This window comes from Lates calcarifer, linkage group LG17, assembly GCF_001640805.2.
Source record: "Lates calcarifer isolate ASB-BC8 linkage group LG17, TLL_Latcal_v3, whole genome shotgun sequence".
NCBI classification, from domain to species: Eukaryota; Metazoa; Chordata; class Actinopteri; family Centropomidae; genus Lates; species Lates calcarifer.
The window spans coordinates 18,417,503-18,471,020 of NC_066849.1; the positions used below are offsets into that span (position 1 = coordinate 18,417,503).

Sequence of the window (53,518 nt, forward strand, 5' to 3'; positions counted from 1 at the left end):
CGATTCTCCAGCTTGCACTTTAACCCAGAAAGCAGCGTCGTTTTCCCTGAGGCATCCACTCCCTGATCAAAGAGAGTAACAGAGGCAGGAGGCATGTAAGTTAGAGGTTGTGTGTTTAAACTACTGTAATGTTCCTGTTTTCATCAGCAGTGTTAATGAGGTTTTATAGCCACTGTAAAACACAGTGAGTGTAGGTGTAGGTTAAATTTCTAAATCATCAACAAAGCTTTAAGGAGCACCATACTGTGCTGGGTCTTATTAGAAAATGTGCAATTTCTCTCTGTAATGAAGCTTTTTGTCTGTTTGTTTCAGCTGTAGGGAGGTTGTTCCACCACTTTAATGATTTTCAGTCGATAAATCCTGTTGACTTTAGTGATCCTTCGACTTTTCCTATAGCAGTTTTCACTTGTGCAGTGGAGTCTTTCAATGTTTACCAGATAGATTAGTGTGAAATTTTGTACAGAGGTTCATGGTTCCCAAATGATGTATTGTAATGATTTTGGTGATCCCCTGACTTTTAGGGCCATTATCAGAACTTATCCAGAAAGGTATTATAATATATACCAGATATATATACCAGAGAATATATACCTGGACATTCATGGTCCCCAGATGATGTATTGTCATGGTATTATGTATAGCGTTACTAGGAAGTAAACATTTTTGACTGAGTCAAAATATCTTGACAAATACTAGATGGATTGCTATGATGTTTAGTGCAAACATTCATGCTCCTCTTGTGTTGAATTGTAAAAACTGGTGATCCTCTGACTTTTCATCTAGCACCATCATCATGTCCAAAAATAACTTTTTTGATATTGTTTTATTTAGCCAGCGTTAGCATCAACAGCTATTTACTCATCAGTCTAGAAGAAACACTGGCAGTTCGTAATTTGTTCGTAATGAGCTGTCTCCAGCTGTGACTTCTGCTGAAGTTAGCATGCTAACCAGCTAGCCCCAGCTCATACTGAGTCACTATAGTGTCCATTCTGCCCTCAGTCCACATGAAAGTATGGAGATGTAGTGCTGGTTAGAGGACATATTCTAACCTCTTGTAAATGATACAATAGCTGGATGTCTTGGTGAGTAAACAGCTCTTAATGCTAATGTTGGCTATGTAGCAATAGCAAAAACAACACATAGCACCTTTAAGCTGGGGGTTATGCTCAAAGCAAGCTAGTTTGTACATTATTTTGTCGGTCTGAAGGAGGACAAGATATTAGTTTGTTTGTGACTAGACATGAACATCTTCAGAACATTTTCACCTTTCTTGGGACACACTTTCTCACCTCAACAGAGCTGACCAGTCACTGCATGAACTGGGTGTGAATATCGAATTGTTGATTGCGAAAAGTTACAGAAGTGGCCTCATGAATTGAAGTGTTTTAGGTGTGGAGGTTGGGGGTTTCCAACATGATCCCACAGGCACTTCAGCTGGAGATTACTTACACGTTTTGTCTTGTTTAGACCAGTTGTCTTTTTACAGGTCAGACTGGCTGAATGATAGATGGCTGGATGTTAATTAACTGAAGGCTGTTTTAGACCAGACGTTTTGTTTGTGTCAGGAATCATGACACATCCTTGTCTGACATTTTTTCCTGGCATCCTGTCAGAACAGAACAGAAAGTACATTAATGTATGGAAGCACAACTCTGTTTGTCATCCTCCTCGAGTTTAGCTGGGAAGAGATTCTGGTTCTCCATTTACCATTGCTAAAATGACATTTCTGCCCTTTAAAAAATGATCTTGGCACCTAGTTTCAACATAAAACGATGACAACAATGAAACAAAGTGCAACTGACAGTGTGTCTAAACTCAGCATTCCTCAGTGTCTTATTGCAGGAAATGTAAATAACTAGACAACCTCTGCTCTATTTCTGAAAATAAACCCCAGCTGAACTTTTTTTGGCCGTAGTATTAGCAAGGCATTAACCTCCGCTTCAGTCCAGACGTCTATTTACTCACATGGGGTATTGCTGGTTCACTGCACGCTCCATCCCATTACTTAACGCTCTGCTTGGCCGTGACCTCTGCTGTGAGACAGGTCATATCGCTCTCTTACACGGTTCACCTTTTACCCAGAAACCAGGAGGAGAGCCCTTAGCAGTGTGAAAATGAAGATGAAACACTCACACATTTAACATAGATGACTGTTTTTGTAACCCGTACCTTTGTTTTTTTGTTTTTTTAGTTTCATAGTGCTTGTACTTGGACAAGTACAGATGAGGAATAGTGCCATATGTAATAACTCAATGTAGATTAATCTTCAAATTATGCAAAAATATTTAGAATTCTAGTTGTTTCTTCTGACTTTACTGTTGTAGAGTTATCGTTCAGAATATTGTTTTTTTTCCCCTTTATTGCTCCAGTCGTTTTCTGTGAATCAAAAACATCATCAGTGACATATAAAAATTCACATTTATCAGTTTTAAATGGTGAAATTATTGACAGTTGAATTCTGTTTGATGTTTTTTTGTAATCATTTATGTCCACGTGAACTTTTATTGACATTTTTAGTCTGAGGTTGAGAGCCACTGGTCTCAGTGGTGGGTAGTAACTAAGTACATTTACACAAGTTTTGTACTTGTGTAAATGTACTGTCAGTGTTTTTAAGGTACTTAAAGCTACTAAACTTGAGTGTTCCCATTTCATGCTACTTTATATTCCTATTCCACTACCTTTTTTATAGTAACTACTACCTTATTTATAGTTACTACATAATTATGAATAAAAACTTGTGAGATACAAAAACAGAATAACATATAATTATAATACACTGTGGTATTTCTACTTTTATTTAGGATCTGAGAGCTCTTTGGTTAAATGTTAACTGCTAACATGATAACATGCTCACAGTTCCAATGCTGAAGTGCTCGTGCCAGGTAATGTTTAACATGTTCACATATCTTGTTATTGATATTTGGTAATTTAGTTGACTGGAATGTCACTGGTCTGCACATGTTTAGTCATAAACTAAAGTATTGGACAAATTAAAAATTTCTCCTGATGATGGCGCTGCATGAGAAGTCAGAGGATCATCAAAGTTACTGCAGCTAGAGGGGGATATGAATGTGTGAATTTCAAGGCAATCCATCCAGTCGTTGAGATATTTCAGTGCAGATTAAAGTGGTGGACTGACAGACCACGTTGACACCTTTAAAGTCACTAAGCAAGTTCTAACTTGCTTTTCTCTATTTTACATCACCATGAGTTGAATATCTTTGGGTCCATCAGATAAAACAGCTGGGTGGATATTCTTTGTATTGGTAATTTATTTACGCCACAGTAAATGATTAATAGATTACTGGAAAAAATAATCAACAGATTAATCAATAGTGAAAATAATCATTAGTTGCAGTTCTAATTTTATGACTGCTTTACCTTGTTTTTCCCCAGACTAAACTGCTCATTTCCCTCCTCCTAGGCCTTGAAACCAATGCAAATGCGTTCATGACTTCTTCCTGTTTGGCCATGTCTGCACTCTCGTTGAGGAAAACATGTTTTGCTGCCAGCTCGTCTCTGGACTTTGATGCGTACTCAGAGCTGATGGACAGGTATCCTCCTATCTCCATCCTGTCAGTACCACTCGCAGCTCAGTGGGGAAATTACTTTACAGGTTATTGTTCTGATAAGGAGCTGCTAGTGTTTGGCCTCCTAGCTTTGTTTTTCCTCCCCGGTCGATCACCATGTACAAAGGTTTCTACAAAGTTGACATGAAATGTTACTCCAGCACAAGCTGTTTGGCTGATGCTGATGCTCTTGTCCATTGTGGCTTACAGTGAGTGAAACAGTAGAACTGACATCACAGCAAGTGACTGATGAGAGATGATAGAGGTGAGAAGTTGAACACACACTATAATAAAAGGTGTAAAATGTCACCTGTAAGCAGATAGTCCTTCTCTTAAAAGCTGCAATACAGCAATGTAAAAAATACGGCATAACAAATCAGTCCTGCATTCAAAAAAGTATATTTTCTTTAAAATGTAATTTAAATATTTAGAGTAAAAAAAGTTGTTATGCAATAGATGGAACCCACAGTGAATCATACTGTGTAAAGCTAACCAAACATGGTTATGTTAGAAAGAAAACAACACTCTTATGTCTTTTCATGATAACAATACTTGTCTCTACTCTGCAATACAAGAACAATGCAGTTTCCTTTTTTCAGTCTTGTCTACAGGATCTGATTTTCTGTCATTTTTTGTTTCCATGTAGCTTTATCCTCAATATTACATCTGTCTGTCTTGCATATTTAAAAGAGTAATCTGCTAATTTAGCGTTGGACTTGTACACACTGTCAAACTCGCAATGGGCAACTTTTTTTTAAAAAAAAGAACAAATTAAATCCAGCAGAACCACAGATGTAAATTTTTTTTATTCCATGCATTATTCTCAAAACATGGCACCCAAGTGACAGTTCAGTCAGAGATTTGGATGTGTTGTTCTGTGAAGAATTGGAAAACAAAACCATGGTGAAAAACCTCTAGTTAAAGGACCAGTGTGTAGGATTTACTAGCATCTACTGGTGAGGTTACAAATTGCAACCAACTGAACACCTTTCCCTCCCTTTGCAAAAGTGTTGGCCTCCTGGTAACGTAATTATTTCGTTCTGGGCTACTGTAGAAGCGTGGCGGTGCAACATGACTCTGTGGAAACACAACAACACAAAAATACAACAATTCTTAGTTTCAGGTGATTCTGAAATTTGTATTCCATTTCTGCTCAATAGATGCCTCTGAATCCTACACACTGGCCCTTTAAGATATTCTTTTGGTCAAACATGGCTGCCAGTGGCCAGAATGATAATTTCCTGGCTTTGTCAGTGTTTTAGTGTTGAATAAAAACCGTCTCACTCATGGAACTACTGACTCACACTGAGAGCTACAATGCCAGTTCACAATCACTGCAGACATCCTCTTTCTCTGCTGAGATGAACTGGGTGTTCAGGTCTCTTGTTGCATCTGTGGGAAAGATTTGTTGCAGAGACTAGCACCTTTTGTTTGTCATTACAGGATGTACTATAGGTGAACAATACATTTACAACGTCAATGTATGCAGAGAATGTCTTATCAAATCAGCCTTGAGGGAGATCACTGTACTTAAAGAGGCAAAGAGTAGAATTTTTTCAGTTTTACAACAAAATTATCAAAACAATCTGGCAAACAATTTCTCTCTCTCTCTCTCTCTCTCTCACTCTCTCTATCTATCTATCTATCTATCTATCTCTCTATCTATATATATATATGAAATTCAAAGCAGTCAGTGCTTTAAAGACTAAAACATTCTCAAACCAAACAAGAAAATGCCAGTTTTATTATTCAGAACAGTGATGAATTAACTCTTTGCTGGATGGAGGAAACAAAATAAGTGAAACTATCAAGAACAAGGGATATTTTTCTTGTGTCTCTTCACTGTTCATATACTTTAAATTGTAAATTACTCAATATAAACTCAGGATTCCATCGAGTTTTAAAAGGTTCAGTGAGATTTAGCTGACGGCAGTAAAATGTTCATCAGTGAGCAGGGTCTGGGAGGATGAGGGTGTGTTCATGTCTCTTGGGTCTGATCTATGATCAGAGGTCACGTCGACCTGGAGGAAAAAGAAGTCATAAAATGTCTCGGTGCCTCAACTAACTGCGACTTCCTCCATCTGTACACTGCATCAGAAAACTCCCCTTGTGCAAACTGCTGCACGTTCGTCAGGGTCGTCTTCGGACTTCAGGGTTATCTTCAGTCATCAACAGCAGCAGTCATAGCAGGAGCAAAGAAATTAGTACATTTTTAGTAAAGTTTCGGGCTGAAAAACCAAACAATGAGCTGAAAGATGCTAAAATGCTCTGTAGAGTTGATAGTAGCTGCAGAGTCAGGATGATAACTCTCTGTAGAGCCTTTCACTTCAGGTAGAGTTATTTAATAAATTGTAAACATAAAATGATCAATTAGTGCAGTTTTTAATCTGAGTTAAGTGATGCCCGCCCACAGAGAAGTGACAGGATCTCTGACTGGCCAGCTGTTGAACCCACACATATACTGAGTTTATGTCAATCATTTAATGCATAAAGAAATAACATTTTAGAGAATATTATTAACTCTCTGCTTCATTTTCGTGCAGCTGCGGTCAGAGGGCGAAGACCTGAGATACAACATGCTCGTGAGCTGAAGATGATGTGATCTTAATCACCTGACTGACACAGCTGCTCGGTGAGTCCACTGATTGTGAACCCAGATTGACACTCACCAGTTACACTGACTTGTAATATGGAGAATGTGAGTCCCACTCTGTGCTCTGAACGCCTGTTCTTGCTCTGTGTAACTCTGGTGAGCAGCTGCGATCTCCTGTTAACTGAGAGAGAGTCAGTCGCCTAAACTGCTGGGATCAGGCCCAGCAAGTTCAAGAGTAATGCCGAATTTTACATCACTTAAATAGATGTAAAAGTCATTAAAAACAGTGTTCATTTTCAAGATACTCAGTAAGGAGGCTTTGAAAATATCAAGAATCCTTGGTGTGTTTGTTACAGCGACAGTACATCCGGCTCCAGAAAGCCAGGGATTGTGAGGAATACATCATTCAGCGAGTGGTACTGTGCACTCAAACCTCCGCTCAGGTGATTTACAGGCTTTGTTTCTGTTGCTTTAAGTAAAATTTTGAGGCACTACTACATACTCTAACTCCATTTTGCTGCTAATACTGGAGTACTTAAGAGGGATTTTTCATGCAGGTTGTGGAGTATTCTTACATTATATTAGTAGTTTTGCTTAAGTAAAGGATCTGAATATTTCTTCCACCACTGAGAGCAACTTTTTTTATCTTCTCATATGACAATTGGGAAATTTTGTGCTCAGTTTCGGTGATTCATGGTTCCTCAGTGGAAATTTTTAGTGGACGAGATTCAGCTGAAGCACTTCCACAAAACCAGGAGCTGTGATCACAGAGCAGATTCATATTTAGCATTGGCAAGTGTCTATTTCACCAGTGAGGGACGTTTTGACCCCAGAGAGTTTTAAACTGTTGAACCCATCACTGTTCCTTTCCTGGATTTGTTACTGGTTTGTGGTGTTCTGGCAGTGTCACGTTGATCATTAAATCATTTATACACGAATGTCCTGTTGTTCCTGCTGGGTCTCATCGACCTGCCAGACCCTGCATTGTTCCCTTTGGTCACAGGAGAGGCGGGGCTTCCTGCCCGACACCGCTGCAGAGTGAAAGCCTGCACACATAAAACACACTGCAGTGCCAGAGGCAGTGAAAAAGTCAAACCAGATTAACCAGAGGATTAGAGATTCTGGTGAAACAATATGATCTAGTTTGACAAAAAAACAAAACAAAATAATGATAAAAAGATAAACTCAAGGGCCACTTTCTAGATTTTTCTGAAGCTTCCAGTCTCACGTCACTAAGGAGTTAGCTTCAGTCATGTGATAATAGGTGGTAATATAACACCTTTTTAACTTAGTTTGACCAAAACAAAACAAATCAAAACCACAGCAACAAGCAAGCAAGCAAGCAAGCAAACAAACAAACAAACAAAAAAAAAAAAAAAAAAAAAACAATATTTGAAGGTGCAAGTTTTTTCAATCAATCACATCTCATGGGCTTCCTCAGTGGATGGAGTTAGAGTGGATGGAGTGAGCTTCTGTCACGTGGTAACAGGTAGTAGTATAACCCCTTTTTACATTAGTTTGACAAATAAAAAAAATAACTCACTAATTAACCAGCTTTTTCCTAAACTTTCAACCAAATGTCATGGGCTTTCTCAGCAGGTGGTGTTTGCTTTAGTCATGTGATACTAGGTTTTGATGTAACCCCCAGTCTGATTGAAAAAAAAAAACAACTTAACTTGAGGTTGTTATCCTAGTTAGACAAAAAAAAAAGTGAAATAAAATAACAAAAAACAACAACAGCAGCAAAAAAGGGACAAGAAATTTAGTCCAAAACATAAACAAAAAAAAAGTTCACTTACTAGCTTTTCCTGATCGCCATGATCACATCTCATTATTTTCCTCAGTAGACAGAGTTTGCTCAGTTATGTGATAACTGGTTTTTATATAATCTCCTTTTACCTGAGCCTGATCAATTTTAAAAAAGAAAACAATCTAACTTAAGGTCCACCGGCTTTTTCCATAACTTTCAACCTCATGTCATGGGCTTCTTCAGTGGATACAGTGTGTATCAGTCACATGACAACATGTAGCAGTGCAATCCCTTTTTATCCCAGTTCTGCTCACTACCTTCTTCCCAAGCTTTCAACCACATCTCATGGGCTTCTTCAGCAGGTGGATTTTGTGATGGTAATATAACCCAGTTTTTTCTGTTCAAGGGTGGTTTTTGGCAGCTGATGTTGATGACATCCTTAAACAAACACCATTCATCATGGAAGACGATGAGGAGGACCATGAGAAGTGACTGAAAGCTGAGACAAAAGCTAGTAAGTGTACCTTCAGTTTTTCTTGTCATATTGCTATTTACAAGCTCAGGAATTAATTTGATTTTCAGTTTGAAAGTTATATTTACTCTTAAATGCTTAATATTTAACTTTCTCAAAATAGAAGAAAATGTAGTTTGAAGACTTTTTTCTTTCTTTTTTTCTGCTCTTTATTTATATTTATTTAAAGAAATGTTAGAATAATTACTTTAAGGAGCTAGAGGACATCAACTGAATATGTGCCTTACTAAATTCCTTTAAAAGTAAAAATGAAACCACAGCTGCAGGCAGTGGAAACTAAAACTAAATAAAAATCTCCCAGTTACTCTGGTGGTTTATGATGTTTCTCAGAGCAACAGATACAAACCAGATGCTGGAAAGTCAGACTTTACAGCAGCAGGAAAACAGTTATCATTTTGTTTTTGTTTATAGATCAGATTTGGATGAGGGGAGGGCAATTTCTTATTCTACAGATGTTTATGACTTATCTGAAGAGAAAGTGTAAGGGTGGGGAGGCAGGAGAGACAAAGTGAAACTAAAATTTATCTGATACCCTGTATTTACACATTGAGCCCGGTAATAACAGCCTCTCATGTTACAAGTGTGAAATTTCAGCCTGCACTCATCTCACCGTGATGATACAGATCATCTACAATGCAGTAAAATTTGTGCTTCCAACATTTGTGATCAGTCTTTGAGTTGTAGATTTGTTGTGTCTCTTCTAATAATGTGACTAAAAGTGTATAATATTTGTTGGTTTCACTATGTCAAACTTGCTGTCTTTAATGACAACACAGGCCCTGTAAATAGGGCTGTTTCCTCTGGGATAAAATTAAAATAGCTTTTAATTCCTGTATCAAAAGAAAAAGAAATCTCCAGTAGAAATCTACCTTTCTCTAATGAAATAAAACAGTTTTTAGGTTTCAGGTGTCCTCCAAAAAAAACCTCTGAAAGTTTTCAACCTTAAACACAACAGCGCCCTCAGCTGCTGGATGCCAGATAATACAGTTTATGAGGATCTATTACTGTAGGCTTCAGCTGGTAATGTCCATATTAACGATTATATCTTTGTCTCTAACTGAGTCTCTTAATGAATTCACAGAAAACCTCAAGATAATATTATTCCATCTGACATACTGTAAGGTTGCAACCCACATTCATTATTAATACATTTGACAGTTGTTTTCTTTAATAATCAGTTGATTGTTCAATGTATAAAATGTCAGAAAATAGTAGAAAATGTCCTTGAAGCCTTAGTAAACATACTCACGTTGCTTTGTTGTCAGTCAAAAAGCAAAAGGTGATTGATTTACTATCATAGAAAACTGGGAAAATCAGCAAAAAATGAATTAAAAACTATGAATTAGTTATTGAAATTATTGCAAATTAATTTTCTGTCAATCAACTAATCAACAGTTCTGTAGTAACTCTTGATTTATGTTGCAGAAATTACCCAACTGTCATTATAATTATTAGATATTAAGACTCTGGACTTTGAGGCAAACCAAACCAAACCAAACCACAACACAACACAACACAACACAACACAACACAACACAACACAACACAACACAACACAACAAAACAAACAAAACAAAACAAAACAAAACAAAACAAAACAAAACAAAACAAAACACAACACAACACAACACAACACAACACAACACAACACAACACAACAAACAAAACAAAACAAAACAAAACAGGATTTATAAAATCAGATAAATGGGTGAGGTCTGTGGATAATTCTCACACAGCTCCAGGAAAAACTGTATAATGTGAGGGTGGATCAAAACTGGCACAGGACTGTGTAAATATAATACGGCATCTGTCACTTTGGCGCCATTTGACCAAACTGATGAAAGTCCCGCCCCTCTGTCGTCACTCCAGATGTCATTCCTCATTGGAGGAATCAGCTGTCCGTCATTGATTCCTTCACGCTGCAATCGGTGACAGTCTAGACAGCTGTGTCAAAGACAGCAAAGTTAGGCAGGAAATGACCGGAACAGGCATGATTCTGCCTTCAGAATAAAAGCATGAAAGTGGGACAGTTGATAGGTAAGCAGGAGTGTAGCCTGGTAGAGTGTAAAGGAAACAGAAACAGTGTTCATTCAGCCTTTCAGTTTGTCTTGTGGACTAAAATTGCTTAACATGTGTCCATTATACACTTTGCATTACTGCTGATTGTTTTGCAGAGCATGCCGTAATATATGCATCCATGTATATTTTCCCCTACTACCAGGCAACAATTTGTCACTTCAGTATAAAAATTAACTTCACTTCAAAATAGATACAAAATGACCATAAAGAAACAGCAATCAACCAAAAAGAGACACTAAAAGAGTAAAAAGAGACACAAAACAACTATAATGAGACATTAAATGAGTATGAATTTGACACAAAATGAGTAAAAAGAGATGTATTATGCCTACAAAGATGTATAATGTCACATTTCTGTGGGTCTGGCTCTTTTGTAGGAGGGATGGCTTTTTACATCTCTGGGCTCAGGGGCCATTGTCTCATAATCTGTCCATGGTGAAGTACACATAACGATGGATTTATTATACACTGGTATAGAGGAAATGTACTTCTATGAGAAATATGAGGTTCCAACATTGTTTAATGATTTGTTATGTGAAACAGAATATGATAAGAGGATGGCATTATGGATTTAACAAATTTTGTTAAATAAAAGATATATAGTGAAGAAAATCAATCTGTATTAACTTTTAAAAAAACACTTTACAGAATCAGATTATTAAAATTTAATGACCAAAATCAATAAACTAAAGCACAAATTTGAGAAACGTAATGGAAAGGTCTAACTATCACTATATGTTACTCATGCAGTGTAATTACTGATAAAAAGTTGTTAAACAAATTGATAAATATACATGAATACATAAATGATGTTTGTACACTATTAAAAAGTTCAGTTCAACGTGGCAGTTTTATTTTGAAATTCAACACAGGAAACGCTCTTTAAGTTTTAGTTACCTTGTCACTCGTGGTTTAGTCAGCGGGGCAGGAGTTTTTTCTTCTCCTCCCAAACTTTTCTTACCTTCTCCGAAAGTCATGACAAGTCTCAGTGTGACTGCACGGAGAGAAGCCAGAAGGTAAGAAGCAAACAGCCCCGGGGATCGATTAACCCATGATACCGACGCGCATTGATTAGCTGATTATTGCCTGACTGATTGACTTTCAACAAACGACAAAACGATTAACACTCCTTTTCTTTTTAGTCAGGGGCTGCCTCTAACTGTTAAAGTGACTTATTGATGACAACTAGTGTCATTGTCTCTGAAGAGTCTGTAAGAGAGACTCGCAAAACTTTTGACTCGCTTTTTTAAAAATCAGATTGTTGTTGGCTGCAGTAAAGATAAATTGTGTTTTTGTCCTGTATTTCTAGGACTTTAAATCATTGGGTTCATGTTTTTTGTGCTTCAGTGTTTTAATGTCCTATAATTGTTGCCATAATCTTTTGATGTCTCAATAGAAAAGTGTAGTTTCTGTTTTTAAAATAATTTCCACACATTTTTTCATCGTGTATTTAGGCTTTTCTAGACCTAATAAGTGACTGTCACTAGTTTTTAAAAAAAATGCATTTTAAGGGGTTTCTCAATCCTGTTTGGCACATTGAAAAATTATTTTAATCGCTGAAAACACTTTTGCACAGTTTCACTTAAAAAAAAGTCTTAAAATCTCACTTGTCTGTGTTAAAACAGTTGTTTTCCTTGAGAGAAAATGTAGTCTGTTATCTACAGTGTCAGATTTTAACATCTTCAGGAGATATAGAGGATTGTGCTTTTCTGGTTGTCTTTGTCGCTCCTTTTAAAATTGGTGTTTTCTTTATTTTATTGATTTTCCTGTTGTCAGTGGGTTTTACACTTAATTAAGCTTGTTCAGCTGTCTTTTCTCTCCCTCTTTCCCTTTTTACTTTTCCCTGTAAAGCTGTTCTGTTTAGAAAAGTAAATGAAGTTTGTTGAGTTGCTCTAAGAGCAAATCTAGAGGAAAGCTTTTTTCTCAGATACTGTTGTGGGTGAGGCTGTTACAGTACATGGGACGGAAATCCCCCCCAACCTCCTCTATTGTCATAAGTGTGGAAGGCCCCCCTCCCCTTCTCTGGCTCTGGCTGCTCTCGTCTTGTTATGACTCTGTGCATCATCTCGGCCTCCTCAGCCTCCCAGGGCAGAGTTTTTCATCGATGGATGATCAGATGTTGACTCAGCCACGGTGACGCTGGGTCTCAGCGGACGTGTCACTGATGCGGGTCATGTTTCTCGACTTGAGGCAAAGGTTGATTCCAGATATTTCTAGGAGCTCCAGTGAAGTTTGATATCAGAAAATAGTTCAGTGATGCATAACATAAACAATACTTACCAGGCTTTTGGTATAAGCCCCCTTAAGTATCAAAAAGCAATTAATAGCAGGAGAAATCCGCTTTAGAGGAGGAAGAAACGTGTGATTAAAATAAGGTTACTCCCCTTCCCCTGGGGTGGTGGAATGGGATTCTGAGAAATGCGGGAAATCAGGACTGTAAGCAGAGACTCCTGGAATACATTTAACATGACAGATTGACGAGGTTTGACAGTGTTGGCGGATCTGATGGCAGCTTGTTGGTTGTGTCACTGTAACGGAGGCTGCAGATTTAAAAATAACAGGCTTATAACCGGTGATATCATCTGCTGTGAGAGAAGATACTGCAGCACAAACTTAACAACACCCACAGTTCACTCCAGACGATTGAATTTAATGTGTTGTGGACTGGCACAGTATCCCTAGGAATTACTTTCTTATCAAATCTGAGGCTCAGAGTACCAATGCAGGAAGTACGGTTACAGTTTAGTACAGTTTACAGTCCCTTTTTGTTTGAAACACTAACTGAGATCTTTTCCTAACCTAACTTTATCTGTGTGTGTAGTTATGCAACCTTGACCATATTTTTAAACCATAGTTTATTTTCTATAACCACCATCTTTCCCTAAACTTTGACTGTACCGTTGTTGCCATGCACAGATATTATAGAACAAAAATAATTTTAAAATATCTGTGTCAAATGGTAAAAAACAGTAATTCATGGTTTTACAGAATCGTCCATCATCAGCATTATTTCTAGCTATGACGGAGTGGAAGGTCTGTGATCAAAGGGAAGCTTCGCATTTGATTATGATTTAATTATGTCTGCAAATTTACAACAAGTTCAGAGGACTGTTGGGTTTGTCGTCTTAGGACTGAGGTTCTGTGTTCAGCAGATGAAGTACAGTACTGTACTGCTGAGGGCACTGAAAATAAAGTGAGGATGCTTTCAAAAATAATGTCATGAATAGTTTTCAGTTAACCAAGTGCTGTAAAAACTTTGTCTTCAAAACAGTGATGACGTTGACATCAGATTGTTGCAGGGACCAGACCATCCGCTGCAGGACTCTGTTCCTCTTGTTGCTGATGATAGTTCCTTATGTCTCTGGCTGTATGATTTGGGTTGTTGTCATGCTGCAAAATTAATTTAGGACCAATCAGACACCACCCTGATGGTTTTGCATGATGGATAAGAATCTAAACATCTAAACATCCGCCTTTACCCTTTCCACAGCACTAGTTCTGGTGGGTATACTGCACTGCTGTTGGGTGGTTTTCAACCAAGTGTCAACCAGTTGCAATGAGAGTCAGCTCCTCTAACTCTGAGTCCATGGTTCTCTGCTAGAAAATAGTGGTGTGACTGATTCTGTTTGAGAACATGTTTCTACCTCAGGTGTTGAATTTTAAGTACCGTAGGGTCTCGTTTATGAACGAGAACAAGATGGACAAACCATTAGACGAACCGCTGGATAGTACTGGCACCAGCACTGATGCCGGTGTTGTACAGTACAGAAGTCAAATAAAAGTTCTCAATTTACTGATCCAGTTCTCATGGACATTTGGGTAGTGACTGAAACAAAATGACTTACCATTTGCAGGATGCCAGCATAGTGTGAGGAGCTCAGACTTCCTGACGAGGCTTCAAGTAAGAAATGCTGTGTTTATCAGTGTTTAGGACAGTTTGAGAAAAAGATGTTAAATGATCATAATCATAAAGAGAGACAAGAATCTGAACAAGAAAGTGGAATAAACTTATTTGATAAAAGGCTATAGCCACAAAGGATGTTTCTTTATCTTGTCTTTGAAAGATAACTCAGGCAAAGAAAAAATACCAATTACTTCCCTAATGGTGAATATCTGCTGTACAGTGAGGAGTAAAATGCAGGTAATGAGCGGAACGTCATGCTTAAATCATCCTTTTAATTTGTGTGAAGCTCTTAACAATTTTCTGGAGGTCCCTCAGGGGAAACTGTCTTTCTGCAACAGGACCCTGGGGTTTGACTTACTGCAGTCGCCTCAAAAATAGATGCTCTGTAAGTTTAGTTAGAGGTGTCAGGAGGTCAGTGTAACACTCTGATACTCTGGACATTTCCCCTCTGCAACGTCTGAGAGGAGTGTTAGCACTGTTAGTTTTTTTCTGTCATGCACACTCCCTTCCCAAATCATGCATTCTTGCCCTGTTTACACCTTGGGACAGATTGAGGACAGTTTATTAAATTACGACTGAATTAAATCTGAGTCTGTCCTCATGCTCATGAGTCCTGCTGCTTAATAAAATACATGCTGTCATATTTTTAGAGCTATTACGACTGGTTTTAATTTTAGCACCTCGAGACTGCAAGTTACTCAATGCACAGCAGTGACATGATGCAGTGAGTAAAGGGAAAGCTGGACTCACCAGTGTCAGGCCTCAAGTTTAATACAGTAAATATAATAAAGTTCACATATTTTGATTGGCAATATAGCTGGTTTCGGAAAGATACCGTGTACTGGGCTTCAGCTGCTGTTTCGGTGTTATTTTGGAACTTTTCAAACATTTTTTAGTCTCATTTACCATCTTTCTCCTACACATTTGAAGTCATGTTCATGTCATGTCTGAGTTATTGTAATTATGAGATTCTGACTTGTAAATGGTTTTCAGGCCAACCTCCAACCAGGAAGAGACAGATTTTTCAGAGAGTTTCGATATGTAGTTGACTTGGTGCCCGAAAATTCAGAAAATATGGAGGCCAGAGTCTGTCAAGGTGATTTAAATCCAAATGTGATAGATATGTTGTTATGTTATTAGTGCGCAGTAGTTTCAACAGTCACTTGACCAACAAACTTTAGAGTTTTCTGATGTGAACACTGGCCAGTCATCAGCATAGAAATCTTTTCATTGTGAATGTGGCATGCGTTAAGCTACAGATGATGATGTCGTTATTTTGGATATTGTCAGAATAATTTCAAGTACATCTCCTTCACTATATTTCTTTGATCATTGCCTTGTTAGTGAATATGAGCGTGCTGTAAGAATTTCACAGGCATCACCTCCCTGCATTCTTTTGTATTGACTTTCTCATTTGTAAAGCAGTTTTGAAGTACCTCTGATTGAGTTATTGATTTTAACACATCAAAGTCTGTTTACAGGTTTTAGGGAGTATGAGTGCATTTGAAGATTTTTTTTATAAAGTCTTTTGTAGCTCCAGGGGAAGCTGTGCAGTCTGATAAACTGCAGCATTGGTTGGATAAACTTGTAATTCTGAGTCTGAGATATTGGGAATTTCTAACTCTGATGATATCTCCTGCTTAGTGATCATAACATCAACACAAATGCAATTGGTTCAGGTCATTTTATAGGAGCTGTACTGCTGCAAATACATAACACGACAAAAGAAACTAATTTAAACTAGCATTAAGGAGTAATGTGTGAATGTTTTTCCTTCCCCATCTGCCTTAGTATGACGCACTCAAATCTCCAACCAAACCATCAGAAGTCAAGTTGCATTGTGGGTAATGTAGCCAACTGTTTTTGATGAGAAAGAAGAATGTGTGGAATAAAAAAATCTACATCTTAAAGTTTCTGTGTGAAGCTTTAACATTTCCACTCAAAGGCAGAGCTGTTCATTAGTTTGAGAGAAACCTTGAGGCCAAACTGCGTTTTATGTTTTATAAAAGCACTGAGCAGATATATACTGATTGCAATCACAACATTAATTCCAGGACAGCTTTTCAAAGGTTTAAATATCTTTCCATTCTCTGCTTTATGAAAGTCACAGTGGTTTGTTTACCTTTTTAAACTTCAAGGATTTCTTTTTCGGAGGCAACAATTAGTTTAAAGTGTCAGGCCCTGTGTGAAACCTGATAGCTGGAGGCTTTCATCATAATTAGCAGGCATCCAGGCTTTGAAAATGGAAATTGCCAGTTTCTGCTTCATGCCAGATTCCCTGATTGGAGTGGCTTCCCAAATTGCCCCTGAAAGAAGGAGAAGCTCTTCAGAAGTTCAGCTCAGTGTGTTTGAGAGAGGCAGCTGAGAGTTGTCTACGTGCAGTCCTAGTTTTTACAAGGTAGAACAACACTTGATCAGTCATAGTTTATTGTTTTTTGTAACAGAGACTATGTTCAATTATTGTAAAACAATGACTTTGGATTTGGCTACAAACTTGACAGGAAGTATGCAGGCATCACAATATAGGACAGCTGTACACTGCAGGATGTAATGATAGGAACTGCACAAATATTTAGTCGTAAAACAAAGACAGTTGTGGGTGAGAACATGCTTGTGTAGTTGTACTGTCGCTGAAGTTGGGAGACAATTTGACATTTGCAGGAATCAGGAGCGCCTCTGTTGCTCATAATTTTATTTGCTCCAATAGACTCAGGATCATGAGTTATTTACCTCAATCAAACAACTTTTGGACCTTTATATTAAATTTTTCCCCAGATTGAGTTTTCATTATGTGGGGAAATCAGACAGTTTGAAATCCTTTCAAGAAGTCAGATTCATGTTTTTGCAGAAATATAACTCAACCACCGTTAATTTTAATCACGCTGAATTTGGTTGTCTGTCCATGTTTCTCTTTTTTTTATCAGGTCATTCCTCTTGGCTTCTGAATAAATTAAATCTAGTGTGATCTTTCCTTTTGACATTGTCTAATTCAGTTCAGCTATTAGATTGGCACAGACTCGGCAGTCACATTGGATCCAATTATCGTGCAAAAATTAATTTGATATTTCTGTTGTGATCTTGATGAAAAAATGGCTTAATAGTTTGGGACAGCTTGTAATAATGACCTTTTAAGAAAATAAATACAAGTATCTGAGAATAACAGTTAGTTATTTTAAGATAATGACATTAGGGTAAGTGGTGATCAGAAGAAAATAGATTTGGAGATAATGAATGAAGTATTAAGTTGTGATCTCAAGATAACAGACCTCCCTTGTGCTCTATAGTTGAATCTACTGATTGCTGTAATGGGAAAGGAAAATTAGCCAAAGGTCGTCTCGCTGAATGCATCTACAGTCAGTGTTTGCTGCAGGCTCTGGTTTCCTTATCTTGAACTGTGAGGCTGAGGACACATTCTTTACGTGGGGGTGGTGCAGCATAATGAAGAATTAAGTAAAGAATGAAAAGGTTATTAAAGGATAAGGCTGCTGATTATTCTGTGACAAATCTTACATGAAAAGACCAAAACCAACAGTGCGTTAGTTTCTCTATCGATACTTCTGTGGCCCTCAGCCCCAGTGGAGATGAAGAAATCTTTAAAAACAGGACACAAATACATACTTTTATTTTTTTTAAAAAGGCTCAGCAGTCTCCTAAAACAACTGGGCCCTGAAGGCTTTAGCATTTGTTACTCAAATGGGAGTAAACAGTATTTTTCTCAGGGACTATTTTCAACTGCGGATTAAGACACATTTGATGGTCTAGAGTCTTTATGGCAGCAGGATGGTGCATGTGTGACTCAAAATAAACTACAGAATCCAAGTTTATCGCAATCAAGAAACATATGTGTATCTCATTGATGTGTTTTTAATTTAACCAAAATTTATCCTTTAAAATTTAGCTTTTTAAAGTCTCTTGGTCTGTTGTTTGTGGAGGGTTAACGCTCATTAACTTGACGCCACATTCACCCTCCAAACAATCGGTGCTTCTCATAAATGTAAAACAAGTAGGAAAACAAAATGGGACTACAGTAAGAATTTATGTGACCATCAGCGGAGGTCTACCGCTGTGGTCCAATCAGATGCTCCTCCTCCTGCTATCTCCCCTGCCTGAGAAACACTAAATGAAAAACACGGGGCTAAAAATACCCACGTTAACTCAAGTACATGGCAGGGCTTGGGAAAGAGACACTAATCAAACTCTGTGCACTAACATCAGGGTGGGAAAACGCCAAAATAACCATATAACACTGCTTGAGTCTGGCAGCGTCTCGTGAATTTGTTTATTCAACCTGACACTTAACGAACCAAGCTTCATTTATAGGTTGCAATAATTGACCTTAAAAGACCTTTTGACTGGTGAACTTGTGAAAGTGGCAGACTGGGTTTTGACTCTTGTGGCCTGAGCACCAAAAAGATCAGATTCCTGCTCTGCCAAAACTGACCAGCCTCTCTCTGAAAGAACCAAACCACAGCCAGTTTTGGAAACACTGCATGTCACTGTGATGAACCCAACTTTCAATTTTGGATCAAACAATGAAAGTCTTGTGGTTGTATTCAGACTTTCTCTGCCGCTGACGTCCCTTGAAATCGTCTGATGCTGTTTCTGCTTTTGAATCTAATGCCTGAGAAATGTCTCTGAGGGCGAAGCGAAAGCGAGGCCTTGAACTGCACTTTCAAACTCTAGACAGGAGCCTGGTTTCCCATCGGCAGCACAGAGGTCACCTCTGTTCACCGGCTCATAATGGAACAAATGTTGTGTTTAGCACTGTGGAAAAGCACCCCTGTCCTATGAAGTCATATATGAGGGCAGAACAACACTGTCATGTTCAGCTCACACTGCAGCTGAGAACAGTTTTTTACATCCTGTTTTATTTCACTTTCTCTACCTTTCCTATTCTTTTACCTTTTGATCTCATCTTTCTTGTTTTTATACTCTTTATGTTTTAATTTATGTATATTGGTCACATTGTAAAGCATTTTAACATAAAAACAATGGTGCTACTTTCTAAGTTAGAACTAATATTATGGTTGATATGGTTGACGCAATTACTACTTCTTAACAGATCAGTTTTAAACCATTAATTAGAATAACTTTTGGCTATGAGCATGTATTATAAATTAATTAGAGCTGCAACAATTAGTTAGTTGATTGAAAGAAAATTACTTGATTAATTAATTGTTATTAATTTTTAAACTCATGTTTCATGAAAAAAAATGTGAGGATCTGATGCATTTCTCTGTTGTACATGATACTAAACTGAATATTTTGCTATATAGGTCTGTTGGTCTTTAGAGGAAAAAAACAGGCCTTTTCCACTACTTTCTGACATTTTATGGACAAAACAAACAAACAATTAATCAAGAATGTAATCAGCAGATTACATTCAGACTTTTCCTGCTGCTTTTTTTCATTAAGTCAGAGGTGAAATCGCTTACTGGAGAGTTAAAAAGCTAAAATGACAAACATGTCATGCTGATGAGGAAAAACACCAACCACATTAATTTTACATAACTAGGCAACCTAAAAATTGTTCTTAATAATGACTTATAACTGATATATAAAGCATTAAAGCAACACTATGTAACTTTCCTGAGCAGAGGCAACAGCAGCCTCTGCAGCCACAAGAGGGAATTACAGGGCCCTGATGCATTAAACTCTGTTGGGCCCCAGAGTCTGAGCGGTCATGGGTACCAGGGGCCATTTACCCCCACAAGCTAACAGCTCATGTACAGAAAACTAAACTTGTCAGTGGTTCTGTCACAAACACAAAATTCATTGAAGGGGACAATTAATGAAAGAGACTCACCAAGCTAGCTTCTGTGTGTGATGTAGCGCCATAAAACGTTACACACTTGTTCACCAAAGTTAACATGGTGCAAGAGCAGGTGTTTGGGGCGTGGAGTGGGAATGAAGGAGGCACAATTTAATCATTTTGAAGCTGTTATTTCTGGGTAAAATAGTTACAACTTCAAAAGCATCAAAATACTGAGCAGAGGTAAAATTGTTAGACTAAATTCAATAAATAATGTAACAGTCAAGGAAACAAAAGTAGAGCTGAATAAAAGCCAAATTTTATGAAAAGAGTCTGCAATTTGGGTGAAATCACCCAGTGGATTGTCTCTGAGTCGACCGCAGGGCATCGGGTGTGTTCAATTGAGTTTCGTAATGCCTGGCAGACGGCAAATTGCATCTCACTGCGAGTACAGGAGTAATGACCGGCCTGAATCTCAGAAGCTAACTGAATCACTACATTATGGAAAACTGAATTAGAGCCCACAAACATGTATTTTTCCAGAGGAGCAGCTCTATGGTGATGAAGGTGTGTTCTTAGGGAGCTTTTTGGAAGACGTTTCAAAGCGTTTCATAGACCTACGTACACCATCTGCCTTGTCATTACCCCGACCCTCCTCATCAAAGAGAAGCTGAACTGGTATAATTTCCACCAGCGAAGGAAATAACATGATAACTGACACATATTTCAGTTGTTTCTGGGCAGAAAACAGCAGAGGCTGACATCTGGTCTTGTTCTGTAGTTAGGAGAATCAAACATCTGGAGGCCCCAGTTGCTACTGTTGTGAAGAAGACAAATGGGTCACAGTCTCGTCTTAAACACAAATCTGCAGACCAGATATCTAGGTCAACTTACAGGAACTTTCAGACGCCTTAGGCTGGTTTATTTTTGTTATTTGCTTGGCTGGAAAACACGAAGAGCTGATGCGATTAGAGGAAAAGGAAATGAGAGAAAAGAGAGAGACAAATTATTAAAGTTCAGAGAAAACAAGCTGAACTTCTACTAAGGTTTGGTCTGACATGTTGGGGGGGAAACAAGCCTGGAGAGTTTGTGTGTGTGTGAGTGTTTCACCACAGAGGGAAAACAAGGTGTGTTTGGTCCAAAATGCAACGTGACATCAGAGCTGGAAACTGGCTAATTGAGAGGGGGAACTCGATTTGTGAGCCCTGCTTTGTTTCAGGGAGGGGCAGGCAGCTAGCTGGCAGGCATGGGACTGCCTCAGCTGACTGCGTACAAACTCAAAATCTGAAGCTTTCTAGGCTGCAAACTTGACGCCAGCATCATTGTTTCCAGAAAGAAACGTATAATGTTGCTTTTCCAAGAATTCACTCATGTCCAGTCAGGTCTTTGGTTCTGTGGTTTTCCGTGTTTGAGTCTTTACTGGATGAAAAACCGCGGTGCCGTTTTTTTCCCCCCCAACAAAAAGCAAATTGTTGTTTCGGGCTCCTTTCATCCTCGTGGAGAAAATCCACACAAAAATACTTTGTAGTGGTTTGTAAGCACTTTCAGCTTGATGAGTGTAGAATGACTGAGCCTGTTGTTCTTGTTTGTCTTAAGCAGTAAGGTTTAGCTGCTGAAAGAAAAGTGAAGATGCTTTCAACAGTGATGCCATGAGATGTTTTTATTTATCAGCTAATTTCATAAAAAGCTCAGTAAACCTGAATCATGTCAGTATTTGCTGTGACCATCTTTTACCTTTAAAACAGCACCAGTTCTCCTGGATACAGTTTTTTATGTCGCTTGTTCTCAGCATCTTCTTCTGTCTCTTCATGTAATCGCAGACTGACTCCATGATGTTCAGATCAGGGCTCTGTGGAGGGGGAGACTATCTACTGCAGAGCAACCAGCAGGAGGTGCGATTAAAATTTAACAGAGAAAACTGTGCTGCCATAGAAATTGAAGGTAAACAAGCAGGTGTTTTCAGCCGCTGGACTCACTGTCTCACCACTGAACATGTTGACATGTTGACATGCTTGTCTTTCTCAATAAAAAATATCAGTAGGCTAGTAGTTACTTACTCGCTCTCAGCCGGGTGCCTTTTAGATTCATACAAGCTACATTGTCTTCACTAAACAACCTAATATTACATTTATATACAACATAAACATTTGATACGATTTTCTGTTTTGCTTTCTTAGTTCAACATTAAGTCTTTCCTCTTGGAATAAAGATTTCATTGAAGAAAAACACACTTTCTTTAGTAGCGTAATAATGATTAAGTGATAATTGTTAATTTTCCAGATGATCGATTAAGGAAATTTCTTCAAATCTCTAGTTCTTGTAGTTGCTAAAGATAGTTTATTTGAGGTCCTTGCGAAGCTGCAGAATGAATTTAGGACCAGTCAGACGCCTTCCTGATGGAAGAATCTAAACATCTAAAGTGTCTAAAACGTCTGCTCAGTGCTGTAAGCTCTGTCTTGTACATTGAACTGTGACTGCCAGCGTGCTGTTGGGTGGTTTTCAGCTCAGTGTCAAGCAGTTGTAATGAGAGTCTGTGGTCCTCTGCTAAAAGAGAGTGGTTTGACTGTTTCTGAGTGGGAGCATGTTTTTTGCCTCAAGTAATGAATTTTAAGTACCTTGTTGATGAGTGAGCATAAGATGGAGTGTGCACAAGCGCTGCACAAGAAACCAACCTGGGATCTTGTCACTGGGCAGAGTTGCCAACTGGATTAACAGTGCAGATTTAGTTGACTCGAACAAAATGGAAAATAGTGGCTATGTGCATTTACACTGACACTAGTATCCTGTTTTTGATTTATTTTTTGGAGTGTAGTAGACAGTAATTTATCATGACACCACTCCTCAGATGTGTTTAATGTCTCAGACTTGAGGAGATCTGAGAAGAGTGGTGGGATTTTTTCTGTAAAAGTTGTCTCTGGGTGTCTGTGTCCATTGACAGTGGCCTCTCTTTGTCCTCTGTTAGAAGCTTTGAGCCCGAGCCTCCACTGCCAGACACGGCCTCTTCATCCTGAAACTCTCCAAGTGTTGGACTTCCCCAGCGACTTTATTGAATTCACTTTGTGACATTTTGAACCTGGACACAGTCGGGAAAAGGCAGGGAGCACGGGAGGGCGGGGGGGCTTTGAGTGGAGAGAAACAACGAGGCCTCACAAAACTTTTCGACAAACAGCGTCGCCACCAAAGAGGCATAATGCCTCATTGTGGAGTTTGAATGTGCCTGATTGTGTTTGCTGGAGAATCTGGAAGGAAGAGGGAGGGGAGGCAGGACGCATGTGATGTTTGAAGTCAACCTGACTGCGATAAAAAATTTATTTCTTTTTTTCCTCCATACAGTGGGACACACTTGATTGTTAGTGATGTGACGTCGGTGTGTGATTTATGATGAAGGCAGTGGAGATGGCATCTGGAGGCAGGAGTCCTCTGTGTGTGTGTGTGGAGGTGACAGAGTGTTACCACATGTGTGAGATTTACCGCACACAAACACTTGAACACTTGAGTCCTCGCCAAAAGTGATAACACGTTATCTAACCTCAGTGTGATGCATCATGTGATGTCGACCGTGGTGCTGTTGTCGGCTGCAGGATGCGGCAGCGTGTGTGTGTTGGTGTCACACTGGTTGTATTTGTTCAGCTCTTGTCTTCTCTCCGGTGTTTTCCTGCTGCCTTCAGGAAGCAGCTTTCAGGTCGGCCTGATGGGCTTCCTGGCAGGACCCCCCCCTCCTCTCCCCTCCCCCCTCCCTCAGTTCCTACTGGGAGACAATGGGAGGTCTCCCACAGGGGCATGGAGGGGTGAGTGTGTGTGTGAGTGTGTGTGTGTGTGTGTGTGGTGATGAGGGGGGATTTATTGGGGGAGTAGTGGGCTTCCCTTCAGGAAACTGCAGATTTATCCGAGCAGCAGAGAGGCCCTTCTGTGTGTGTGTGTGTGTGTGTGTGTGTGTGTGTGCGTGTGCATGCGTGTTTTTGTGTCTATGAGGCCTAAATGTCCTTGTGAGGATAAAGACATGAAAGAGATCTTCTCCTCGCCTCCACAGCTGATTAAGTTCAGGATTATGAGTAACTGGGATGAAAGTTAAAAGTTGTGGAAAAACGACGTTTGCTCGGAGATGAGTTCAGGTTCAAGGTTCGTGCTTGACCTTGGGAACATCAGTTACACAACAGTCTCCCCTCAAAGTAAATGTAAAAGCTGTTCTGTTGATAATATCACATGATCTTCATCAGCAGGGAGTTTACATGGATGTCAGTAAATTGTATTCAGTGTTGGCTTGAAAGCTGCGACCCAGAGTTTGTTCTTGACCTTGGAAGTGGGAAGACAATCTCAAAACAAAAGGTTTGGATATTGACATCAATCTCCTGATTAAATTTAGATTCACAAAGTTTGGAATTAGATTCTTTCTTTGACTAGATCCTCCATGATTCTTCAGATAAATACCAATGTTGCTTTAAAACATTAAAGCGCTTAAAGGTATTAACATTTCTTCTAGATCCAACAGCCTTTAATTTTCTTCAAAATAAAATTACATAATGCCCTTAAAAATATGCAGAATTAACTATTAGCAGTCCCTGATTACAATGTACCAGTGGATGTACTGACAACCATCACTGGGTTTCTCTGATAATGAGGAAAACGTAAAAGCTTGATTATTCTCAGACAAGTTCTGAAATCATAAGGAGCCTCTGCTTTCTGTGGTTTCTGGGCAGATTTTTGGACATAAAGTTTAAGTCATGCTGAATCTAAAAATATTTGAATCACAGGAGAGAAATAAATCATATTTAAGTTGCATTGTCCAATAAGAATTTTGTTACAAGTTGGTCAGCAGACAAATTGAAACGGTGATGGTCCCCACAAGTATAGCAATCCCAGTGTGTTTGTGTGCATGGTATGCATGTAGGGGTGCAAGCCTGTGTTTGCATCTCTGTTTCTGTGTGTGTCCAGATTTCTGAATGGGGGTTTTTCTCATGTAAAGCAGTCGGATAGTAAAAGTTGCTGTCAGTGAGAGAGAGGATGTTGGCATTTGCTCCCTCCCCTCCTTGTCAATCAGATTGTGTGTGTGTGTGTGTGTGTGTGTGTGTGTGTGTGTGTGTGTGTGTGTGTGTCTCTCTCTCTCTCTCTGGCTTCCCTGCTCTTCTTTTCTTGGGAACAGGGTGGCATTGGGGGATGAGGTCACTGTTTCAAAACATGGCCCTAAGCCTCGAACCAACATTTCCTCTTCCACAAAGCGGACTGTGAACGCAGGACGATCCAATGTTCTCGTCTTCATTAACAGCTTCTGCTCTGGGGCGACTCGTCACATGTTCCTACTGAACCCAGAGGGGAAAAAACCGAATCAAAGACAAATTGTTCTGTAAATGATACTTGTTAGGAAACACTTTTTATCATTGAAGTACTGATCCATGTTAGTTATTTTTAAAGAAATAAATGCGTGTGTTGCTCCCACATCTGCCTGCTCTAACTCGTCAGCTATAGGTCAAGTTCATTGAATCTTAGTCAAGTGTGCAGCGCTGTGTTTTGAAGGTAAAGTGAGGTGTTCGTTTGGTTTGAAGCTCTGACCTCTTAAACCCTGATCTGCTCAGAACATAACTGATAATAACAGTAATATAATACTCATCAATAGGGTGTTTCTGCCACAAGAACTTTCCCAGACTACCTTTAAGGCACTTAAACCTGTGTTTCAACTGGAAACCAGCGACTAAATTAGCTTCTTGTAAGATAATCTCAAGTGCTCCGGGGGTTAGTACGGTACTTTCCAAATGTTTATTAACTTTAGTGGTGGGGATGCCGTGGATGCTTCAGTTTGTGCATCACTTCATTCATATAACAAGGATGTATTGGGTGCAACCGGTGTGTGTTGGTGTGTTTTTTGTCAGCAGGATTACACAAAATTAACTGAACCAGTTTGTACTAATGTTGATGGAGGGATGGGCCAGAGAGGAACCAGCTAAATTTTGGTGTGGATTTTTAATCACTTTTTGACATGATAATGAAAGTTAAATTGTTTTCTTCTGGATTGGTTTTTAACCAGAGAGAGAAAGGGGCAGTTCAGTGAGCTGGAGATTGAATGAGAGAAATCTAATCTTATTTATTAATAGCTTCATGGAAGTTTTCAGTCTCCTATTTGTTCATCCAACTCAAACATCAGAGTCGCACAACAGCAAAAACCAGAGGATGACTCTGTGTCACTGTTTCCCCATGTTGTGGAAATGGTTTCAAATGCCCACAGTCATCTTTTAATCCACCATCAGGGTTTTCAAATGCAGCGGAAATTCAAAAAACAAAGTTAGTGACTAGTTTAATTCCTTTGGTTTCATAGTTCCTGTTGCAGTCGGAGAACATGATGATGTTGCCAAACATTAGTCCAGTGGGGAAAGAAACACGAGCAGTTTTAACACTGACCTACCGTCACTTTCACTTGATTCCAAGTACAGTGATGTCGGCAGTCTGAATAAATCGTCTTGTTTACAACCTTTACAGCCAGATCTTGGCATTTCTGTGATTCTTCTTTATTTACCTCATTGGTCCATAATTTCCTAATAATTTTATTTACTGCTTATAGGGAAATCAGAATGTCCTTTAAGGACAACACATGGAAATTTTCTTTCATTCATTATTAATTTATGAGTGGAAACTTTATTTTCCTTATTTGTTGGACTTCATGCTCGGGTACAGATTATTTTACAGATTTTTTCATGATGAGTTGATCTGCTGTGTATGGACCAAAAGACTCTAATTGCTCTGGAAGTCAACTGAAATCAATTAACTGGCAGAGTAAAAGTTTGTTTCTACTTTTTCTGTAATACTAAATTAGATATGGTAGTTCTGTTCTGGAAAACTTCTTGGGAGTTTCTTAAAAAATGATTCAGTAATCACACACCCATAAAATGAAGTATTACACAACACCCTGGCATGAAGTGACACTGAATTAAACCTGAACCAATGAAAATGCACAAACAGTTGATTTGTAACAAACTATGATGTGTTGTTATCATATTATCTGAGTCTTATTTCCACTTGGTTCCTCAGAGCACTGGCTTTATTTTCTGCTCCTGGTGTCTGATAACGTTGGCAGAAGTTGAAGGTTACTGTATGACTGCTCTCACTGCACCGCCTGTAATGTAATGAAATGTGACTGCGGTGTTGGGTGTGAGTCTGCTGCAGTTGTGATTGTCATGTTGCGTTAAATCTGAATCAGGAATGTCATGTGAACTCAATTTGCAGTCGTGGAAACACCGATATCTACGGCTGTTTGGTGAGAACAATGCAGTTTATCTGCTCACAATAGAATCCAGTTAAATGTTTACTGAATTAAAGAGGTATGCCCAAAATCAGTTCACTGAAAATTTGTAGCTCTGAACATCGTTTTTGACTGTGGCATCATGTGACTGTGTGTTTGTGTGTGTAGTCACATGCTTAAAGGTTCATAAAAAGTGAAATTTCCATGTCTTTTTGATTATAAAACTAAAACTGTGTTTCAGCTTTATAATCAGGACTATAGACGATACAGTCTCCACCTTCAGCTATGCTCCCAGCGTGACCCACCAGAACCCACCGTCCAACCTTTTTTTTTAAGCTAGCAAGCTACAAAACAAAAAATGTAAAGCCCTGTATATCATTGCACAGCCTTCCCAGAGACAGTAACATTTGAGAACAGTGGCTAAAGTTTCTTTTCTTAAATACCAGAGAGTGGCTGTCACCATAAACTTCAACTTGGCTATAATCCCTTACCTGTGGGTGGCCTGGTCGTGTGCCACTCAGAAAACAATTGGCCAATCAGAAGAGAGACTCTGAGACACAAAACACCTTGTTCTTGTTAGAGCTCCAGAGAGAAGCGTGAAAGGCAATTATAACTATATTTTATATTGAGAGGTTTTTTAATGCTTAAAACCACAAATATATCTTTTTATAGATATCAAAACTTCAATTAAAACACTGGAGAAGTGAGTAAAATATGGGACCTTTTAAGTACAATCAGATTTGTGGATGTTGTGTATGTGTGAGTATATATGCTCACATGTTGTGTGTTTATGCAGGATCTGCAAGTTTTTACATGTGTTTTTGTCATTGTGTGTGTGTGAGTGAGACTCTCAGCTGGTCAGGACTTGGGGTGTAGAGAGAAGGAATGCAGCTTCTCTGTAATTTGCTGCCTGTCATCAAATCAGAGAGAAAAACAGCAACACTTGAGAGGAGCTGAGGGAAGAGTGTGTGTGTGTGTGTGTGTGTCAGTGGGGGGTGAGAAAAGAAGAGGGTGTGAGGAGGAATGAGAGTCATGTGAGGAGAGGAGGGGAGAGACGAGAGAGGAGGAGATGTGGAGGGGAATCGATGAGGGGAAAGAAAAAAGAAATGAAGAATGAAAGGAGGATGAAGAGCAGAGCAGAGAGAGGAGAGATGAGTGTTGGGATGAAAAGTAAATACATCTCAGCATTTTATAAATTACTGGTTGTAAAAAAAACACTGCAGTTTATGCTGCATGCGCCTCGTGCAGCTGCCATCTTTGTGTCTGTTTTTTAAATCGCTTTTCATGGCGTTTCAATGCTGCTGTGGATGACTGACTGAGAAACTGACGGACAGTCGTCTAATAAAAGTTTGCAGTGCTGTTTTATTAAAATAATGCTGTAGATACCGTCACTCTAGAGTGATTAAATCAGGAATTCATCTCTAAAAATATCAGTCAGCATACCCCATAACATGAACTTTTAGGAACCTGTGAGGCTTTGCTGCTGCGTTCTTCCTTGTGTTTCCACTGTGTTTTTGCGTCAGAGTATTACCTGTATACTCGAACACACATCCTGTTTTATTAATTGTGCTGTTTGGATTCAGTACCACCTTCATGAGCGGAGCCAAAATTTTGTTCCAGAATCGACAGAGAAAAGGACAACAGTGGAAACAAAAGCTGAACCTGTGACGACAGGGTTCACAACTTGTAAAGTCTTAAAATAATAGTCAGGTGCTCATATCAACACTGGAACTGGTTTTGTTTGGTGTATTGATTCGTCTTTTTCAATCTGACCACTTTATCCTAATGTGCTTGAAATGTCAAACTATGAGTGACGATGAAAATGTATTCTAAAGTTTATCTGAAGTTAACGTTAGGTGTCAGAACTCGGAGTTACTCAAATCGAGTTAGATAGATATCTTTTGAAGAAACAGGCTTTTAAGAATAAAATTCCTTCTTTATTTCTTCTTTATCATAAAATGTTACCCTGACAAAAAGAAGGAATTTGTGAAAACTGTGCAAGACATGACTTGACGAACTCAGGCTGCTGAAACCTCAGCTAAGCTTCAGATAAACTTTTTACACCAGTGAATGAATGATTACAGCAATTGAACCCTGTTTCAAATATTCATATGGGCACTTGACTGTTGTTTTAATCCAGACTTTTTAGTAAGTTATGGCCTAAAACCTAAACTGTCCTTCTTTTTCTCAGCTGGTCCACATTGTGTTCTCACTTCAGTCAGCTTGGTGGAGAAGAAAGACCAGTTAAGGTGCCTTGTTTTTAGTTTTCTGAGTTAATTTTATTCTAACAGTGTTGGCCAGGTTTAGAAGATGTCACCTGAACTCCAGTGGAAAACAGTAATAGATGGTACACAGGTGCATGAAAATGGGTTTGAGTATGATTATTTCCAAATCTCTAGCATTTCTGATCAAAATGTGCATGTCGGTAGGGGTTGACCTAGCTTGCTTTGTTGGTTCTCCAGGCGCTGCATTGCCCTCATGGCGTAGTTCCACGTTCAAGGCTTTCTTGAGAACTGCTCATCCAAAAAACTTCACATTCGACTCTGCACTTCATTGAATCCTCAGAAATACACCTGCCAAGTTCAAAATCAATCAGTTGTTGAGAAAGTTGAAATACAGACAGACAGATATTCTGTCATTTACAGTCAGACACTTATGTTTTTGTGCAGCAGTAACGATGATGTCACATCAAAACTGGCCCAGAAATACAAATGCTTCTTGTTACATGTTTTAAAGACACATACTTTGTTGTCACTGATATAAAACATAGCCCTGCTCTGGAACTGTACCCAGACCTGTACTTCATACAAGAGAGTCCAGACCGATACCGTGGAGTCTCCATCCAGCTTTGACAAAGAAAGAAAGAAAAAGAATTAAAGAGTACAACGTTTGGACACAATCTTAAACTGGATTTTTGGCAAAAACATGAATTGAAACGTACTGTGGCACTGATAAGATGAGACAAATCCTGGTTTCAGACTTGTTTCAGCTTCAAAATTATCCAACCAGGCAGGATTACACGTTACTAAAACTGCCCAATAAACAAACTACTAGCGAATCATGTGGCTTGTTTATAAGCTCTGGTTAGCTTCTTTTTGATCCTAAACAACCTCGATACATAAACTCAAAGTACAGTAAACTACTTCTCTCTGGTTTGGACCAAAGTTAAAACACTGAGGCGAGGTCACGTCCTTGAAAACCTTTTAGCCTTTGTGTATCTTATGCCTGATTGGCCTGATTATCGCTGCACAGAGAGGAGGCCAACAGAAACTCTGAGGAGAAACAGAGCAGCGACAGATAAGATAAAGAGGAGAAACACTGTTTTCAGTTAGATTAGTTTCTTTCTTTTTTCATTCCACTGCATATTTTAATTAATCCATGCTCCATGATATAATTTGCGCTAATTGGCCTTCTGTGTGGCTGAATGTTTGTGGTCTTTTCTTTGACAATAAAGTGTCTGTTGGCTGCAGTCGGAGCTGACAGATGATCTGTGTGTGTGTGTGTGTGTGTGTGTGTGTGTGTGTGTGTGTGGTTATGGGTTATCAGTAGTCAGTCAGTCAGAAGGACGACCAGCGTGTTGCAGCAGCATGTGTTACTGTAGGAATGTGCCTGAGGCTGCTGGAAAACACATCTGTGCGTGTGTTTGAAACAGAGTGAATGATTGTGTGCATCCAAGGTTTTGTGTGTGTATACTGGGGGTGGTGGGGGCACAGGTTACTTTATCTGAGACCGTACGGTTTCGTTTTCAAAGACAGAGAGATTTTGTGTTGCACAAATCTTTCTTAAAGAAGAAACTGAGCATGTACACAACACACTGGGTTTTTATGACCCACACAGACAGCAGTCCCAGTAATTTTCTTTGTAAACCCACACACCTGTGACAGTGAAGTCTGCAGCAGTGCAGGTGGATGTACACCTCGTCCCAGTTTACACTAACATCCTGTTGTCGAGCCTCATGACTTTTCCGTTCTTGCTTCCTCATCTGGCACCTCCTGGCTACTGAAGGCCGAGTCCACATATACGTAGATATCTTTTTTCAAGTAGGTTTTGTTTTTTAAATGGACCCTTCCAGCGTGAGAACATTTAGTAACTCAGTCCTCAGGAAAAGTAGTTCAGTGTGCCTAGATGTTCACAGGTAACTCATGGCTAAGTCAAAGAGATCAGTCCTTGAGTGAGTCGAGGGGTCGCGGTTAGTTCAGACATGTCTTTAATAACAGCAGGACAGAGCACTTGACAGTGTAGAAGTTGTTAAACTGCAGAGATTACAACTAGAAAGTATAAAGGTTTAGAAGAGAACAGTGGTGAGTTTTATGAATATGGAGAAAACCAAGCTGCAGTGAATCATGAAGAGTTCAGTTTCTTTTACCAGCTGCTGTAGTGGATGCAGATTTGTCTTAGAATATGGAAAGAAAACATCAGGGACAGGCTTTGTTTTTCCAAAGACAGATGAAAGAAATCCTGAACGAGACGTGACGTCATGACTTGGGCTTTCTGTGTCTTCTTCTCTTGTCAGGTGGTGGCACATGTTCCTCTGTGGTCTTGTAGATATTTTCCTTTGTTGTTTCCATAGCTGGAAAGATCGAGGCTTCATTTTTACCTTTTGATCTTATAAATCAAGTGACACTAAAGACTTGTTAATCAAGGGCAACACACACATTCACTCACAGATTGTACACTGTCAGACGGCCTCCAGTAAAGCTTCCTTGACAGAGAAGTGTGTGATTCTCTACTGGAGGGATGAATGTTGATATCTCAGTGTTTTGATGATGTCTAACTCATTGGTCTCAATTCAGTCAGGTTGAGATCAAGAGGCGTGAAGCATCTACACTTGTTTTTTCACTTATTTCTTCAGGTCTTTCCTTCGTTTTTCACAGATTAATGTACTCTTGTGTTGTGATGGCAGTAGTTTTTGGACTGGTTTGACGATCTCTCTCTCTCTCTCTGTCTGTGTCTCTCAGGGCTGTGTGGAGCAGGGAGGAGGGAACCAGCCTGAACTCCAGCTACATGAATTGTTCACTGAGCAGCTGAGAGAGGTACACTTCACTGTGCTTTGACACACGATAACTGTCTGCTTTGTTTTGCATCATTAGTTGTGCTTTTTCAGCTTCATTATTATTATTTTGTAATTGTAATAAACTGTGGTTTAACATTCTGCCACCATAGTACATAGTTTGTCGTCACGATGGCGTCTGTGACTGTGAACTCAACTGAGTAGAAACTTAATCCTTACACCTCAGGTACCTCATATAGAGCAGGTCATTTGATTAGATATTTCTTGCTGCATAAATCTGCATGTTAATGAAGAACCTTTCATTAATATTCTTGATGACAAACCACTAATCCTGCGAGCACTCATGTTCTTGTGTCATGGAGATTACGACAGACATAAAGAATCTAAGCCTCTTAAAAGATGCCCAAAAACTGATAAGTCAGACACTTCAGTCATTCAGACTTCTATACATCAGTTCCTTGGTGTAAATATAAAAGTTCACTTTTTAATATTCCCCTCCACTCCCTCAAGTTTCTGTGCCACGTCCACCAAGTTTTCCTTCTCAGCAGTTTTCATGTGTCTGCACAAATGGACATTATGCCTGGAGGAAATAATTGATTTCCCAGTGAAGCGGTATTTATGTCAGGTTTTAGCAGCCTTGTGGTGAGAGGAATCCTGTGGTTTCTCAGTAAAGCTGGATGGTGTGATGTTGTTGTTAATGGAGCAGCAATCTTGAGGTTTTTGGACAAAGTTCAGCTCTTTGTTGTTGACTTTGTCAGAAGTTTACAGAACACACACACATGCACTTCAGACACGTATCTTAACTCTTAGTGGCATGTAATGACTCATGACTTCAGGAAAGAGAGAGCTTGAATTCCACAGTTTAGAAACGCTGAATGCTCAAACAATCTCAGGCAAAGAAGTCACAAGCTTCAAAGTAGAAAACACACACATACACTCTGAGGTATGGATGATGTCAGGCTTAACGTCCTTCAACACCTCTAAGAGGAAAAGCAAACAAGGGATCCATTTAACAAAACCTCTTTATCTCTGAAAGAAGGGACTTCACCTCCTCTTCAGTCACAGGCTGTCACCTGTGCTAACGAGCCATAAGAAAACACATAAACTTCTTGAGGCTTTTCTGCACTTTGTAGTATGTTTACTACTCCCATAAATACGCACCTATGTCCGCCATTAAACCAAGAGCACGGAGCCACTTGGGGTTGTTTAGAAGTTGCACTGTTTCTGCTGTTTGTTGTGTAAATCTGTCTCCTATTAGTAAAGTATGTTGAGAATATACGGTGCACACGATGAAAGAAAACCCAAACACGGTGACACGTCTTGACAGTCACTAGATAACAAATGATAGACTTCCTGTGATGTGTTATATCAAACTGCTGTGTGCTGTTTTAGAAACTATATACTTTTCTTTCCTCTTCCGTCTCCGTTCATGACAAATTTACTTGTTACTGTGTTTTTTTTCTTTAGCCAGGTGTTGATTTGAAGCTGCACACGTGCTGAAAGGTCCCAGTCCTGAAAAATGACTCAGTCGGTGCAAGTTAACCCAAAGCTGCCTGGTAAGAAACTGCCCGCAGACGCCCTTGTTTCTGTATTTTCTGTAGTCTTTAAGTTGAGGTTTTGCTGTTGCATCATGCTGTAAAAAAACATTTTTAAATTGTTCATGAGGAAACCACCAGTAATGTATCGATGTTACTTGTCCTCCTCCCTTCAGATCTGGGCTCTCCATTCATGTACTCCAGCCAGGAGGAGGCCGACCAGCCTGGTTCCTACTCCGTCCAGACCCCGTATGGTTTCCAGCTGGACCTGGACTTCCTCAAATATGTAGAGGAAATAGAGAGTGGGCACAATCTCCGTCGGGCGCCTGTCAGCTCCCGCCGCCTGGGCCGAGGGGTCAGACACTCCCAGAGGAGCCCGAGTGTAGGTGGGCGTACCAGTGGCTGGACATCCACAGAATCTCTTGCGTCCCCAGCAAGTGAAGATGGCAGAGCTCCTCCGCCACCGCCGCCACGCAACCGCCTCGGTTCAGCACCCTGTGAGGGACTCTCTCTTTCTCCTGTAACCCTCCTCACTGGCCCTCCGCTGTCCGCCGGGGCCAAAGTGCCGCCCCCTCCGCCGCAGCGCAACCCCAGAGTTGAGCGGACTCTTCTGGAAACCAGCCGGCGGCTACAGCAGGAGCAAACCCACCAGCACCACAATGGCGGGCGGTTCCAGCTCGCGGACCCTCCCAAACAGCTCTTACCCTCCCCATCCACTCAGCCTCTGCAGAGTAGCTGGACTAAACCCAGTCCTCAGACCTCAGGGCGCAGCACCCCAGCTGCCGGCACTGCGATGACTCCGATCCCTCCCAGCCAGCTGCAGACGGTTAGGGAGCAGATGGCCACAGCCTTGAAGCAGCTGAAGGAGATGGAGGAGAGGGTAAAGGGTGTTCCTGCGCTTGAGAAAGAGGTGGCCAAGCTTCGTGCAGAGAAAGACATGCTTCTGTTAGCCCTGCAGGAGAAGAAAGTAGCCATGGAGGCGGCCCAGCAGAAGCAGCAGTCTACAGAGTCTTCCACCCAAACCACAGAGACTCTTCAAACCCAAAGTGACCACCGTATCGTCAGTCGATTGACTTCACCAACCTCACCTGGTGTCAAAGGGCTCGGAAAGTCCAGTGAGCTGAAAAGACTGGCAGAGAAATTTGAAGTAAAGGAGGAGAAAACTCCCGAACTCATATCAAAAGTTTTAGTAAAACCTCCAGAGAAAGTCTCAGTTGTTGAGAAGAAGTCGGTGGCTGTTGGGGATGACGTACCGATGGACTCTGTTGTTTTCTACTACAGCCAGGGTGTGAGAGATGCTTCTGAGGGCACCAAGGTGAATGTTTGTGAGAAAGGCACGGGAACAGAGACCCCCCTGGTTCACGAGGAGGGGGTACAGACCAGGGTGGAGACAGAGGAGGCTGAGGTTTGGGTCATGGAGTCACTACTCGGACTGACCAGCGAGGCACAGCGGGAGATCGACACCCTACAGGACACCATTAAATTCCAGCAGGAGACCATTGTGGCTCTCGAGGACCAGCTGAATGTGGCCGACAAAGACCTGGGAACGCTCAGAGCCCAGATGGAGGAGAAAACCTCCAAAGTCACATTTGAGAAGGGCGTTCTCGCAAAACCAGACACAACAAACGCCCAGGTTGAGACACTGACTAACATGTTAAAGCATGCTGCAGTCATGTGCCGCCCAGAGGTGACTGATGCATGCGTAGGCGAGATTTTAGCGACAGATCAGATCGAACGGGGCACCCAGACTGATGCTTTACAGCAACCAGAGGAGCCAGCTCCTGTTGCACTGGTCAGCACTGGGTGTCAGTGGGAAAACCTGTGTGAGGAAAAGACTGAGGAGCAGAAAGTTACTGTGCCAAAGAAGAGACAGTTGACCATCGCTGAGTACAAGGTTTGTCCAGAGGAAGAGGTGGTCTGCACGGCTGAGAAGAACGAGGAAGGACAGAAAACTGCGCCCAGCAGCACCAAGACAGGTGAGAACTACAGCCTTCGCTGTAGTGATAAACACACTCATATATGGCTGCTTCAGATACTTTTATTTCCCAAAAAATACATCAAATGTGGAATTAAGTATGAATGACGTATACCTGCATTTTGGGTAAAGTGGTAAAGAAAGAACATAATTTTATTTTTGCAACAAGTGGAGCTTGAGAGAGTACACCCATTACCTCTTAAGGTAACATTTAATTTTACAGTTAATATTGTCCAAATAATGGACCTAGAGTGTCTTACTAAGTACAACTAAAGATTATGTAATGTTGTGATAAATTTTACACAAAGTAAGAACGTGCCGAGCAACCAAGCAAAACATTCATTTCTAGTGGAAACTTCATTCTCTCTCGTCTGTAGGAATTTTACATTTTTGCATTTTTAACTGCAATCGTACAAATTACTCAGGAGTGTCCTACAGAGCAGAGCCCCTCAGGTGACATTTGAAGGAATAAAAAAAAAGTCTCAATGTGTGGGAATGAGATCATTAAGTCATGGACATGTTTTAAGAAGTTCAGGGAACAAGATCAATGACTTGTGGCCACAATAAAATTATTATTAGTCAGTTGTTTATTGACGTACTCTGTAGGGGTATCATCAGTAGCTGCTTGCAAACGTGGATAATTTTATTTTGGCTTTCTATGTGTTATTAACTTGTGACCACGCAATATTTTTTTCCTTCAGATGTCAGCAGAGGGGCTCTGTAGGGTACCAGCAGAACTTTTTACCATAAAACTTATTTGAAATTATTCAGAAAATCACAGAATTATCACAGAAATATGAAAAATATCAAAATAAAGCATCACTCACTCAAGTCAATTTTATTTTATTTAGAACAGGTGTAGATCATACATTCTTTACAGAGACTAAACAAACCCAGATGACCAAATTAAAAATCAGTTTTATTAGTAGATTCACCAGAAAGATAAGAAGCTCACATCATCTCTATTCCAGCAGTAGAGACTTGTAACAGGTTTGTGTGTGTTGTGTGTTTCTCTGGTGTACTTTGTTTGAACTACTGTTTGAACCATGTGCCTCCCTCATAGAAACAGGTATGCTGAAATCAATCATGAAGAGGAAGGATGGGAGTAACTCGGGCGAGAATCGCACCTCTGGCAAGAAGAGCCTGCAGTTTGTTGGTATTCTAAATGGAGGGTGAGTAACATGAAACCTAATTTTTATTTTTACCACCGTAAAAATAAAATAAGGGTGACAGAATGTCTGCAGGTTGGAAATAACACTTTGATGAGTAAGAAACAAAACCCTTCTCCTCATTAACTGCTATGCTGCTTTTTTGAAATATCAGCTAACCAAGCGTCTAAAATGTGAAGTGCATGAGGCGGGAATTTGCTCGGTATCACAGGAAACATTTGTCTCTCAGGTATGAATCAACATCCAGTGAGGAGGAAGAGGAAGAGGAGGAGGAGGAGGAGGAAGAAGGGAGTTCTTCTGGAGAAAGTGGAGAAGGTGAGTGCTTGGACAGCACAGAGGAGGATGAGGCTGCTCTGGAGGAAGAAACGTCTGAGGAGGAGAGAAACGTCAACCTGGACGAGAGCGACACTGATGAGGAAACTCTGAGAGCTGGGAGTTACTCATCTGATGCTGTGAAAGAGAAGTAAGTTGTTTTAAATGGGTTAATATACTACTAGAAATTATGTACAAAAAGCAGTAAATTATTTTGTGTTTCACACTTTATGTTTTTGTCACAGGTTTGAGTTGAGCTCAAAGATGCGTGAAGCTTGCCTCATCCTGAAGAACCACCTGAACGACGACATTAAAACGCTGAAGAGTAAGGAAGTGGTGCGTCCCTGCATGCTTCTTCAAATATTTTTATCACTGCTATACTCATTTAACTTCACCACTATAATAATAATGTCATAATAACTTCAAGTAGGATAGATTGGGATATTTTTAGCTTCAGCAAACATTCATTAGAAACAATAGGAGCTTCATGTAACAATTACAAAGCAGCTGAAACAGAGAAAAGGTCCAGGAAGTGAATCACTGTTTAACTAAAGGACTTCCCTAAACATTCAGAGGAATGTCAGCCCTCTAACTCGAGACAAACACTTTTGTTTTAGCTTCAAATTCTGATCAAAACTAGATGAGAAATTTCACAGTGCTCACTTATAATAACATGACTTCCGCTCTCACCCTCAGCTCTCCAGCACCCACACTGTGCAGCTCGAGTGGTTCCGCATCTCCAGCGCCAAGATGGCTCAGCCCTCGCGGGTGTCCGACTACCTGATGGCGTTTTCTGAGGTGTCGACGGTGCTGCTGGAACACGTGGTCAACATGACCGACGGCAACGGCAACACGGCTCTCCACTACAGCGTCTCCCACTCCAACTTCGGTGTGGTGGGGCTGCTGCTGGACACAGGTCAGTGATGAAGAGTCAGATAACAATAATCCAACCAGTGATTCTGCTACTTGTACGGAGGAGACCAGTCATTTGTTTACTTTGATTCCTCTGTTGTTTTGTGCCTTTTTGTTTGTGTTTAACATGAAGAAACAGGAGATAAAAGGAGACTCTGTGGTTTAAGGAGCCAGTTACTTAAACATCAGAACTACTGCTTGACTAGAAAACAGATCCAGTGACGTTGGTAACTTTGATCTCTGAACAAAACTCATGTGACTCCTGCACATGTTGTTGACAAGCTTCACACCATGTTATGGAAACAGTTCTGGGGTTTAGAGGCTTGTACTTCCACTAGACAGCTAACTGTTTTCCCTAATTTGAAACTTTTGTTCAGAGAATCTCTGTAGAAAGAAAAAAGTTAATACGGTACAGAGAAATATGTTGTATATAATTCATCTAAAAAACAAAGATCTTTATGTGCCCGGATGAGATTTTGTCTTTTATCTCTCACTGTGGAAATTGGACAGTTTGTTAGAGATGATGATGATGAGCCAGTTACTTGGAGAAAACCTGAGGGAAGAAGAAAAAAGTGGCAGATGTTTATCATGAACAGTTAATTTGGATTTTTCCTCCCACATAAATATGTTATTTGCGTTATAATGTAACTTTTCAAAAACTAAACTAAAACTGTATAACTCTCCAGGAAGTTTGTGCGATCAAGTAAATGGCTAAATACACAGTACTAAAAATGTGTTACCTGCAGGTGTGTGCAGCGTGGATAAGCAGAACAAGGCGGGCTACACGGCCATCATGCTGGCTGCTCTCTCTACTGTGAAGGAAGAAGATGACATGGCTGTGGTCAAGAAGCTCTTCAGTCAGGGCAACGTCAACGCCAAGGCCAGCCAGGCAAGTCAACATCACAGTTCACAGAGCCACTTAAACTGAAAACACAACACTCGAGCTGCTCACTCTTTAACTGCAACTCGTAGCCTTCAGTCCTCCTGCAGTTATTTTATTCTGGTCATTCATCTCATTCTCTTGGTGTGAAAGTCCAAACCTGTCAAAGAAAAAAGAAAAATAAGTTTTAACATTTGATAGGAACTATTGGCATGATAATTTGAAATGCAAAGATACAGCTCTTTATTAAAAAAAAATGTGTCCAAAAAAGAGCACAAAGAGCTTCTGTCAATCTGTCGTCAGCTCCATCAGCCAGAGGCATTTTATCATTTAAGACAGTCAACAAAGACTCAGCTGGTTTTGTTAAATCAATTCGGTTTGATTTGGACACATTAAAGTGTTAAAGTGGAAAAAATTAAATATTAAACCAAACGTAGGATCAATTCTACATATTACAGCCAAATTTAAAAGATTGAGAGCAAGGTGGACAAGTCACTAATTAAATCTTTTACTAGCATTACACTGGATAAAGTCAGTTTTTGGCATTTCCTGCTGGTTGTGTTGCAGTTTTTGTGTTTTTAACGTAACAAACAGTCAAAGTTAATTGTGACTTAATTTGTTTTTAGATTCATCAAAACAGAAACTAGTTTATGCTTAGAGCTATTGTAAAGAATTAGAGAGGGAAAACTAAAGAGTGTTCAGAGGATAAGGTCCCTGTTTATTTCAGGTGTTATCAGCATTTTCTGTGTTGTAATTAAAAGCTGCATTTAGGAATAATTGGTTATAGGTTAAATTTGATTAAGGAAATGTGAAGCCTAACGTAACACAGATGTCATTCCTGAGAACCTGTTGACTTTTGAGTGGTTGTATCTCTCGGGTTGATCTAATCAGGTTGTGTAGTGTATGTGTTTGGACACGGCGCCTGACAGGCCTTCACACTGCCAAGTCACAGGACTCTGAATTTATAGCATCACTGGCTATAAATCCAATTACCGGTACTTGTTATTGTTGCTGTGGGGAACAAAACACAAGGCACGCAATGCAATTTTAGAGTCAGGAATTTAAGTCAAACTATTTCCTGTCCTGTTATTTATTTATTTATTTAAAGTTTGGCTTTCAGACTGGGGAGTTACATACTGAATTACATTTGCAAAAGATACTTGTTGGACTAAATTTTAAGTTAGATGCTCATATTTGTTTGAATGCTCTTAAAATAAGTTTCCATAATCCTCACGTTGTAATCAAAACCACTTTTACACCTTGCATTAACATGCACTCTGTATCTGATATCATGGCTACATAAGGAAGATGCATGTTAATGCAAGGTATAAATAAGTAAGACTAGAAAAGAAACATTTACCCTATGCATTTTATTTGAGTGTCCAAACTGAATAACGTCCTCGAAAAAGTCCACAATCTAAAGAAAAAAGTAGCATCTATGGCAATGTACACTCTGCTAAACACTCCCACAATGCAAAGCTTCCCATTTCATAGATGCAAAAAATGACATTAACCTGTTAGCAAATGATTATGGATGACTGTTGTGGTGAAACAGCTTTACTGTGGTAAAATCAAGAATTAACGATCTATGTTGAGAAATGATTAAATAACTGAAATGCTCTTAGGCCACGATACACAGCAGAGGTCTGGTTACACTGTGCAGGAATGCATTTAGAAAAAAACTATTTAAAATAAAGCTGAAAAAGAGAAAAGCTAAAAGTTAAAAAAATATAAGTATACCTTTCCTAGTTAATTTTTTAGTTAAAGTCTTATGCTGTAAATTACATTTTCTCATCACTTAGGGGATAATCTAACCAGTGTGGCAGCATTTAAAAAAACTCAATCGTCTTAAGAAAATTAAATTTATTATTCTATACCTTTGCAGGCCGGCCAGACAGCATTGATGCTTGCTGTTAGCCACGGGCGTCAGGAGATGGTGCGGGCGCTGCTTGAGTGCGGCGCTGACGTCAACGTGCAGGACGACGAGGGCTCCACGGCTCTGATGTGCGCCAGCGAACACGGCCGAGCCGAGATCGTCAAGCTGCTCCTGGAACAGCCTGGCTGTGACATATCAATCATGGATAATGTAAGTTGTTTTAGCTATTCATCTTGTGCTTACTGAGAAAAACTTTGAGAGACTCACTCTGAGTCTAATGCTGAAGCCAACTGCTTGATCTCTGACTGCTGAAAACATCTGAGTGTTTTCTGGTCTGGGATTCAGCTTAATCTGTGCTCAGGAAACGGTTCCTCATGGGAAACTGGTCTCTGCACTTTCCTCTCCTTGTCACCTCACTCTCTGTCTCTTTTTCCCTCAGTTAGCAAGATAGGCTGAAAGCTAAAGAGCCATTATCAGATTAGTTTCATCTGCTTTCCCCTCAAATCAGCACTGTTTACAGGAAACACAATCACTGGACTACTCACAAGCCCCCAGGGGATGAATTAGAAAGCCACAGCTCGTCTGCTCACAGACATAGCCTTGCAGATTTCAGACCCAGCGCCCTGCAGGCTCTTACTAGTCTGTCCATTTCTTAAAAAAAAAAAAAAAAAAAAGTAAATCAGCGATTCCTCATAGATCTTACAACAGTTTCATCAATAGGGCAGAAATCTTCCCCTGAAACGCTTCATTTGATTGTTAATCTGCACAGTTGTGTATTTTAAAGTGATTTTACAGTGGATTGGTCTGAATGTTTGAAGAGAGGCCAGGCAGACAGATATTTGAGTATTCACATCTGTCCCAGAACGAGTTGGCCACTGGATTGTGTTTCAGTGCAGCACAGCTGGACTGAGTGGCCGACCTGAAGGAGGAGGAGGAGGGGGTGGGGGGGTGGGAAAATATTTGGAAAAGCCCCCAGCTCCCCCTGTCCTCCTAAAACAAAGAACAGCATGACAAACCATGACTGCAAACCACAGTGGAGATACTGTATAAACTTAACTGCAGTCTAATACAACATTAAATCTTACCTTTGTAATGTTCATTCAGTTTGTGTTTAGACTGTTTTATAAAGCTGTTGACTGGTGTTTGTGATGCTGTTGGACTGTATTGTGTTCCACTAAGAGGTGTGTCTGTTATTTAGCCTGTCCTCACTGATATAAATAGGGTGAACAGGATAACAGTAACACCTGTCTGCCACACAATTCCACAGCACCACAAACTGCAGCCTCCATAATAACCATAAAGTTAAATAAACACCTCTAAAACAGTTTCAATTAAAAAAACTGAACAATATAACCTTCAAGAAGGTCAGATTTATTACAGAACTGTTGTTACATTGCATTAATTTTAGCCATGTTTACCTAAGTAACTGGCAACTAAGTGCAAGTAGAGAGAAACACAGAGCCTGTGAACCTTTTTAGTTTGACTTTCATTTCATGTGTTCTTTTGATTCAAGATGTAAAAGTGCATACACTAAGGTTTGGTACACAACTTTGGAGCCTGCTGAAATACATTTAAATGGTATTGTTTCTCTAAATCAAATGCATCTATTTCCAAGGCTTGAGTCCAGTTGCAGTGTTCCTTCATGATATTTCAGGATCTCTCTCTGGTAATTGGCCGATATTACATACACACGGCATAAACAAAAAGTCTGCATGTGCTGTGTTCTCCCTGCTGTGCAGAAAACTTAGCCATGACCCCAAAACCGACCTACGTACCAAACTGCAGATGTTTGTACCTTTACACCGCAGAAATCAACCACAGCAACCTACACTGACTGTGGAAGAATAAGCTGTAGAGTACACTTCAGTTTCTGGTTTTCCAACATTACATAAACCCTAAATTACTCCCTGCTGAAGTTTTATAGTCAAAACCACGGGTACTTACTTAGTGTAGATTTATGCTTTTATCCTGTTTGATGTGTTTGATGTAGTTACAGCGAAGGGCAATAACAAAAACAAAGAAATACTGAGAAAACAGGACAAATGAATGTCCTAGGACTTTACTGTCCCAGTATCCATCAGGAGTGATGTAACACACAGTCTTACAGTACAGAGCGGGTTTAGACGGCTGGAAAAGTAACAGCCATGTGTAATGTCGATCACATGGGCCATCTCAAACTGCAAAATCTCTCTGCTCTAGTTAGAAACTCTCTCTCGTGTTTTAAGGGTCAATGAACTCACTTCTACTCTCTCTCCTCTGCTGTCTGCAGGATGGCAGCAACGCTCTGTCCATCGCACTGGAGGCGTCTCACAATGACACAGCTGTGCTGCTCTACGCCCATATGAACTATGCCAAGACCCAGACTGCTGTGGTGAGTCCACCCTCCCATCCTCCTCCTCCTCCTCCTCCTCTGTGGAGATGTGCCCACAGAGACACAAGAATTTAATTTAGGCAAATAGGGAGTATCTGTGTAGTTTGAGTTAGTGAGAATGGGGTAGTCACACTTTGTAAATTTGACTGATAAGACGACAAATTTTGCATAAAAATACCTTATTAATCGCTTTATCTACATGTTAGGAAAAGGCACTAGAAGAAGAGGGAAATAAATTTGACCTACCTCATCTGGCCTGGTGATACTGTGATCAGGTTTAACAGCCTGAAAAGGAAGAATAAATGTCAACATGTGGAGTCAAGAGTTCACTTTCAAGTTGGCAGTGTTTCATTTTTTGGGGGTCACAAGCTCAAAGGTTTGAAACCAGCAGCTTTAAATCTGCTGAGAAAATGGCATGCGAGCAGGCTGAAGTTAGTGCAGGTCACAGTCACAACATAACTGTACAGTGAGCAATGTCTCTTGTATTTAAAGTGGGTAGGATCAGTTCCACGGCAGCTCTCCAAGTAGTTTGGGTGTGGGCAGCGTTGGCTGAAGGTGCATTGCTGCCCCCTGTAGGTGTTATAAAGTTCCTGTAGCTTGTGGGCAGTTAACTGAATAAAATACTGCCATCAAGTACTATTGCAACAAGATTGTTTACATTTAGTTAAATTTATGTGAGCACAATTTAAGTACACTTTTAAATGTGATTGTGCTCCATACTTTTAAAGTCATCACTGATGTTTTCAAAGTGCTGTGCAGTGATGTCCAAGTGTTATTTTTTCATTCCCCCAAAGTTTAATGGCTCTAAATAGCTCAAACAACTCAACAGTGTATTACGTACATCACTCCAGTCTAATGCAATCCAATAGAACTGTTCTATCATAACGTCAACTTTTACTATGTGTTTAATGTACATTTTTTCATACTTTTATAGAGGTGTTAATTAAACTGTATGTTTTAGTGTTGAGGTCATGGCTGGTGACAGTGTTATGCTGGGCTACATTATATTCTGAGGAGTTTCTAATATTCTGCCTAAACAGGGAGGACAACAAATCAGAGCATCACCTTTTAACTATGACCTCAAAAATAAACATTTAATTGAACTTGCACATTTCTAATAATGTAACCAAAAGTGAACATAAAGAGCTTTGTAAAGATAAATGTTGTGGCAGAGTTGTTGTATTGGACTGCATTAGATTGTATCTTATAAAGAGGAAACTGAGAGTATGAGGTGTTCAGAGACTGTGCCTACAACAAGCAGAAACCTGATTTAAATTTTGCTACCATCACCTTGTGCAGTTACACATTGCTCCCAGCGCTGCTGCCACACTCCCTTAATGTCCTGTTTATGGAGAGCCGTTTGAGCATTATCCATATTAAAAGCTAATCACTCTTTTACAGCAACTAGTAGCACTTTTGTGTTCAACAGAGGCCTTATTACTGACGCCACTCTAGTAGCATCAAAATCCAAACTAGTCAGCTTTTTGTTTCACTTGTGAGAGACATTTCATAGTCAACTAGTAAGCTCCAAAATGTTGAACTACTGAAAGCTATAATGCTCACTAGTCATACTTAGGAGGTGAGTAGACGTGTGCATTGAGGCTTTCTATTGGCTCTCAGGTCAAACTAAAAAATGCCAACCAATCAGGACCCAGGACTTTGTCATTTTCCCACCAGCTTCATTTGTACGTTGCACACTAGTTAAAATGTTAGCCTGAAGACCTGTAAGTAGTTGGTGTGTGTTGTGTAAGCTTACATGTTCGCTTGGACTAAATTATTTGGACCTTGCTAGTTAACAAGATAGGCTCCAAATGTTTACAAGTCAACTAGTAAAGGCTAAAATATACACTAGTGAGGTACAAAAAGAGTCACTAGTTTACTAGTAAGGTCAAAAGAGGTCAACTAGTGAGGTCAGCATTTTTGCTCTCATAATTTGTGCAGTAAATTGTGGGTAACTATTAACTACTGAGGTAAGTAGGTGCTACTAGTTAACATGTCAGAGCTGTTGTCGTTCACTACTGAACTAGTAAGGGTGTTACTAATTTGGTCCAGTGGGCCACTGGTGTCTCAAAAAGCTGACTAGTTTGGATTCTGGTTTTACTAGTTGCTGTAAAAGAGTGACTAATAAAAGTGTTTAATCAACTAGTTTGACCAACTACTCAACTAGTGCTAATGAAGACCAAATAAATTGAGGAAACTGAAGCCTGAAATGAAGGATATGGAATACATAATCACCTGGCTTTCCATAGTAGACCCAAGTCTCAGTGATGATCCTCGACCTGAAGGTTGGTTCAACCTTGGGCCTGTTGACGGAGATCCTCACAGACTTTCTGCTCCATGGTGAAATTACAAATGTTCACCTGCAAGAGGTCACAAAAATGTATTTAACACATGTCCAGATATCGTTCAGGTGACACAACGCAGAATACTGGCTCACAAAATCTGCTGCTTGCGTTATCCTATCGCATTCGCAACAGAAACAGTCTCTGAGCTTTTTGATCGCACCCCGTGTATTCGCTTGCTGAAAAATAAATTCCTCTTTTAAAACTTGACCCTGTTCTCTCGCATTGTGTCTTTCAGGGGAGTCCAAAGGCCCAGCAGCGAAGCCCCACCAGCCCCCACAAGCCCTGGCCCACAGATTGACTGGGTCATATCCGCTGTCTGAGGTGGACAGACAAGCAATCATAACTGGATATGAGCTAGGAAAAGCTCCACTGGAATTTACTTAAATATATATGTATTTATATATTGCCATATGTCCTGCATTTATAAGTATTGTTAATATGAAAATACTATTTTTCCATAAAAGTCGTGAATGGTTATGTTATATACTTGACCAATATGAGCTCCTAGCATGTCTGAATGAGGTCCCCCAGCTTTTTTTTTTTCTGTGACAGGAAATGAGGCCTTACATTTATTATTTGCACTCCACTAATATTTTACTGTTAAGGGTAACACACACAGAGGTGGCATATGATGCACAACAGAGAATCAGCAGCTGTTATTTTCCATATGAGCCCTCACGCTAACACAACAATAAGGATCACAGTACACGACTATCTTATGGTAAACCTCCGTGTTTATCAAATTGACTTCCTGGCTACTTTACCTTCACTTCTTTTTATTTAACAACATATCTGGTGTGTGTGTTGTCCTCTAGTCTACCCTCTCTGTCCTACCTTCGTTAACTGATCTGTGAACCTCTTCACCTTCATCGTCTGCACTAACTGTCTGTGCATTGTATGTTCATATAAATATATACATATATATATTCATGTCTAAAATAAACATATTTACATAAAAGCTGATTTGGAATGTGTGTTTTTCTTGAAGCATTATTTAATGTCTTTACACTGAGTGATCTGCATCTGCACTGAGAAAGAGTCTCAGTGTTAAAACACAAGCACAAACACTGACACTGTGTTTTCATACATTTTTCTACAACATAGCCAGCCTGTGAAATGCGAGGTGTGTCCTAACTCAGTGTTAATCAGCTAACATTAAGGTTATTGTGAATTAAATGTAATATCACACTCCTACCTGTGCTGAACAGAGGGACACTTGGGTTGTTCACTGTTCACTTTAGTCTTGAAGCCACTGCGTCTGAAAAGACAAACAAATAAATACAGAAGTTCAGCACCAAGAAAAAGTAAGTGAACACTTTGAAATTACCTGTGTATAAAATTGTCTTAAAGTACAGTCAGATCTACATCTGATTTACAGTTATGAACAAACAAAATCTAATCTATCATTGTGTTGTTCATACTGAATGAGTCAGTTTCAGGTTCAAAGTATGTGAATCCCTAAAAACAGCATCAAAGGTTAACTGGAGTCAGGAGTCAAAAAACCTGGAGTCCAATCTATTAAATAAGATTCAGTGTTTCCCCTGGGTTGACTGTTTTGGGGGCCAGGTGGTCTGGTCCAGGGGGACAGGGGGTTTCTAGATCGCGTGCATTTTGGGGTCAATGTCTGCCCATATTTGATTTTAGAGAGATTCATAGCGCTTTAATAGGCGCTTTAATTGTGTTTAACATAACAAGCTGTCAACCTGTCTCCTCTGCACACACGTGAGACAGGAGAGAAACACAGCAGTAAAACGCAGCAGAGACTGTCAAACTGAGCTGAAATTAAATGAGTGCACATACATTTGGTAAATAACATTATAAGATATTTAGTTTTCTTTATTTTTGAATTGGTTTCTTGGGGGGTGGGCAGCCCCATAAGACAATGGCAGGGGAAACACTGAGACTGGTGGTTCAGGTCAGAGCTGCTTTGTACGGTGGCCAGGTGACCTCAATACATTACAGCTTAAGAAGACACAAACAGAAGAACACAAGCAAAAGGGGGGAAACATTTCCATCAATTTGACAACACATGAGCTGCAACACTCACAACTAGGGGTGTAATGATACATCGATCTACACTGATTCTATTATCAACAATAGTATCAATCCAAAATGAAAACATCAATCACTCATTGTACATATTGTAACGCCAAGGAAGCGCGGAGATGCCAGCAAACTACAGCCCGAACTACCTACATCGACTCACTTTCAGCCCTTTTACTGTGGAAAGACCGTCTCCATGGCCGCTTCCCATCCTTTGATATGAATGGATATGATTGTGTTAAATCAGCAGATGATATTGTCTCATATCGATTGCTGGCTCCTCAATCAAATCAAATCAAATCAACGTCAACATCGACATCGACATCATATCGTAGCAGACTTTGTGATATCGGCAAACATCGAATCGTTCTCCATTGGATCGATATAATATTGTATTGTGATGAAACTTGTGATTTACACCCTTACTCACAACACAACCAGACAAAAGCCTGCAAATACTCACAACACAACCAAATACAAAAACGCACTGCAAATATTAACAAGACAACCCAATACAGACACGCGCAGATGACAGCGTGTTTCCAGGGAACAGAAAAAATGTGATCAAACTGGCTAGGACACTTCTGAAGTTACTGATGTCAGCTTCTCTGCAGTTGGTTGGGCAAAATGAGCTGAAGAATTGAGCTAATAAAGTAATGGTGCTAAGTTTTTTTTTTAAATCCAAAAGTCATGGTGGCAAAATTATTAGCTATTAAAAAATCACCAATTTTTATAATATTTAGGTTTTTTTTTTAATCATTACCAAATTTTTGCTGCAAAAACTTCTATTTCACCCTCCCAAATGTGAAGATTTTCTGATTGCTGCTGGATAAAACAAGATGCCTGAAGACATTAGGTACTAAGTATTCTCCTTACTTACCTACAATTAAAGGGAAAAATAACAGGAAGATTAATTGATATAGTTGCAGTCCTTATTCTAAGAAGCTTCACATTATATATGCAAATATTTTATTTCTTTTTCGGTTGTTGTAAAATACAAACTGGGACTGCACATTTAATAAAATGTACTTAGTCTCGTCAGCGTGACAGCTCGCTCTCTGCAGCCCTCATGAGTGTATCTGGTGACAGTCACACTTGTTTAACACTATACAAGGAGTAAACTACAAAGTCTATGAATTTATTATCTGATTATTTTGGGTTTATTTGTGGGTATCTCCTCCTCATTTATGACTGTGGGTGGATTTTCTATTACGATTTGGTTTAAAAGATTATACTCTTTTATTAGCAAGAATCATGCATCATTAGTCATGGCAGCACTGTGACAGTCATACCTCTCAAGATTCAAGTGGTGAGAATGTGAATCAGTTAATTACAAAGAAATAATGCTATAAACTGCTAAATACAAAGGTCTAAGTTACCTTCACGAAACATAATTTTCAACAATTTAATTAATGAAAAAGTTTGTGTAGAATAAGCGAAATAATGCTGAGGCCTAAATTATTTAGAAAAATCACGTGAGACCCTCTGGGATATTCATGATTAGTCAGTGTGGTTTTTGTTGTGACTGGTCAGCTGGGTTCACTGTGATGAATTTAATTGAAGCAAATGTGATTAGTAGTAGTAACAGCAGTCCTCTGAAGCACAAGGCAGTCAGCTGGGTGAGGTTTGACTTTGTGTTCAATAGCTACACAATCACAAAAAACAATAAACTTTCTTAACATAACTTCAGCCTAAATCTTTTTAACCTGTAGACAATATTTTGTGTTCTGTTGTTTTCTGTTGTGGTCTTTGTCTGGATTAAATGCCTTTAGTTCACTATCATAACAAAATGGCATCAGAACATTGGTTAGGAAATAAATGTTTTTGGTAATATTTAGGTTACAGCTGGTGAGAATGTTGATTGATATTTGCAAAATCTTTATAAATTTTGTCAGTGACATTATAGGATATTGCCATTCTGCTTATACCACTGTAGCTATTTCTTTGATATTTTTGGGTGTACTAGGCCTCTGCAGGTGGTTTTGCAAATCAATGGCCAAGACTGCTTTATTGTCATACTGGCTGTTTGTGATTTTTGCAAAATGATACAAATTAATTTTCCAAACTGTAAATCATGATATAAAATATCTTGATATATGAAATTAAATATAGTCTGATAAAGGACTGCCTTAGTCCTCATTTGACCAGTTATGTGTTATCATCACATGGCTAATACTGAAAACGTCAACACTGTTTCAACTATAACAATTTACGAAAGTGACGTGACAGAGGGGAAATCAATGATATAGTTCTTGGAAGAAATACAGCTGATGTGCAAAACTTCTTAGAAACAAAAGGGACATGCATTTAATCTGTGAAGTATAATTGTTATACAGCCAGTGCACCAAGACAAAACACATTTTATAGTGGCAATTTAGCAGTACTTGTTGAATTACTGACGTTCAAGTGCACTTATGAAACTACACCATAACAGCAGCAGCAATGGCAGTTCACCTGAAAAATGTAGCTGCAGCAGAAGCAACTCTGCAGCATTTTTCTTTTTAAAGTGAAGCAAACAAAGGATCAGAAATTGATCAAGCTTTATGCAGCTGACCGATCCATCAAAACTGCCTCGATTATAATGTTTATATTTTAATATTTTTGAACATTTCTGCAATTTATGTAACAAAAACATCATTAAAACCATTTGTTTGAGCAGGAAATAGCTATAATTGCATGTTTTATGTTTATTTGTTGAAAACCTTTATAATACATCTCAGTACTGTGTGTTATATTATTGAATGTAAAACTAGACTAACTGCCTTACACTATATATGTTTTCTAAGTTAACAAACCAAACTGGCTCACAGTTGTCATTTTAGTAGACCTATCTACACTGAAGACTTACAGTGTAAAGAAAAAAAAAACACATTATGGAATATGAATAATGGTTTCACCCAAATTTTAAACTTAAATCTGATGGTTTGTGATGTTACTTGAGAGAACAAGGACATTCAGGTGTTTAAATCACAGGATCAGTCAAAATGGTGCTGGAGAAATTTTTCATGTGTAATTTTCTCCTGCATGGGTGTCTTGAGGCTCCTGTGATGCTGTAGCCTCAGGGCCTCACATCAGGCTTTAAAAAACCAATGGATGGCCATTCTGACACCACTCAGCCAGCAGTTCACTACTGGGTTTGTTCCATTGTATCCTGCAGCGTCTTTCACTGACAGTAGAGCCAGAATGGAGTATCACCACACCTCAGAGATGAACGGTGTAGTTGCAGATTACTTTAGCATGTGCAATGAGTCTGAACGCAACGGTTTGTGCAGAGAAGAGAAGCACTCCGAGGACGCTGCAGATTCAAACAACCTGTGTCACATTGAGAAAGCTTACAGCACCATACTGAGTGAGCTTGGAGAGGACGTGGCCCGGGAGGGACTTTTACGTACACCACTACGAGCAGCCCAAAGCCATGCAGTTCCTCACCAAAGGCTACAAAGAAACGACCCAAGGTGAGAATAGTTACTGCCTTGATGTATTCAGACTATATTTTTACAAAAAAGAAATTTATCATATGAACACACTTCAAGAAAGGCAAAGGATGTTTCAGTATGGCTGTAACAAGTGTTTCATAGTCACACTTCATGTTGAAGATGTGTTGTCCCTGGTCTCATAAATGCAAGATCTTATCTCTTAATAATGTTAAACTAACAGTTAATCTTCACACAGATATCTTGAACGACGCAATCTTTTGATGAAAACCATGAAGAGATGGTGATTGTCAAAGACATCGATTTGTTCTCTCTCTGTGAACATCAACCTGGTGCCCTTCTATGCAAGGTAAATTAATAACATAAGACACAGACAACAAATTTACATGACTTCAGAGCACATACACTGATATATAATATAGACTGTATTGTAGCATAAAGACTAATAATAACACTAATACAAAAATATATATGTTATAAGTAATTATTTTTTCCAATGTTTCAGGCTCACATAGCATATCTACCAAACAAGAAAGTGGTTGGTCTCAGCAAACTCGCAAGGTAGGTGATGACAATACACACACAACACTCTCATGTGCACACAAACACAGGCACCTGTGTAACTCTCTTTATTCTATCTTTAAGAATTGTTGAGATCTACAGCAGGAGGCTTCAAGGTAAAAGTCACCACTTACTACACTATTTCTTCTCTTTATTTCTATAATGTTCGTATACGATGTTTAACTCAAAACTTTCTCCACAGTTCAGGAGCGTCTAACCAAACAGATCGCTTCCGCCATCTCTGAGGCGCTGGAGCCTGCTGGAGTGGCAGTGGTGATTGAGGCTGCGTGAGTAATTCAGCATCTAAAACTGTACCTAAAAGACATTGTCACTAAAAAAGCTTGTCGATGATAGTAACAAGCAGCTACGAAATCTTAATTACAACAGCAGCTAATGTAGAAAGTTCTGTTTTTAGTGAACATGTCACAACCCTAATGAATAGATCATGCTACAGTCATGGGGTTTTACAGAAATTTAAACAACACTGATTGTGTGTTTTCAGCCACATGTGCATGGTGATGAGAGGTGTGCAGAAGATGAACGCCAGCACTGTTACAAGTGTCATGCTGGGAAGATTTCATGACGATCCCGAAGTCAGGACAGGAGTTTCTGGCTCTTACAATGAAGAAGTAAAACGTTTTTACCTCAGCACACAGCTGGAAATTGTACAGTGTTTTAACCACTTACATGTTACATGTTTGTATCTCTAATGATATTTTGAAGATGGAGGTGCTCTTACTTAAGCTGATTTTTGTTTTGTTTTTGATTTTGTTTGAAGCAGTTGAAATATTAGACACAAGTAATGTCTCTCCATAAACCACTGTGAAATTAATAACTGACGGTGATATTTATTTAATGTGATGGACACAGTCTTTCACATTGTATACCTGTACATTTGTTTTGACAATAAAAACAAAGCTGGTTTCTATTTTTCTTGTCCATGTATTCTTATTTTTTAATACAGATTTTTAAAAATGATGGTCTGCATCAATATTGACGTTATCGCAGGTCCTTCCTTCCTGCCATTGTCAGACTCTACAATCAGCACTGTTCCCAGTAGACCACACACTCACACAGACCAACTTCACTAAGCTGCACTTTAATCCTACTCCATGAAACAGCTGCTAACACTCATACTGTGCAACATTATTTCACTCAGGGGTTTTATTATTTCGATCAACCAAAGGATATGATCATATATACATCTCACATGCCACACATCATAACCAGAAGAGACATACAAACATACACATCACAACAAAACTCCTCAACATAACCCAATCTTAAAATGTAGAAATAAATTCCTTCACCAGTCAGCACATCTCAGAAGTATAACAGCAACTTTTAGTAGAGTTAGTGTTCCAACTGCATTTTATTCTCCTCTACAGATCAGGTCAGAGTATTAAAATAATACTAAAACACATGAAGAGCCCTTAAATCTAACTAAAAGCAGGTTGTCAAGTTATGTAAAATGTTGTATCTCATAGCCTTTGACGTACTGTGTTTTAATGCTAATGTGGAAGGAGTGATATTACACATTACCACATCTTTCATCTGATTTGCTTTCAGTTATTAACCTCAGCCTGTTTCAGTTAATAATTAAGTTAATAAGGTCTAAAATCAGGACTTCAGAAAAACATGCAATCAGCTTGGTGAGTTATTCCCAAACATTTCGCTTGTGAAATGA

General features: G+C 39.5%; 1 protein-coding gene and 1 pseudogene across 2 annotated transcripts; both read left to right on the forward strand.

The window, feature by feature from the left end:
* Positions 1-8,344: 8,344 nt before the first annotated feature.
* Positions 8,345-46,756, forward strand: kank3 (KN motif and ankyrin repeat domains 3). Of its 2 annotated transcripts, none has more exons than XM_018667486.2 (12): positions 8,345-8,426; positions 32,366-32,440; positions 33,886-33,974; positions 34,130-35,929; positions 36,992-37,100; positions 37,327-37,560; positions 37,655-37,745; positions 38,106-38,325; positions 39,068-39,210; positions 41,087-41,287; positions 43,347-43,448; positions 46,029-46,756. In XM_018667486.2, the coding sequence occupies exons 3-12, from the start codon at positions 33,938-33,940 to the stop codon at positions 46,089-46,091; spliced, it is 3,000 nt and encodes a 999-aa protein (XP_018523002.1). In that variant the 5' UTR covers positions 8,345-8,426; positions 32,366-32,440; positions 33,886-33,937; the 3' UTR covers positions 46,092-46,756. The 2 variants fall into 2 exon arrangements, with proteins under 2 accessions (XP_018523002.1, XP_018523001.1); XM_018667485.2 differs by lacking the exon at positions 8,345-8,426 and adding an exon at positions 11,428-11,539.
* Positions 46,757-51,019: 4,263 nt separating this feature from the next.
* LOC108902755 (GTP cyclohydrolase 1-like) lies at positions 51,020-52,464 on the forward strand (annotated as a pseudogene).
* Positions 52,465-53,518: the final 1,054 nt, after the last annotated feature.

What these genes read in the sequence shown, in the direction of transcription:
- kank3 (XM_018667486.2), top strand. Translation starts at nt 33,938, where the DNA reads ATGACTCAGTCGGTGCAAGTTAACCCAAAGCTGCCTG. An exon ending in TCAACGCCAAGGCCAGCCAG is followed by an intron (nt 39,211 to 41,086) that starts GCAAGTCAACAT and finishes ATACCTTTGCAG; the next exon opens with GCCGGCCAGACAGCATTGAT. An exon ending in CCAAGACCCAGACTGCTGTG is followed by an intron (nt 43,449 to 46,028) that starts GTGAGTCCACCC and finishes TGTGTCTTTCAG; the next exon opens with GGGAGTCCAAAGGCCCAGCA.